The following is a 72089-nucleotide window of genomic DNA, read 5'->3' as shown; positions in this document are numbered from 1 at the left end:
GAGTTTAAGTAATATTTAAATAATAATAATCAAATTTAAAATAAATATAAATAGTTTATAATAAATTTTAATCAAAGTTTATAGTGGATTGAAATGTTAAGATCAAGGATATGATATTTTCATAAATACAATACTTATTGCTCTCTCTAGTCTCTTTTTCTTATAATTTTTTTAAATTAAATTACAAAAATCTAGCTGTGTACCAAAAATAAGAAAATTGAATCGAAATTAATTAAATTAAAATGATTTGATATATATTTTTATTTTGTAATTTGATAATTAATTGAATTAATTGAAATATGTAAAAATAAATTGTAACACCCTCCCGGTAGCAATTCCGTACATTCTACTATTCCGGTGACCGGTGTCGGTCCGGACAGCTAGAACGTCCGGAAAAATATTTAACCTAAAGTCAGGAACCATAATTAACTCAAATATTAATAAGAAAAATTTAGTTAAAATTTTAGAAATAAAATATAACCCAGTTAAATGATGGGAAAGTCTCTAAATTGCATAAGCACTTGATTGTTTGAGCATATTAGAACAACAACTAAAAGTGATTATTAATCTAAGTGCAAGAGGTCAGAAAATACAATAAGCATGAGATCGGCAGGGAACCAACGCTAAACGGGACTTGATTAAAATTGGAAATTTGACTTGAACACTTAAGATCGGGATTATCATTAAACCGGATCGAAACCTTAACTTTATTATTCCCAAACTTTTAAATGAGAGATCGGCAATAAGACTGGTGGCACGAAGGCCTAATGTTGGTTCAATCCCGTTTGACAAGAAAGATCGGAAATATAATTGACTGATCAGGGGACTTGACAATTGGTTTGAGAGATCGGTGAGGCTTTAAATGATATGGGGACTTAATATTCATTAGATTCCTTTTGAGGAGAGATCGGAAATGTGGTTAGTTAGCAAATGATATGGGGACTCAGTGTTAGGGATCGGTTTCAAAGTTTATTGATTTAGGGGATCGGCCAAAATATGGTGTCGACATTTATAATATTTAATTTATAATAAATAGTAATGATATATTAAATTTTTAATTTTATTTCAAAAAACACTAATAAATTTTCTAATTCATAAACAATTTTATTATTAATAAATATACTATGTAATCTTAAGACTTAATGTTAAAAATATAATTAGTAATATCAAATTTTTATGCCATAAAAATTAAATTTTTTAGCTATAATATCTAATTTATTTTCATAATTAGTAATAAAATTAATTTTAAATATTAAATTTGATAAAATTATTATTATCATATTTTAGAGAAGAAAATTTGAGACACACGTGGGCCCACCAGGGAATAATTTTTATACTCATGTACGTGAAAGAATATTATTTGAAGTGTGTTTTATAATTTATCTTGTTAAATTATAATTTATCTTGTTTTGTAATAGAATACTCATTTTATTAAAATTTATTATTAATGAGGTGATAATTATAATAATTTAGGCCATTACATTTTTCATTTTTTATAATATCTTTATTTTTTGTAATTTTAATATTTATAAAATTTAATTGATTTTGTTGCTTTAATTTGTAGTTATCAAAAAATTTTAATGAAATGACTATTTTATTAATGAAAACATAACACGAGAACTAATTTATTTTTTCCTAAAAATAGAATTACTAAATTCTATCATGTCTCATACCAAATATAAATTATCTAAAATTTAAAATTATTGCTATATTAAATAATATATGGACAACTAATCAATTAAGAAGGGAAACATTAACTTTATTTCAAATAAATTTCACAAGCAAATAAAATGTGCTTAACAATAATGTGAATTGATAAGACTTTTTTAAAGGAATTTTTAATAAATTTATATATAATATTTTTATATCAAGAGTGTAAAATAACCTACTTTCTTTTATTATCAACTACAAAATTTATGATAATTTTTAATTTAATATATATATTATATTGTTTCAAAATTAATAATTTAATTTTTATGGAGTTGATCCAAGCATTTAAGATTTTTATAGGCAGGACCGAACGCAGGACTAAATGTTGAAGCGTCAAAATTTAAAAATTATACGGTTATTATAATTAATAAAAATTTACAAATTACACTTTTATCAAATAATATAATTTATATTTTTTTAATAAATCATATACTTTATATTAATTGTAGATGGTTTTCAAATTTATGAATATATTTATATACATAACTTTTTATTATTATATAAACGCAATCAATTAAAATAAGTAATATGAATTTTAATAAATATCCAAATAATTAATTTAATAAAAATATTTAAATAATATAAATTTAATAATATTCATATAAATAAATCATTACCTAAACATTTAAGAGTTATCACTTAAATTTACGGGTATATTTATTTTAAATTAAAATTTTTTTGCAGTATAATCATTTAAATACTAGATTAATTATACTTTATTGATCAATATCCGACTATACATTATAAAAAATATTGTCAATTAATTGCTTATGAATTGAAGCATATAAAAGCATAAATTTATTGAGGTATTTTATAAAACATGTTGAAGATGAAAATAAGAAGAAAAATATAGATTAAAAAAGCGTAAATTTAATATTAGAATAACAACAACAGAACTATCTATAAAATAATCAACACTTAAAATTATGAAATATTTGAATCTCAATTAAAATGATTAAAATTTTTTTAATTAAATATATAAAATTATAAATCCTATCCTATAAACTAAAGTTATTTAAGAAATTGATAAAAAAAAATAAATCAAATAAATAGAAATAAAAAAGTAGCAAATAATTTAGTTATTTAATTATGTCAATATCAATATATATATATATTAGAAAAAAAAAAAGCCAAGACCAAGGGGGGACACAAGTGCATGGTGAGGGGCCCTAGTGCCACCTCCCCCCACGCAATTTTTTTTTTATTAAATTATAAGTTAAGCTGATCCTTTAAAAAGAATTAAAATTTTAATAATTTTTATATTTAAATTATTAAAAATTTTAATTTCAGTGATTATATTTTTTTAATGACTCTAAAAGAATTTTCTTTAAATTTGAGAATAATAATTTTATCAAATTTAATGTTTAAAATTAATTTTAGTATCAATTATGAAAATAATTAAATGTTAAAATAAAAAATCTAATTTTTTGTGGCGTATTTATTTCATTCCTATAGCGTCAAAATTTTTAGTTATTATTTATTGTAATAATTATAAATTATTATTTTAAAATTATAATTAATTTAAAAATATCTCTACACGTACAAAGTTGATATTTTCAATTATGTGTTCTCTCAATTTCTTGAACAATACGTTTAATAATTATATAATAGAATTGTTAATTTTCAGTGTAATTTTAGATTCAAAAGAAATGCTTGTATCATTTAGACTTAAATGACATTTACCGATTGAAAATAAATTCTTTTTTAATTATTTTTATTATTATATATTAAAAAAATTTATTATAAATTCACTTATAAATAATTTTTCTGATATAACAAGCTTTTTTTTAACATATTGCATACGATAATGAAGATAAATTGATATTTAAATATTGGTCTCTCGCCATATCCTTTCCTGTCTGTCCTTCCACTATTTCTTGTTTGTAGGACACATAAGAAACAACTCTAGGATTTTTTTCTAAAAAGAAATTAATGTAGGATCACCTTAAAATATAATGAAAAATTAAAATAAATATCTTTTATTTCAAAATATTTCCATTGTAAAAATACATGAAAAAAAAAGTGAGTAATAAGTCAGTGTTCATTAATGTTGGTAGATGAGGAAATATAATTTAATTAAACGAAAGTTTAGACAAGTTTAGAGAGAGTTGAATCAATCAGATTTAATTTTCTACTCAAATAAAGTTAAGTAGTTAACAGGTGAGGTCATTTTATATATTCAATGTAATCTAATTTGGTTGATATTAGAATTAGATTTTATATGTATGAATTCGTTTATATAAATAATTAATTATGTAAAATATTTTTTATAATAATATTTTTATAAAATTATTAATAAATTTTTTTATATAAATTATTAATTAAAATACATAAAATTAAATGAGTTAAAAAAAATGCTCAACAATAATGTGGATTCTTAAGATTTTTTATATTAAAAGTGTTAAATAACCTATTTAATTATTTATTCACTATCAAAATTTAATGGTAAATATATATTCAGTTGTTTCAAAATTAATAACACAATTTTTGTGGGGTTGATCCGAGCGTTTAAGATTTGTTTTTAGGATATAAAATCTAGGATCACTTTAAAATATAATGAAAATTAAAATAAATATCTCTTAGTTCAAAAATTTCCATTGTGAAAAAAGGAGTAGATTAATAAGTTGGTTCTCATTAATGTTGGTAGATGAAATATAATTAATTAAATGTAAATGAAATTTAAAATTTGGTTAGGGTTAGATTTGCATAGATTAAGTTTAAATTAACGTAACATAAAATTTCTTGGTCCAAAAGCATCGTGGAGAGCAATAAGAGTCCACAAATCATCTATTTACTTGATGTAATGTTTTACGTTATAAGTAGCATTTATTTTAAGAAATTTGAAAAAAGAACAACATATTTCTTTTGTTCTTTATAGACGATTGCTTTTTAAATATAAATTATATTTTTATAATAGTATTTATAAACTCTTGTGATATTATATTTTAAATAAATGGAATTTAAATTTTTTTTTTTAGAATTATTACAATTTTAAATATAAATTAGCAATTAAATTTTTTTTATATAAATTAATAATTAAAATATATAAAATTAAATGAGTTTAAGTAATATTTAAATAATAATAATCAAATTTAAAATAAATATAAATAGTTTATAATAAATTTTAATCAAAGTTTATAGTGGATTGAAATGTTAAGATCAAGGATATGATATTTTCATAAATACAATACTTATTGCTCTCTCTAGTCTCTTTTTCTTATAATTTTTTTAAATTAAATTACAAAAATCTAGCTGTGTACCAAAAATAAGAAAATTGAATCGAAATTAATTAAATTAAAATGATTTGATATATATTTTTATTTTGTAATTTGATAATTAATTGAATTAATTGAAATATGTAAAAATAAATTGTAACACTCTCCCGGTAGCAATTCCGTACATTCTACTATTCCGGTGACCGGTGTCGGTCCGGACAGCTAGAACGTCTGGAAAAATATTTAAACTAAAGTCAGGAACCATAATTAACTCAAATATTAATAAGAAAAATTTAGTAAAAATTTTAGAAATTAAATATAACCCAGTTAAACGAGCCGGTGCCCTAGCGATGGGTAACCCAGAGGGAAGTTGCGATTCTCGCAACTAGGAGCCCTAGACCCGGGGGAAAAATTATAAAATAATTTTTGGGACTCCAGAGAAGAGTTATTGAGGTTCCTATGGCATTAGAATGCCAAGAAAATACTTAGAAAAATTTTTCAATCGGTACAGACAATTTTGACCCGTTAAGCCAAACGGAGGGCATTTTGGTCATTTCGTCTTCAGAAGTGATTTTTGGCCGACTTGTCCAGTTGAGTAAATAATTAATATGACATAAAATATGAATAAACATTACTAGAAATTAAATTGAAAATGAGTAGTGAAGAAAAGAAAAGAAAATGAGGAAAAGACTTATTTATGACATCATGGTGATGTCATTAAGAAAACTATAACCAATCACAATTAAGCAACCATTTGACTAACTAATAAAAGAGATAATTGAGACCAAGAAAAAAAAAAAAAACCGCAGCCACCTCTTTCCCCAAACCAGCCGAAACCCTTGCCCATTCTTCCCCCCTCCATTGTTGCTCAAATTGAGCTTGAAATCTCCCAACATCCAACCATAAAATCCTAAGTCACCTTCACTAAAATTAATCTACACATCCTAAGGAAGCTCTAGGCAGCCACAAAGAGGAGAAATTCCAAGGAAAATACAAGTCCAAGAAGTGCCACTTAAAGGTTAGTGCATATACACACCTAAAGCTCTTTATTTCTATGCTAAGGGACTTAAAATAAGTAAGGAATTGTAACTAAAATGAAAAAAAAATTATGTGTATGTATGCCATGCATTTCGGCATCCCTATTGAAGGAATAGAAATGGAGTGTTTGATGGACTTAGAGTGAACTAGAGCTTAGGTTTAAAGTGTATACATATATATATAGAGAATGAAAGAGTTAATTAGGGAAATTGTGAAAACTTTGAAATTTAGCTAGGGTTTAGGAATGAAAATTTGACTTGGCTTATGAAATGGTTAAAGAACATTTTAATGGTCAATTAGTGACCATTTGAGGTATGTTGACCATAAATTGGACTAAAAATGGCATGGCAAAGTGGAATGGTAGGCTGCCTAAAGACAGCAGCATGGTGGCTGAGATTCCAGCCCACTTACACAGCCATAACTTTGGCTGTGTAGGTCCAATTGGTGTTTGGCCAATTGGAAATGAAACTAGGTTTATAATGGCACATTTTTGCTGAAGAAACCATGCCCAAAAGACCAAAGCAAGAGGACCAAAAGTTGGTCCCAATCCGGATACCCTGCAACAGCACCTGCAGAAATGACCAAATGAACAGTAACTGTTCATTTGGCCATAACTTACTGTAGATATGGTCAATTGACCTGAAATTTTTACAGCAATAAGTTAAGACATAGACAACCAACTTTCATGAAGAAACCTACCCCAAATTATGGCCAGAACCTATTCAAAAATGCAATCACAGTCACTGTTCATGGTACTGTAGATTTGGTAACTCTGCAGTTTTGGCAATCCGGCCAGCTGTGGTTTTTGGACCATATCTGGAGCTACAAAACTCCAAATGGAGTGATTCAAAAAAGGAAATTCAACTATACAAAATAAGGAACAACTTTCATGTTTGCCATTTCTTCAAATTCCCACTGTAACAGTGCTTAATGGAATAGTAAACTTAGGCTTCAAAAACTGAAATTTCTGCCCTCTTAATTTTAAGTTAGAAATGGTAATGGTGACCAATTCCAACAAGTTTTAAATGCAAAATGTGGTATGTTGGGAGTGCCAAAACCAATGTACCTAATTTCTACCTAAAAGTCAACATTTTAGTTGACCAAAGAGGTGAATAGTGACACCGAAACTTGAAATTCAAAGATTGAAGAATTTTAAAGTATCAAATGCCCTAGTATACCTAACAAGATTGGTTTGGATAGTTTGGCATGCCAATAGGGTTCAGTTAGCAGTATTGCACATGGAAATTTGCCATTCTGTGATTTTATGGCTTTTAGCCATTCTGACCTTGTATTGAGCTTTGGCCTTGTGCCTGATGTTATCACAGCTTGTTAGCTGTTCTGTTGCACACCGGGAGATGCATATGTGACCGATTGTGTGACGGCCCGAGGTACTTGATACCCAGTGCCAGTTTACCCGTTATCCAGTCCAGTCATCTAGTGTAGGTTACTTGGGCAACTAAATGAATGAAAGTGGACAAAGATAATGAAATAATGGATACACCAATACCAAACAAAGAAATCATACACATTCTATACATACTTATTTTCTGCTATTTTTTTTTATTATGCTATTGCACCACTAAGCATTATTGCTTAGCGCGTTGCTTTTGCCACGCGTAGGTACTGGAGATACAGATCGTGAGCCCAGTAGACCGTAGACTGGGTGAGTCTGTCCGGCAGTTCTGCACAGTGTCCGTGTCACCTCAACTTCTGTAGTGCATTGGTAGGACACTAGGTGTCATTTTGATATTTTGTAGCTAATTTTTACTTTTTCATATGTATTTGAACTTATGTAATGTATTCTGATGTTCAAGTAAATAATGAAAGTTATGGCCATGAATGCAAAATTTGAGCATTTATTTATTGTTTGTATATGAGAAATGGATGTTTGAGAAATGAAAAGGTTATTGAGAACTGAAATTGAGAAATGTTGTGGAGATCTTGATATTAAGACTTTGTTGATGAATTGAAGTTGGGGATTGTTTGGAAATTATTTGGAAATGTTTTTAACAGGTTCCAAAGAACTGTTTTCTCCATTTTTAGCCGGTACTCTGTCGGATTTTCTTTAAAATATCTGGGACCTCAAATAAATTATAATTTCAATAAATGAACTATATTTCACAAATTATATTCAAAACTTTGACAAAAAAATTAATTAAGGTAAAATAGAGTGTGCCGGTACACCGTGTGACATAGCTTACTCGGATACACTGTAGCCGGGTAAGGGGTGTCACATTTAGTGGTATCAGAGCTAGGTTTAGGCGTTTCTGGGCCTAGATTGAGTCCATGCCATGCATTGCATTTGTAAGAGTCGAGGTGACACTAATGCATATCTGTTTATCTTTCTTATTTTGAATAAGATATGGACCCTACATCATAGAGAGCAGTCGAGGAGGAAGTGGAGAGTCATGCTCTACCTGCAGCAGCTGAGACTGGGTGCATGGGAGAACCTGCTCTGCCAGCTCAAGCAGAGCCTGCTCAGCCTCCACAGGCCATGTTCCAGCAAATGGCCGATTTCTTTAGACAAATGGACGAAGTAATGCCAGTACCACCACCACCACCAGCTCCACAGTAGAAATCACACTTGGAAAGGCTAAGAAAGTTTGGAGCAGTGGACTTTTTCGGCAAGAGAGAAGATGACTCTGTTGCAGCTGAGAATTGGTTGAACAGAACGGGCAGAGTTCTAAAACAACTCCACTGCACCCCAGAGCAAAACCTAGATGCTGCCATATCCCTGTTGCAAGATGATGCCTACGCATGGTGGGATCGTGTCGGTGAAGTGCACGGAAGTCAGTAACTTGGGACTTCTTTCTCTCAGAATTCAAGAAGAAATATGTGGGTACTGTATACCTAGAAGAGAGAAGAAGAGAGTTTATTAACCTGAGGCAGAGACAGCTATCAGTGGCCGAGTATGAAAAGGAATTCGTCCGATTGAGCCGCTATAGAAGGGAGATAGTCCCTAATGAAGCTGAAAGATGTAAAAGATTTGAAGAGGGACTAAATGACAACATCAAGATCCAGCTCACTGCCTTGGGAATCACAGAATTTAGCAAGTTAGTGGAAGCTGCAATAAGGGTTGAAAAAGTGAGAATCAGTGAGCAAACCAGAAGGGATAGACAGCAGAAGAGGGGACCAGGTCAGTCTAGCTCATCCCCTGCACCTGGGAAGAAGTTTAGAGGTCCATCTGCACAGAGTTCGGGTCAACCACAAGGTCAGGGTCAGTCTCAGGGGCCCAGGCCACAGTTCACCCCTAGGAGAGGTCAGTCCACACCATCAGTGGGCAGCTCTCCAGGGATGGGGTTCAGGGGACCAGCCCCAACGTCGTCTGCATGTCCGCATTGCCTGAAATGGCACAAGGGGGAATGTTGGAGAGTAACCGGTGCCTGCTTAAGATGTGGGTCGACAGAGCATCAATTGAGAAACTGTCCACGCAGAACTACTACAGCTGCTCCAACACTAGCGCATGCACTGCTCTGCACCACGCAGGGGTAGAAAATCGCAAATCGAGGTGTAGGACCATCACAAAGGCTCAGATCCGAGCCAGAGAGGCTGACAGCACCACCCGCAAGAGCTTATGCTATTAGAGCTCGGAGGAGCAAGATGCCCTGACGTCATCGAGTGCGTTCTCCTCTACACTACACCTGTGCATGCATTGGTGGATCCAGAATCCACTCATTCATACATTTGCATCAACCTACCCGTAGAAAGGGGGATACTAGTAGGGGAGAGTGACCAAGATATTCTGGTCACAAATCCATTGGGCCACAGTGTAGTGGTGAACAACGTGTACAAGGGTTGCCCGTTAAGGATTCAGGGGTATGAATTCTTGGCAGACCTAATCGAGTTGCCCTTCCACGAGTTTGACGTGATTTTGGGAATGGACTGGTTGTCACGTCATCAGGCAATAGTTGATTGCAAATTGAAGAGAATTTCTTTGAAAACTTCTGAGGGTAATGAGATCACAGTTGTGGGGGAAAGGACAGATTTCTTGTCCAATGTCATCTCAGCCACAGTTGCAAGAAGAATGATGAGAAAAGGCTGTGAAGCCTACCTAGCACATGTGGTGGATACTAAGCAGGCTAAGCCAAACTTGAGCGATATACCCACAGTAAGAGACTTCCCAGAGGTATTCCCTGAAGAATTGCCTGGTTTGCCACCAGAAAGGGAAGTTGAATTTGCTATTGAGACACTGCCGGGTACAACACCCATTTCCATTGCTCCTTATAGGATGGCACCCACTAAATTGAGGGAGTTGAAAACTCAGTTGCAAGAGTTACTTGATAAGGGGTTTATACGCCCCAGTGTGTCACCATGGGGAGCTCCAGTACTGTTTGTAAAGAAAAAGGATGGGACTTTGAGGCTATGCATCGATTACCGGCAGTTGAATAAAGTGACTGTGAAGAACAAATATCCATTTTCTAGAATTGATGATTTGTTTGATCAGTTGAAGGGAGCAGGAGTATTTTCTAAGATTGATCTCAGATCAGGGTATCATCAGTTGAGGGTGAAGGATGCAGATGTGCCAAAGACTGCATTCAGGACCCGATATGGGCATTATGAGTTTCTAGTGATGCCCTTTGGCCTAACAAATGCACCAGCGGCATTCATGGACCTTATGAACCGTATCTTCCATCCACACTTAGATCGGTTCGTAGTGGTCTTTATTGATGATATTTTGGTGTATTCCAAGACCAGGGAAGAACATGATGAACATTTGAGGATTGTTCTGCAAACCCTGAGAGAAAAGAAGCTGTATGCTAAGTTGTCCAAGTGTGACTTTTGGTTGAATGAGATTGCATTCCTTGGACACATAGTGTCAGCTGATGGGATTAGGGTGGATCCCAAGAAAATAGAAGCAGTGATGGAATGGAAGCCTCCCAGAAACACAAGCGAGGTCGAAGCTTCTTGGGGCTAGTGGGTATTCTGAGAAGATTTGTGAAGGGATTTTCTTTAATAGCTGCTCCAATGACCAAGTTGTTACACAAGAATGTCAGATTTGACTGGAATGACAAGTGTCAGACCAGTTTTGAGAAGTTGAAGGCTATGTTGACAGAGGCACCAGTGTTAACACAGCTAGTGTCAGGAAAGGACTTCGTGGTCTACAGTGACACTTCTCATAATGGGTTAGGGTGTGTATTGATGCAAGAGGGGAAGGTGGTCGCTTATGCTTCTAGGCAGCTGAGGCCACATGAACAGAATTACCCTACCCATGATCTAGAGCTTGCAGCAATTATCTTCGCACTGAAGATATGGAGGCATTACTTGTATGGTGAAAAGTGCTATATTTACACAGACCACAAAAGCCTGAAATATTTGCCAACCCAGAAGGAGCTCAACCTTAGACAGAGGCGATGGATTGAGTTCCTAAAGGACTATGATTGTGTAATTGACTATCATCCTGGGAAGGCAAATGTAGTTGCTGATGCTTTCAGCAGAAAATCCATGACAGCTTTAAGATCATTGAATGTCCGTCTAACTTTGATTTGAGATGGAGCTATTTTGGCTGAGTTGCAAGTGAGGCCAAATCTGCTACAGCAGATTTTAGATGGGCAAAAGGCAGATGAAAAGTTAATAGCTATTATGAGCACAATCTCAGAGGGAAAAGCAACTGACTATGAGGTGAAAGCAGATGGGTGTCTGTATTACAAAGGAAGACTGTGTGTACCAGATGATGGGGAATTGAAGGCCGATTCTAAAAGAGGCACACACCGGTGTATATGCTATGCACCTGTGAAGTACAAAGATGTATCATGATCTGAAGCTTGATTGATGGCACGGTATGAAGAAGGACATAGCCGACTATGTGACTAAATGCTTGACATGTCGACAAGTCAAGGCGAACATCAAGTTCCATCAGTTTGCTACTGACCTATACGCATACCTGAATGGAAATGGGATCGGGTCACCATGGATTTTGTAAGTGGTCTACCTCTCACCCAGAAGAAACATGATGCAGTATGGGTGATAGTTGATAGATTGACAAAGTCAGCACACTTTCTGCCAGTTAGGACTGACTACTCACTGGAGAAGTTAGCAGAATTGTATATCAGTGAGATAGTTAGACTGCATGGAATTCCACTTTCCATCATATCTGATCGGGACCCAAGGTTTACATCGAGATTTTGGAAGAAGTTGCATGAATCCTTGGGTACACAACTCCACTTTAGCACAGCCTTCCATCCTCAGACGGATGGGCAATCTGAAAGAGTAATCCAGGTAAACAATTGAAACAAATTAAACAAATACACATATTGAATTGAAATGATAATAATAACATGAAATATATGTCAGGTCCTTGAGGATATGCTGAGGAGTTGTGTCATTGAGTTAGAGGGAAGTTGGGATAGATACCTCCCACTGGCAGAATTTGCATACAACAATAGCTATCAAGCTAGTATCCAAATGGCCCCATATGAAGCATTATATGGGAGGAAATGTAGAACTCCAGTGTGCTGGACTGAATTGGGCAAAGACAAATTGGTAGGGCCAGACCTGGTGAAACAGACTGAGGAGAAAGTAAAACTAATAAAAGCCAATCTGAAGGTTGCCTCCGACAGACAGAAATCTTATGCCGACCTGAAGAGAAAAGAAATAGAATATGCGATTAGCGACAAAGTGTTCCTCAAGGTGTCACCGTGGAAGAAGGTATTGAGGTTTGGAAGGAAAGCTAAGTTAAGCCCTAGGTTCATTGGCCCATATGAAGTCATTGAACGTGTGGGTCCAGTGGCTTATAGGCTAGCTTTACCTCCAGAGCTGGACAAGATCCACAATGTGTTTCATGTATCTATGCTCAGAAGATACCGCTCAGATCCTTCACATGTCATCTTCAGGGAAGAAATTGAAATACAACCAGATTTGACATATGAAGAAGAACCTCTACGGATCCTGGCTCGGGAAGTAAAAGAATTAAGGAACAAGCAGATTCCACTGGTGAAAGTGCTTTGGAGGCACCACAACACCGAGGAGACAACTTGGGAAAGTGAAGAGACGATGAGGCAATAGTTCCCTCAACTGTTTGCATCAGGTAAATTTCGAGGATGAAATTTAAATTAGAGGGGAAGAGTTGTAACACCCTCCCGGTAGCAATTCCGTACATTCTACTGTTCCGGTGACCGGTATCGGTCTGGACAGCTAGAACGTCCGGAAAAATATTTAAACTAAAGTCAGGAACCATAATTAACTCAAATATTAATAAGAAAAATTTAGTAAAAATTTTAGAAATAAAATACAACCCAGTTAAATGAGCCGGTGCCCTAGCGATGGGTAACCCAGAGGAAAGTTGCGATTCTTGCAACTAGGAGCCCTAGACCCGGGGGAAAAATTATAAAATAATTTTTGGGACTCCAGAGAAGGGTTATTGAGGTTCCTATGGCATTAGAATGCCAAGAAAATACTTAGAAAAATTTTTCAATCGGTGCAGACAATTTTGACCCGTTAAGCCAAACGGAGGGCATTTTGGTCATTTCGCCTTCAGAGGTGATTTTTGGCCGACTTGTCCAGTTGAGTAAATAATTAATATGACATAAAATATGAATAAACATTACTAGAAATTAAATTGAAAATAAGTAGTGAAGAAAAGAAAAGAAAATGAGGAAAAGGCTTATTTATGACATCATGGTGATGTCATTAAGAAAACTATAACCAATCACAATTAAGCAACCATTTGACTAATTAATAAAAGAGATAATTGAGACCAAGAAATAAAAAAAAAAACCAGCAGCCACCTCTTTCCCCAAACCAGCCGAAACCCTTGCCCATTCTTCCTCCCTCCATTGTTGCTCAAATTGAGCTTGAAATCTCCCAACATCCAACCATAAAATCCTAAGTCACCTTCACTAAAATTAATCTACACATCCTAAGGAAGCTCTAGGCAGCCACAAAGAGGAGAAATTCTAAGGAAAATACAAGTCCAAGAAGTGCCACTTAAAGGTTAGTGCATATACACACCTAAAGCTCTTTATTTCTATGCTAAGGGACTTAAAATAAGTAAGGAATTGTAACTAAAATGAAAAAAAAATTTTGTGTATGTATGCCATGCATTTCGGCAGCCCTATTGAAGGAATAGAAATGGAGTGTTTGATGGACTTAGAGTGAACTAGAGCTTAGGTTTAAAGTGTATACATATATATATAGAGAATGAAAGAGTTAATTAGGGAAATTGTGAAAACTTTGAAATTTAGCTAGGGTTTAGGAATGAAAATTTGACTTGGCTTATAAAATGGTTAAAGAACATTTTAATGGTCAATTAGTGACCATTTGAGGTATGTTGACCATAAATTGGACTAAAAAATGGCATGGCAAAGTGGAATGGTAGGCTGCCTAAAGATAGCAGCATGGTGGCTGAGATTCTAGCCCACTTACACAGCCATAACTTTGGCTGTGTAGGTCCAATTGGTATTTGGCCAATTGGACATGAAACTAGGTTTATAATGGCACATTTTTGCTGAAGAAACCATGCCCAAAAGACCAAAGCAAGAGGACCAAAAGTTGGTCCCAATCCGGATACCCTGCAACAGCACCTGCAGAAATGACCAAATTGGCCATAACTTACTGTAGATATGGTCAATTGACCTGAAATTTTTACAGCAACAAGTTAAGACATAGACAACCAACTTTCATGAAGAAACCTACCCCAAATTATGGCCAGAACCTATTCAAAAATGCAATCACAGTCACTGTTTATGGTACTGTAGATTTGGTAACTCTGCAGTTTTGGCAATCCGGCCAGCTGTGGTTTTTGGACCATATCTGGAGCTACAAAACTCCAAATGAAGTGATTCAAAAAAGGAAATTCAACTATACAAAATAAGGAACAACTTTCATGTTTTCCATTTCTTCAAATTCCCACTGTAACAGTGTTTAATGGAACAGTAAACTTAGGCTTCAAAAACTGAAATTTCTGCCCTCTTAATTTTAAGTTAGAAATGGTAATGGTAACCAATTCCAACAAGTTTTAAATGCAAAATGTGGTATGTTGGGAGTGCCAAAACCAATGTACCTAATTTCTACCTAAAAGTCAACATTTTAGTTGACCAAAGAGGTGAATAGTGACACCGAAACTTGAAATTCAAAGATTGAAGAATTTTAAAGTATCAAATGCCCTAGTATTCCTAACAAGATTGGTTTGGATAGTTTGGCATGCCAATAGGGTTCAGTTAGCAGTACTGCACATGGAAATATGCCATTCTGTGATTTTATGGCTTTTAGCCATTCTGACCTTGTATTGAGCTTTGGCCTTGTGCCTGATGTTATCACAGCTTGTTACATTTTGCCTGCCGGGAGATGCATATGTGACCGATGGTGTGACGGCCCGAGGTACTTGATACCCAGTGCCAGTTTACCCGTTATCCAGTCCAGTCATCTAGTGTAGGTTACTTGGGCAACCAAATGAATGAAAGTGGACAAAGATAATAAAATAATGGATACACCAATACCAAACAAAGAAATCATACACATTCTATACATACTTATTTTCTGCTATTTTGTTTTATTATACTATTGCACCACTAAGCATTATTGCTTAGCGCGTTGCTTTTGCCACGCGTAGGTACTGGAGATACAGATTGTGAGCCCAGTAGACCGCAGACTGGGTGAGTCTATCCGGCAGTTCTGCACAGTGTCCGTGTCACCTCAACTTCTGCAGTGCATTGGTAGGACACTAGGTGTCATTTTGATATTTTGTAGCTAATTTTTACTTTCTCATATGTATTTGAACTTATGTAATGTATTTTGATGTTCATGTAAATAATGAAAGTTATGGCCATGAATGCAAAATTTGAGCATTTATTTATTGTTTGTATATGAGAAATGGATGTTTGAGAAATGAAAAGGTTATTGAGAACTGAAATTGAGAAATGTTGTGGAGATCTTGATATTAAGACTTTGTTGATGAATTGAAGTTGGGGATTGTTTGGAAATTATTTGGAAGTGTTTTTAACAGGTTCCGAAGAACTGTTTTCTCCATTTTTAGCCGGTACTTTGCCGGATTTTCTTTAAAATATCCGGGACCTCAAATAAATTATAATTTCAATAAATGAACTATATTTCACAAATTATATTCAAAACATTGACAAAAAAATTAATTAAGGTAAAATAGAGTGTGCCGGTACACCGTGTGACATAGCTTACTCGGATACACTGTAGCCGGGTAAGGGGTGTCACATAAATATTAGATATAATATTCATAATAACTGTGTAATAAATTTAAATTTTCAATAATAATTTTTTATTACAATTTATTTTTCAATATATTATATATTTTTTTGAGAGAAAATTTGTCAATTCATTAATTATAACAATAAGATAAATGCAACGTAATGTTCTTATAAGAGACAAAAAAAAAATACAAATATAAATAATTAAAATATTCTGTTAAAAGATGATTTGGATAGAGTAGAATAGCCTTTCGAGTAGTAACTAGCAGCAATACTTGTCACGACCCAACCTATGGGCCGGACCGGCACTAGGACCTGGTCCAGCCTAAAGCCCCGAGACCCGTAGTAAGCCTAATTACTAAACCCAATAATCATCCATGCATACTCATATATCATGCTTACAATTCCAATTAATACATACATAACAGATCCAAATGAAAACGTCACTAATAATAATAACACATGCGGAGTTCTAAAACAGAATAAAAGAATAAAATACAATTAAATGCCGATAGTAGACCTGCGAATAAGAGAGCATGTTAAACTCAACAAACAACTTTCTGTATCCTGGAAAAATAAATGAACAAGAGTAAGCGTTCGACTTAGAGAGTAAAATATCGATTTAAGTACAATTTCTATAGCTATCTAAAACTAATGGATCCTAAATAGTAGAATGCAACACCTTCATAGTTTTCATACAAATCACATAATAAACAATAAAAAGGTAATTTGGAGTACTCACACACTCATATAATATTCAAACAGTACATATGTAGGAGCAGATCCCCTATACAGCTCTCTTAATCCAACCTCTGCCAGCAAGTATGTCACACATTATCCCTCTGTAAGGCATAATATGATCCCGTAGTATACCTAATGAATTTCCGTACTTCGCCTACCAATAACCCATTAAATATACTACAAGGGATTTTAAAACCATTTTTTTACTTTTGGAAGTGGTGAGCGTTTTTTGTAGGAATTTAAAACATTTAAGGTTTAAAAGTCATGTAAAATTTCTGTCCATTTCCATTTTCCACAAATTTTAGGAAAATTTCGGCAGAGTGCCGGCTGTATTTGAGAAAACCGAAAAATTTTATCTGTTGAAAACACTTCTAATATAACACTTCAACCAAAATCAACCACCAAATTCAACTAAACACAATTTCTCCCAACTCCATAATTCAAATCAATATTTCACAACTCAAAATGTCAATTCAATTATTTCCAAAATTAGTAATAATTAAATTCATACATATTGCATTAAAGAAAAATTCATTTACATTCATCAAACCAAAAATTACATCAGAAAATCCAAAATAATATTATTACAAAATCTATACAACTGCTCAAAACCAGTTTATACATGTACATATAGTTACATATATCAAAATAAACATTACAATCAGAGTATAAAATTATACCCGATAAAATCTCAAGGATGTAGCTCCGAGATCCTCAGCAGCTCATTCTGCTGCTTTACTAGTCTCTCTATCTGTGATAGCAATAAACAGCCATCGCTGAGTACTATGACTTAGTAGTGCACAACATACTAAACTAATATTTTATGCATAATTCAAATCACATTTATTCAAATATGGTACTGAAAATGAAAAGTAGATACAAAAGACAATTTATAATTTTAGTCAATTTCTTCCTTTACTGGCACACACCTCAACACTTCAGCCAGAGAGGGAATCAAAATTCAAAACTAATTCCTCCCACTAGTCATGCTAGTGAGGCATTCAAATATATGGTCATGATAATCTGGTTTCAAAACTATCTTAGCAATTTACTAAACATTTATTAACAATTCAAACTTATACAATTAAATTTTCAATAATTTAGGTTAAAAGCATAATATTTATTTCAGTCACAAATTTGCAATCAAAATAAATCACAATTTATTCATCAAAACAAATTGTCAAGAGAATTTAAAGAAAAATTTTATGTTGTGCACAAACCTCGTATGAGTCTCCTCTAGGCCTTGACTCGGTGATTTATATTCTTTTTCAGTATTCTTTTCAACTGAAACATACAATTTTATAGTATTTCAGTATTACAACTTATAATAAATCCAATAAATAAATTCACAATTACTTATGTCTAGCCCTAATATGCTTAAATTAACGTTCTTTGTAAATTTATATTTCGGAATTACTATTCACGATACTATTCAAGTCAAATTGTTGACTTTCTTACGCTTAATGGGTATGAGAATTTTAATTTCACCCACATACCACATTTTGATTACTAATTTTGTTGGTTTTAGTTGCTCCTTAGATTTTTAGGTTTCCTAGGCACAATTTCAAATTTTTCAGATTTGGTGTCCTGTTTTGTATTGTTTCATTGGTCATGTTGCTGTTAGAATTTGATAAAGTATTCTTCACAAAACTTGTTCCTTATTGTCTTACTTTAATTCCCTTTTTGAATCACTCCATTTGGAGTTTTGTAGCCCAAGTTATGGCTATTTGAACATGGCTGGCCGGATTGGTCTACACAGAATTTCTGGGCACCTAATTTAGTTCTAACAGTTTTGAATCACTAACTTTGGGTGGCAAAATGACTGGGTTATAGACAGAATTTGGGTTAGTGTTCTTCATAAAAGTTGTAGTGCTATGTTGTAGTGCTATGTCATACATTTCCAATGCCACAAAAATTAGGCCATTTGGACCTGTATAGCTCCAGTTATGGCTAAATGAACAAATACTGTTTATTTAGTTATTTTGGTACAGTGACAGTGCACTGCACCCTAGTTTAACCTAATTATTCACTAGGCTATGGTTATTTTCTGAGCATGCTTCCCAAACGAAAAATGGTCCATTATGTGTCCTAGTTTCATTCTCAATTGGCCTCACACCAATTGGGTTGGTAAATTTTTAGTTTTGGTCCCTGAAAGGGACCTAGGTCAAGCTGCCAGAATCTGATCACTAACCAATTCGAATTGACCATTATGTGTCTAGTTTCATTCTCAATTGGCCTCACACCAATTGGGTTGGTAAATTTTTAGTTTTGGTCCCTGAAAGGGACCTAGGTCAAGCTGCCAGAATCTAATCACTAACCAATCCGAATTGTAACTTGGTTCTAGCAATTCACACACACCACAAATGGTTGCAATTGACCATTTCTCAACTCAAGTAAGGTTAATGGCATCAATTGACCAATTCCACAAATTTTTCCCAATTTTCCAAGATGCCAAGAACCCTAATTACATAAATTTAATATCTAATGAAATCAAAGTGCATATTCAATGTCTACATACTTCATTCAACCAAAACAATCAATCAATTGCATCAAAATTATTCATTTCAAACCCTAACATAATCTGGCCCAAATTCTCTTTGGTCCCCCAACAATTGTTTTCTTTTGATTTTAAGTTAATTTCTAAGTTACTTACACCAAGAACACAAATAATAAATTAAAATTTTTCATTTCAAACTACTAACCTTTCTTTGATGTTTAATTCTTCACTTTCTTCCTTTTCTTTCCTTCTTCTAATGCTTTCTCAAGTGAAGATAACAAGCTTTTGTGGTTTAAATTTGGGGAAATTTAGGGTTTAGTTGAGTGAACTCAAACTTTGCCAAGCTTTAATGGTGGTTTTAGCAATAGAGGAGAGAGAGGGGGGGTGAGGCCGTCGAAACTTGTGGGAAAGAAGAGTGAATTTTTTTTTATTTTAATTTTATGTATTTTAGGTGTATTTTTACTTAATTGACTTGGTCAAAATTGGTGGGAAATAAGAAAATCCATTTATGATGTCATATTTGTGAGATAAGCATGATGTAAATAAAGTTTTCTTTTCTTTTTATTTTTTCAATTATTTTTCCTTATTTCTTTAATTTAATTTCCAATTCTGAAATTTTCTTTTCTTTGATTTTATTGGACATTAGGTCAGGAGTCAACTCTAGGGGTAAATTGACCAAATCGCCCCTCGCCGGTTTAATCCAGTTTGCACATTATTCAATATTTATTTCGGATCCATGACATAATTATTTGACCTATTTAACAATTCTTTTCTGTGATTTTCTCTTTTCCATTGTGTTCGCAATAGTTCTAAAGACCGCAGCGTCATATTTTCCGGCTCGAAATTTGAGCTAAGGCTAACCTCGCAGTCACTTCCCGGGAAGGTCACCCATCGCTGTGACTCCCAGCTCATTTAACTTTTTATGTTCTGTTTTTTCTTACTTATAGTTAATTATCTGGCAATTAATAATTGTTTGCGTTCAGGGCTTATCTAGGTATCTTAGACATAGTTCTAATCCCCTTAATTGTCTGGACCGACACCGGTCACTGAAATAGTAAAATGTACTAGGTTATGCATATAGGGGTGTTACAAAGTACATCTCAAGCCAGACTTTCTCTTAATAGACCAAATGCGGGGGCCAGCGAGATCATCTCGAGCCGTGCCTACCTTGACTTATTCATAAAAGGATTGGGTCCCAGCGAGTCAAGCTCCAGCCGCATCGACCCGTCCTTTCCATATCCAATATCACACACCACACGCACGCTAATACACCCACATTGCTCCAAATTACCATAAAACAACATCCATAACATTTCATCAAATAAAGATGCAATATAAAATGTGCTTAGTATTTAACTACATAAATATATATATTTATAAATGATGCATGGGCATGCCTGAACATATAATAATATTAAAATTATAATTAAAAATTAATATTTTACTCACAGACGTAAACCGAGGTCACTGTGGTGACTGGATGGAGAAGGAAGGCTGTCCCAGCTCACCTAACAATTATATTACAATTATTTAATATAATTGACTCAATACAAGTTTAAAAAGAACCAAAGACACCCTAAGTTGTATCGAAAATGTAACACCCCTGATTTTTTATATATTATTATTGGGCTTCGTGTAGGTATCCTCAATTCGCGGAAATTCGACAGTTGTCCGGATCTGTGAATTTCGGCGAACAGCATGCACTCTGGAAAAGTCTCCGAATTGGATCGAGGTTTTGGCTACCCCACCATTGTCGGGCATCCCGAGCGTTCGAAGTCGGAATCGGCAAAGGTAAACCCGAACCTTTCTTTTTCGTAATTTTCTAGTGCTTAAATAGGATTGAAAATCCATAAAATATTCGTGGTAGCTTAGAAAATTACGATTCTTTTTGCAATAGCTTAGTAATATTTCTAAGGACCGCGGGGCAGAGTTTTATAATTTTTAGAGCTTATTTGAGCAGTTTTTGCAAAAATGATCAATTATAAGGACTAAATTGAAATTTTACATATTGTGATGAATGATTTATTTGATTTGCCCAGGAGGGGCTGTGTGATGTGATTGAGTTGTGGATATATGGATTGTGGATATAGAAGTGTGTTTTGAGCCCTTTTGCAGGTTGGGTAGGTCCTAGGTATAGGGGAGACTCTGCCGGATTTTCGGCACGACTTAGGACGTATTGGTCTTTTTCTTTGTTTGTATTGAGTCAAATTTATTAAATGATTGTAATAAAAATTGTCAGGTGAGCCGGGACAGCCTTCTTCCTCCGCCCAGCCGCCTCAGTGACCACCGTCAAGTCTGTGAGTAGAATATTAATTTTAATTGTAATTTCGATATTATTATATGTTCAAGCATGCCCATGCATCACTTATATGCATATATTTATGTAGTTAAACTCTAGGCACGATTTATGTTGCATTCATAACTGTTGATGTGCCAAGGATGTTGTTGTGGTAATTTGGAGCAGTGTGCGTGCGTTGGCGTGCGTGTGATGTGGTGTGGACTATGGATAGGACGGGGTAGTCACGGCTTGAGTAATTCGCTGGGACCCGATCCTTCGAGGGGTAGTCACGGCTTGAGTAATTCGCTGGGACCCTCGATTTGGTTATTAAGTGGAAGTCCGAGCTTGAGTAATTACCGCACCAGTTGGATTTAAGAGAGTCGTATAGGGATCGGCTCCCATATGTTATGATTGATACTACAGGTGTGTGAGTGCTCCAAATTACCTTTTGATGCTATGATGTGAAAATGTTGTTGATGTTGCATTTCACTCTCAGAGTGCATTAGTTTTAGATAGTTATAGGGATTATGGTTAAAATTGATATTTTACTCTCGAGTCGAACGCTCACTCCTGTTCAAAAATTTTACAGCCACAGGAGGATATTTTTGAGGTTAACTCGCTTTCTCCTCGCAGTCAATTATTCTGTTTGTATAAACTTGTTAAATCTTAGAATTTCCGCATGTGTTAGAAATGTTTATTTGATTTGGGTCTGTAAACTAAATTATTATTTTGGGACCTGTAAACTTAATATGCTATGCATGTTTGATGGATTGGATGAGGGAGCTGAGCTCCCATTTATTTTTATGTTGATGAGTATGTAGAGGGTGAGCTGAGCTCCCCAAATGACTATATATTGTGTTTACAGGTCGGGTGAGTCAAAAACTCCCCGTTGGAAAGTCCATTTTTATGGCCGGACTCTGTCCGTTTGTTTTCTTGAAATTGGGCCCAAATGGGCCTTAGAGTTGGGTTAATGAACAGTTAGGTTTACTATGAGCCTCGGGGGCTTTAGGCTGGCCCAGGTCCTAGTGCCAGTCCGGCCCATAGGTTGGGTCGTGACAGAAAATCCGACAGAGTTTTTCTTATACCTAGGACCTACCCATCCTGCAAAAGGGCTCAAAATACACTTTTATATCACAAGTCACACAATCATATCTCAATCACATCACATGGTGCCCCATAGGTCCATCCAAATAGTCAACAATCACAATTTTAAAATATTATAATTTAGTCCCTACAACTAACCCTTTTTGCAAAAACTACACAAATGAGCTCTAAAAATTATAAAATTTTGCTCCGTCGTCCTTAGCAATATTAATAAGCTAATACAAAAGGAATTATAATTTTCTAACTACTCATGAATATTTTATGGATTTTTAATCTAATTCAGGTACTTAATAATTAAGAAAACTTGGGTTTCAGTTTTACCTACGCCAATTCTAACGCATGAGATGTGTCCAGGGCATTTGAAAATGGTGGGGTAGCCATTAATCTCGACTCGATTTTTAAGTTTTTCTGGCAGCTGTCTATCTGGCTCGGAATTTGTAGATCCGAACAACTGTCAAATTTTTATGAAATGAATGTACAAACGCGAAGCCCACAATACTAGGGGTTAGAATAAAATTGTTACAGAATTAAATAAGCTCATTTGAAGCTCAGAAAAATACTGCAAAATCCGTGAGACCTATCAAAATTTTAGTATTGAAAAAATTTCAAATTGGTGTCATTGTGAAGCCCTCGACGAGTGGAGCGTGCTGGTGGTCTCAGATTTTTTATAGGATTGAAAGAGATCTAGCCCAGAAGTTAAAATTGGCTAAAACTTCTGATGTTTAATTCACACAAACTTGGTATTTATATGATGCTCATGAAGAGAGGAACATTTTGATACCAAGAATACTAAAAACAGTGATTGGAGGAAGAAGTTATGGCTAGAAAACGAAAAGGAAAAAAAATGGAGAGAGAGAGAGAGAGAGAGAGAGAGAGAGAGAGAGAGAGAGAATGTGTTTGTTGGGAGGGGAGGGGGGGACGCACGGTAACAAGCTTTCTAAAGCTTTTTTTTTTTAATATTATTAATATAATATAATATAACTATCTTTATATATATATATATATATTTTTATATTTTAATTTTTATTTTTATTTTAATTTATTATTATTATTTTTTATTATCTTCCTTTATTTTAAAATCAATTCAAATCAATCCCATAATATTAATAACATAATATTTTCTTTTTATTTTATTTATAATTTAAAAATCTGGATTGTTACAGTACTGCCCTGAAAATTTGTTACCTGTATAGCTCACCAACCAACCATCAGTCTCCAACCAAAAGAAATTAATGATCCACACCGTATTTGGAATTGCCAAATATTTCATTCAAATATTGATAAAAATAAATAAAACCACACTAAGGGGAGAAAAATAAAATCCCACTAAGGGGAGAAAATGAAACCTCAATAACGAGGAAAAATAGACTCTAATATTGGGAAGAGAACTTCAAGTCTATTTCTAAAGGACACTAATCTAAGGAGATAAACTCAAATTTATTCCAAATAGATATAGATGAGTTAGAAGTAGCCACTGGTTAAAAACTCACCGATGGCTGTCAAAAAAAAAAAAAAGATCTGAAAGAGAAAAGAGAGAGAAGAGAGGAGGAGAATAGAATATGATAAGTTTTTTAAAATTTTAAAGAGATTTGAGGTTAAATTTTAGTATTTGATTGATGGAAAAAGAAGAAAATTCTAATGTATTGTACAATTAATTGTAAAGAAACTGTAAAGATAAATAAGTGAAATTTAAACTAAAAGTGATTAACATAAGCCAAATTTAATTTATTAACGAACAGACCTGACAAAACTATTAATAGATACAGATGATTAAGTTCAAAAAAAATCCCTCATGGTTTGGCTAGTCAAACATGTTTTGTGATATATAAAAAAATATATTATGATTTGGTCCTAAGGTTTTGTCCCATATTATACTTTAGTCCATGAATTTTAGAAATTTAATTATTTAATTCTTGAGTTTTGCACTGCATTACACTTTAATCCCTATATTTTAGAAAATAAATTATTTAATTCATATATTTTTAATATATAGAATAATTTAGTCCCTGTAATTTTAATGTTTGTAATAATTTCATTCAAAATGATTAAATTATTTTATATATTAAAATTATAGGAATTAAAGTGTGATATAGTATAAAATTCAGAGACTAAATAATTAAGTTTTCAAAATTCAGGGACTAAAGTGTAATATAAAACCTGGGGACTAACAAATTAACTTTTTCAAAATTTAGGGACTAAATAATTAATTTTATAAAATTTAGAGACTAAAGTGTAATATAATATCCAAGGACTAAATAATTAATTGTTTAAAATTTAGTGACTAAATAGTTATTTTCTGAAAACATAGGGACCAAATTGTAAATTACAAAAAAAGAAGGGTAGATTAGATGCAAAAGCCTAAAGCCATCTTATCTCTAATATAAATATTGGAAAATTCGCCCAATTCTATACATATTATGTTGCATATCCTACACAAATATCTCCTAGTTTTTTATAGCAAGCTAATCCTGTTTGTCAATTACTCCTTTTTTTTTACTCAAAATGTGGACCTCCATGAATGCTTCTTTCCAACAGAATACTGTTCCACACTACAGCAGGCCTTAAGACCAAAGAATACTAATTTCATTAACAGAAATGATATAAGCAAGAACCCATCATTAAAGAAGATAAAACTTGATAGGTTAGTCGATTGGTAAGAATGGAATTTCCATTCCTTGAATTTCAGAATATTTATCTTGAATGCAATAGGCTAACCTAACGTGAGGAGTTAATCTCAGCATAGGAAAGTTAGTATGAAAAATACTCTGAACACAATAATAATACTAATAATAAGGTGATTGTTTTTCTTCGAAAGTAGTAGAGCACCATTGCTCTGTAAAGAATTAGAAGATAAGAATATTGCATAAAACCTATGACATAAAATCTAGGATCACTTTAAAATATAATGAAAATTAAAATAAATGACGTAACATAAATTGACGTAACATAAATAGATTAAGTTTAAATTGACGTAACATGAAATTTCGTGGTTCAAAAGCATTGTGGAGAGTAACAAAAGTCCACAAATCATCTATCTACTTGATGTAATATTTTGCGTTATAAGTAGCCTCCACTTTAAGAAATTATTAAAAAAATAACAAGATATTTCTTTTGTCCCTTATAGTCGATTCCTTTTTAAATATAAAATATATTTTTATAATAATATTTATAAACTCTTGTGATATTATATTTTAAATAAATGGAGTTTAAATTTTTTTTTTAGAATTATTACAATTTAAAATATAAATTAGCAATTAATTTTTTTATATAAATTAATAATTAAAATATATAAAATTAAATGAGTTTAAGTAATATTTAAATAATAATAATTAAATTTAAAATAAATATAAATAGTTTATAATAAACTTTAATCAAAGTTTATAGTGGATTGAAATATTAAGATTAATGATATGATATTTTCATAAATACAATACTTATTGCTCTCTCTAGTCTCTTTTTCTTATAATTTTTTTTAAAATTAAATTACAAAAATCTAGCTGTGTACCAAAAAATAAGAAAATTGAATCGAAATTGATTAAATTAAAATGATTTGATATATATTTTTATTTTGTAATTTGATAATTAATTGAATTAATTGAAATATGTAAAAATAAATATTAGATATAATATTCAAAATAAATGTGTCATAAATTTCAATTTTCAATAACAATTTCTTATTACAATTGTCACATCCTACTCCTCGTAAGATGTAACATGATTCCATAGTATATCTAATAAATTATCGTACTTCACATACCGATAACCCATTAAATAAATTATAAGGGATTTTAAAACCATTTACAATAATTTTTATAGAGTTTTGCACTGCATTACACTTTAATCCCTATATTTTAGAAAATAAATTATTTAAATCATATATTTTTAATATATAGAATAATTTAGTCCCTGTAATTTTAATATTTGTAATAATTTCATTCAAAATGATTAAATTATTTTATATATTAAAATTATAGAGATTAAAGTGTGATATAGTATAAAATTCAGAGACTAAATAATTAAGTTTTCAAAATTCAGGGACTAAAGTGTAATATAAAACCTGGGGACTAACAAATTAACTTTTTCAAAATTTAGGGACTAAATAATTAATTTTATAAAATTTAGAGACTAAAGTGTAATATAATATCCAAGGACTAAATAATTAATTGTTTAAAATTTAGTGACTAAATAGTTATTTTCTGAAAACATAAGGACCAAATTGTAAATTACAAAAAAAGAAGGGTAGATTAGATGCAAATATTGGAAAATTCGCCCAATTCTATACATATTATGTTGCATATCCTACACAAATATCTCCTAGTTTTTTATAGCAAGCTAATCCTGTTTGTCAATTACTCCTTTTTTTTTACTCAAAATGTGGACCTCCATGAATGCTTCTTTCCAACAGAATACTGTTCCACACTACAGCAGGCCTTAAGACCAAAGAATACTAATTTCATTAACAGAAATGATATAAGCAAGAACCCATCATTAAAGAAGATAAAACTTGATAGGTTAGTCGATTGGTAAGAATGGAATTTCCATTCCTTGAATTTCAGAATATTTATCTTGAATGCAATAGGCTAACCGAACGTGAGGAGTTAATCTCAGCATAGGAAAGTTAGTATGAAAAATACTCTGAACACAATAATAATACTAATAATAAGGTGATTGCTTTTCTTCAAAAGTAGTAGAGCACCATTGCTCTGTAAAGAATTAGAAGATAAGAATATTTTGGAGAAGAGAAGCTATGGCAATAGTATAGTGCCGCTGTTGAAGAAAAGGTAGAGTGAAAGATAACAAAGTGTAAAGATGGGGTAGCTAGTGTGCTTAAAATAATCCTTGAAGTGAAAATGGCAGATAAAGAGAAAAGTCTGGAGAAGATGGATGACATAGGATCAAAGCCTGGTGAAAATGGCGGAGTGAAGCAGCCATTAAGGGGCTTCATTTGCAGGAATTCCTCCGAGTGAATAGGGATTCGATTTGTTGAATCGATAAGATGGGTTTTTCAACTCAGAAATCTCAGGTGTTAATTCCCTGGATCGGGAAGACTCAAATTTTTGGAACAGAGATCACAAGTTGGGAATTTCAGTGCATGCACTTCTCCCACTGTATAAGGCTGCCAGAGATAAATGTATGGATGCGATTAGATTCTATGAGACTTGAAAATTTGTCTGCTGCATCTGGGGAATCCCATTTTAATCAAATCTACAGATTATTGTTTTTTTTCCCCCAACATTTTAAAGAAAAAATTCTGCGGCTTTATCACAAGTCTGATTCAATCCAATATCAATTAAATAAATTCTAGTCCAATTTTGATTTTAAATTAGATTAATTCTGGTCTGATGTTAAATTAACCAATGACTTTATCTGACCGTGCATTCATAATTATTAATTTATTCTAAACTTTAGCAATGTGGTCCATTTTATTTCAAGATCTTTATCGTAAAAAAAAAAAAAAAATTATTGATGATAGGTTCTGGTAAGGGTAACTCGATACAATAGTTGATGGGCTGATATACTCTGCAAACTTTGCAAGTGTCAAGAAATGGATGGCATTTGAGAGCTCAAACAGGACATTAGAGAGCTCAAACAGCGTCGAGATGAGACGAGGGTCTAAAAAATGGTGCAGTTTGTAACCCGTGACTCTGGTTTTGGCAGTAGGGCAGCTGCCAAAATTTGCCTTGTGAATGGCTTATAGCTTCTTTTTCGTACCAGCTAAAACAACGCCTTGGATTTAATAAACTACAAAAAAACAACTCATTCAATGTCTACAATCATGTGTAATTGTGCAGTGAGTGACCCTTAAGTCAAATACACATTTGCTCTCATAAAGACCATAATATTTATAAAAGTAAATCTACTCCACCTATTTCATGATTCCATTGTTCTAATTAATTAATTAATATATTTGCTTAACTTGACTTATTTATGGATTAAAAGCATCTCGAAGACTCATGTTTGATTTTTTGCTCTCTTAACTCCCTAATAAAAAAATAAATTAATAAATTCGATAACAATTTACAATTTTACTGAGGGAAAAAAAGGCGATAATTTTTTACCTTTTTTGCCACCTTAGCTTCACTCCTTCAAAAACTTCATTCACTTCTCTCTGACTCCCCACAAAGAAAGAGTGAGAGACTAGAATCTACTTCACTCTCTCTAATGGGGGCCTCTGCCATTTTCTTGTTCCTTCTTCTCTCCTCCCTAGCATTCCGTCAACAGATTTTTCACCAACCACTGATTTTTGTTAAAGGGGACATGGATTTGATCCAAAAAACATGCAAAAACACCAAATACTATGACCTTTGTGTTTCATCTCTCAAATCCAATGCCACAAGTTCAAAAGCAGACACCAAAGGGCTAGCACTAATCATGATTGGTATTGGAATAGCTAATGCCACAGCTACATCTTCTTATTTGTCTTCTCAATTGCCTAGTAGTGCAAACGACACAATCTTGAAGAAGGTGCTCAAAGAGTGTGCCGATAAGTATAGCTATGCAGGTGATGCTCTTCAAGCTTCTGTTCAAGACTTAGCCGTGGAATCTTATGACTATGCTTATATGCACATTATGGCCGCTGCCGATTATCCAAATGGTTGCCATAATGCATTTAAAAGGTACCCAGAATTGGCTTATCCGCCGGAGATTGCACGTAGAGAGAAAGGTTTGAAGCAAATTTGCGATGTCGTTTTGGGAATTGTTGATCTTCTTGGTTGGTGATTGTTTGTGTCCACCCTTTAATGCATAATACTTATGGCTAATTATTGGTTGGTAATTATTATATTTGTTTGTTGCTTTACTTTTAGTGGGCATTGACTGTTCAGTTCTCTTTATGATGCCATGCCCATTAAGAAGGATGTTGATAGTTGAGCAAAGGATGTCTTTTTGAAAAGAAAGTTGGTGGATTGAGTAGTATTTAATGGATTGAAATGAGAGTAATATATTATAGTGTCTTTAATACGAGTTGATCATACGAGAAAAAGTGTATGGTTTATTTGGTATTGCTGTTCTTTAGTTGAAAAAAATTAATTTTTTAAATATGTTAGTTAAAAGGTATTAAAAAATAATTTAAAATTAAATTTAATAAATTTTAGTTATAAAAATATTAAAATAATAAAAATTATTTTTTTAAATAATATATATATATTTTTTTTGAAAAATAGTTTTTGCCTTCAACATCGATGCCAACTAAACACCTATGACAGATAAATTCGATATTTATCTATAAATTTTTTACAGAATTAAAGGCATTGCATGTTATATCACTAAATGCTCTCACAATATTGCAGTAATTATCATTATCAGCTTCTTGCTTCTCTATTATCAGTTTATGTAGAGGAGGAACTAAACCAAGCTCAGCTCAACTCAATTTAATTCAATTAAATTTTTATCTTAAAAATTTATTAGAGTTGGTAATATGGATTATTTTTTTCCACTCAAAATGATTTTGGATTAAATTTTAAAAAATATATAATATTTTAAAAAATATTACTCTTTTTCAAATCAGTTTAGATCTACCGTTCTCGTTCTCTGCTTTCTATACTCTAACCTAATGTGCACTGTTTGCCTAAACCAAATCCAACTTTTATTTTATTCAATTGAACATGTATTTTATAAATTCAGAATACAAAAAACCGAATGCAAGAAGGAAGACTCAAATTTGGGAACAACTGGGTTCGAGCCCAAACAAAATTGTGGATCTAAACTCTAAAGTGGCCCAATACTCACTATCACACTATTATGTAGACATGGCCCGGCTTATCAAAATTGGATTAAAATCGATTAAATTCGAATCGAGCGGCCCATGGCCGGGCCTACTGTACCCTCTCCGCTCTATTTGCTCGTTTCCCGCCAAACCAAAGCCGGAGCGCGCCAAAGCTAAGTACCCTTCCCTCGCTTTCTCTCTCTGCCCCCTCCTACTCCTCAAAGCAAGTCCAAAAATTTTCCTCCACTTTCCCACTGACCAAACAAGGAGGAAAGAATCCGACCAAAAAGGCGAAAATAAAATGAAGGGAGGAACAGTGCAGATCAATTGGCATGACACAAAACCTGTCCTAAGCCTAGATTTTCATCCAATTTCCGGTCTCCTCGCCACAGGCGGTGCCGACTTCGACATCAAGGTACTTTAAAATCAGAAAATTCCTATTAAACTTTGTGCTTTAATTTTGCTTACGTATGCAATTTCATTTTTCTTATGTGATTATTAACTGTTATTTTTGTTATGATGGAACTTTCAGCTTTGGTTAATAAATTCAGGTGAAGCCCAGAAGAAAATCCCAACGGCTTCCTATCAAAATAGTCTTTCCCACCATTGTTCTTCTGTGAATGCTCTTCGTTTCTCTCTCTCTGGTAAGAAAATAACTATTATTAACGGATGTAAAACCTATGGGCATGATAATTTAGAGGTACTAACTATGTCATAATATATACATGGAATATAGATCATAGCTGGTACCACTTCTCTACATTTGTACCTTTCTTTGGAATCATTTATTCATATTTAAAGGATGAAATTTAATTTCATGTATTGATTATATATATTAATCTCAAAGCTTAATAACACGCATGCATGCATACCCACTCACAAAATGAACACAGAAAATGGTGTCCTTGATTTTGCGAAATAAAAAATCAACGTTCTTAAATTCTGGTGATTCCTATTCAAACCTATCATCCTTTTCAATCTTCAGCTTGCATTGTATCTGCTAAAAACTGGATTTTTGGCTAAGATTTTCCCCTCTTTTTTTTTAAGACAATAAATTATTGTGAGGGAATCATTTAAAATTTAATTTTGGTTAAGAATCTATGCATTGTTTCCACATTGCATCGGAAGTGAACCATTGTCTGGTTGCATTAGGTTATGTTCCTAAGAGTTTTCTTCTCTGGATAATGACCAAGTACTGGTCGTCCTTCAGGAGAGTTTTGGTAAAGTATGAGAGAAAAAACCTACTTGAATGATCCCATTTGATTTCATATTTGTTAGTGATTTAATTTATTAGCCATTGCTGTGTGATAGTGAAAGAACATTTTTCTTCTCCTGTACGTCAAAGGCAATTTGGCATCATTTAAATCACTGTATTCTGAATTTAGTCTTCTATATGCACTATTTCTCTAGTATGTCTACATAAAGATCTGGTCCCACTGCATCTTTCATAAAATAATTCTGTAATCACACCTACTTCCTTTTTAGCACAAATCCTTTTTATTTCTTTGTTTGAATTAATATAACTCTTCATACAATGCAGGAGATCTACTTGCCTCTGGTGCCGATGGTATGACTTTAGTTACAGAAACTTTTTGTCTGTCTTTCCAGTATAAATATAGCCAGACAATTTTCTGAGATAATTGTCTCGGCAATTTAGCGAGTGCATTCTTAAATATAATTTGTATGCAGGGGGGGAGTTGATTGTATGGAAGTTAAACTCTACAGAAGCTGGTAAAACGTGGAAAGTTCTCAAGAATTTATCGTAAGTGCTGTACTTTGAATGTATACTATTCTAACGCTGCTACATCCAGCCTGGCCATATGCTAATCAGATTAGAGACTGTTAGTTTGAGGGTTTGAATTTGGATTATGCTGCAATTCATCATTTATGGTTTTGATATGAGCCTAAAGTTGAATTGACATGTTCTGATGTTCATTCACTCAAAATTAATCCACCATACTAATTGAATTTGGAGAAATATTAAATATTCATTAAATCAGTTTTCAGTACAAAGAACACAACTTTATCTTGTGGATATCAAATTTATTAAAGGTAATGACGAGTATGGTTTGATTTTAGGGAGGCTTTAGGCGAAATTCACTTGTTATTGGCCTTGAACATACTTTTATCTATTATAATTTGCATCAAGAATCCTTATAATTTGTCTTGATACTTGACTGTATTTATTTTGGTTTCAATTCTATTATCACTTTCTTTTGGATCAGATTTCATCGCAAGGATGTTCTGGATCTGCAATGGTCTCCTGATTGTGCATTTTTGATATCCGGATCAGTTGATAATTCTTGCATCATATGGGATGTTAACAAAGGCAAGAAAGACAGTCAAAGGCCATAGTGCATATTAATTAGAATCTTTTTGTTGTTGATTTTTTGATTCCTTGTTTCTTTTCTTCAGGTTCTGTGCATCAGCTATTGGATAATCATTTCCATTATGTTCAAGGTGTGGCTTGGGATCCATTGAACAAGTACGTTGCTTCTCTTAGTTCAGATAGAACTTGCCGAGTTTATATCAAGAAGCCTCAAACAAAAACAAAAGGCTTTGAGAAGATAAATTATGTTTGCCAACATGTCATTACAAAGACAGAGCACCAATTGGCAGATGATTCTAAGGTAGAGAATAACATGATCATATTCATTTCCTGTAGAATATAGATGGATTTGTTACATGTTATAAACCTCATGCATGTTTTGAGATGCAGTCTTCAAAAAACCATCTTTTTCATGATGAAACGTTGCCATCTTTCTTCCGAAGATTAGCATGGTCACCTGATGGATCATTTTTACTTGTTCCAGCAGGTATGGACCCAAGCATATGTCCAATCTAATTAAAAGTTAATGATATACGTTCTGTATTTGTTTTATCATGCACCTTTTACTATTTTCACAAGCAGTATTGTTATTTGCTGCTGATTGATCTTAGGTTTTAACTTTACCTTTCTTGGGAAGATGGTTATGGTCCTTCACCAAAAAAGGAACCTATTTCCATTCCTTGCAAACAGTCTTATAGTGATGCCTGGGTCTCAGTGCCAACAGGTTGAATTAGTTGCCCTACATTAATATATTTTCTGGTGAAACTTCATTATTCTGATTATTATCTTACTTTAATGAATGGTCTGGATGGATTGCTAGGTTTTGCAATATGATTTTATGGAAGCCTGTTTGGCTTGATCATATAATTTATGAAGTGTTTTATGTGATTGTGGATATCCTTTTCTCATTTTCTTCATTTGATTTTCTATGATTGCAATATGGTTCTGTCGAAGTATGTTAAACATTGAGCATACAGTTTATGAACTTGTTTAATGTGATTGCAGATGGTTGTGTGGGAAGTTGCAAGTATGCTTATATTTTTTTGCAGGATTAGAAATTATCTAATTGTCATCTAATGATGTTGTCATAACCTAATCCAGAGTCTAGGACTTCTGTATCTTTTCTATTTAAGGCTGTATATTTTCTGTTTGATGTTATTTATGTTCATAAAATAATTTTGGCATTGCAGGTTCTTATAAGATGTCACCTGCATCAGACATGGTAAATACTGCTTATGCATTTTCCAGAAAGGATATTTCAAGGCAAGATGTGCAATTGAACTTTGTATTTCTTTGTATTGACATCCCACTAGTTTTGCAGTCAATTATCTATCAGGAATAAAATCCGATTTCTGTCAATGCATAATGAGCTGACATTATTCCTTATTATGATTTTCTATCTTATAGTAATTATAAATCTATATTCAAATGATGAACTAAATTAAGGAAACTTATTATCTATCTTGCATTCATTTTTCTATTTTTGTGATATGCAGGCCTGCTTTAATGCTCCCTGGTGCCAGCAAACCTGTTGTAGCTGTTCGCTTCTGCCCCATGGTTTTTAGCCCTAGGGGATTGCACTCAGGTATCCATTCTGTTGTTTTTGCAGAATGCATTGTAGCTGAGCAAAAGTGTGATGGTAGTTGGTAGCCTGAATGCCTTTTTTGACTTGTGCAGCTGGATTCTTCAAGCTTCCTTATCGCCTAATTTTTGCAGTGGCAACTTTAAACTCGTTGTACATCTATGACACAGAGAGTGCGCCTCCAATAGCAATCTTGGCTGGTCTTCACTATGCAGCCATAACTGACGTTGCCTGGTAAGTTTGCCTGATTTCAAGAGGGTCCCACTCTCCGAAGAATAAAAATAAAGAGAGAAGAGAGAGAAAGAGAGGAAGAAGTAGCAGTAGAAATTGGTCAGAGACATACCTAAATAACAACCCACCCCCCCCCCCCACAAAAAAAAAAAAAAGAAAAACAAAATAATAATAATAATAAAGTAAAGAGTGATAGGAGTAGAATAAGGTGCTTCTATACAATGCTCAGTCCATAAGACTGTTGTAAACGTTGCATGCAATGAAATTTCACAGCAGACAACAAAATGCAGCTTGCAAGAGCAAAGTCGCTATCAACGGAATTGCAACAGGAGTTATGCCTTCACCATTCTTCTCCCTCATTTTAATATATGAGCGAGAATGCTTTGGTTCTCATGCATTTTTTTTTCCTACTTCAATGCCTAATCCTTTGGATGATTACAATGTCAGAATTTTTTCTTATTTGTTTCTTTAAGGTCATCGAATGCCCAGTATTTGGCTGTGTCTTCTCAAGATGGTTACTGTACTTTAGTAGAATTTGAAACCAATGAACTGGGATTGCCCATCCCTTCAGCAGGTTTGCTGTCATTTATTCATTTGTATTGGTCTTGTTTGTCCACCAACTTTTTTCCTTTCTTACGACCTTCCTTAAGGATTCTGCTATAATCTGTTGTAGAGCACAAGAAAGATCTGTTTCCGGAGAATAAAAGCCCTATTATTGAGAAACGAGAGGACATAATGATTGAAACACCTGTAAATGATGGTTCTATAGCAGAAAATAGCAAAAAAACAGAGCCAGAGAAGAACGAAGGGGAACGGGCTTCTCCAAGCTCAATTAGCACTCCCATCTCAAATAAGCCGGCCAAGAGACGAATTACTCCCATGGCAATTGATCCAAAATAATTATCAGAATTTTGGTGAGTCCATATTTTAAGATTTATTTTTTATAGGATGATCTGTCTAATAACATCATTATTCCTTTTCCAAATATGAGATGTATGATTTATGGAATCCACGTTTCATTGCTAGTGTTAGAAATGTTGTCCTTTTGTTGATATTTTGAATCGGAATATGTACCTTTTTCTTTTTCCCCTTTTTGTAGTTGTTTACCAGCGAGAATATATGTTTGAAAAGCGATCCACATATCCTAGTGTTAAACTAACTTTTTTTTGGAATGGTTAAACCAACTTTTTATGACTTAATATGAACCTTTTGTGATTGGTATTATTATCATAAATATAAGTAGGTTGGCAGGGTGAACATTTGACTGGAAAAAAAAAATTATAAGTTTATGTTATAATATTAAAAAAAAAAAGATGAATGGTAATTGATAACACCAAATTTCTACTTATATATTAACACATAAACCAATCTTACTTATAATATGAGCTAATTCTATATGAAATTCTACTTATATATGGAAATTTAAGTATGATATAAAATAATTTGAAACATAGAGTTTGCCAATGGAATGTCTATTTTTCTCGAAGAATAATATAAAAAGAAAACAGAACTTTCACATAACATCGATGAACTTAAATATTTCAAGTGAGATTGTGCCTTACATGCATGACACATTAGCTAAGATTCTACATAAATAAAAAATGCTAATTTCAAGAGAGATTGTGCATTACATGCATGACACATTGTTGATTTTAAGTTTCATTATATTTTTATATGATTTGAAACTATGACAAAATGGATTTTGGAACCATTTTTACCATGACTGAATGTTGTGTTGATTTGTTGATTCTATCAGGACAGCTTCACATCAAATTTTCTGGAGTGCTTCAAGTCAGCCCAAGATCCTTTTTTTACTAACCATTTCTAAATGAAATGTGCTTGTACAGCAGCCAAATTTTTGTGGTTATTAGAGAATAATCTGCGTTCTATTGCTCTCACAGTTCACTTTTTAAAGCTTTTCACATAACCAATATCCCAAACACCATATGACCCATTGGATGATTTCGGTGGGATAATTGCAGACAGGCTTCCTTCCCACATAGGCAGGTTGATTTTCTGATGCCAAGCAATTTGATAGATTAGCACAAGTCAGCTTAGTGGTACTTGTAACTCATGAAAGGTGGCATCTTAACATGTCATAATGTCAGTCCATATATAGAAAGAAGTGATTCCTATAAGCTTTTGGTTCATAGCATCCACAAGTTGGCATAAGTTTGCAAGATTGGCAATTCCGTTATTAATCAACCACTAACACTTACATATGTATATGTATTTAATTAAGTAATTTTATAAATGATTTTAAGTAATAAATACACTATATAAAATTTTAATTCGATATAAGTATTATTTTATAAATTTAAATTTATTTTAAATTTAATTATACAATATTCAAATAAGTCTCCATAGGATTCAATGAGATTAAATACTTGAAAATAATCTTTGCAAATAAGGCTTTACATGAAATTGTGAATAAAAGAAATAAAAATCATTTAAAAAATTATCATTTTAAGTGTAGAAAAAAAATAGTTGTTTTTAAGTTAATTTTAATAATAATTAATTAATGTATTTAAATTTTTAAGTTAATCTAGGGGTGCATCTGTGTGTTCATATATAAATATGTATTAATTTATTCTGTTTAATATATTTGGTAAAAAAAAAATAATACTTTGACTTAGTAAATTACTAAATTGAATCAAAATTGTTACCAATATTAATTAAAACTGATAATTAACAAGAACACACCGCAAAAAAAAAAAAAAAAAAAAAAGATAAATGAAACCATTATGGAAAAAAAGAAAAGGAATATAAATGTAGAATAGATTCTGGCACTTCCTTCATCCTTAATGTCTCACAAAACAATTTATCACCTCTCTTCTCAGTTGAGAAACTGTGTTCTTCAATATGCAATTTGTCCAGCCAAGCAAACGCACGCTCAAATCCTTGTAAATAACTACCTTGCCAACGTCACTCTCCAAACTGATCTCCTGTTGGCTTACTCAAAATTTGTCCTTCTCCAAGATGCTCGCAAAGTATTCGATAGAATGTTCGAGAAGAACATGCATTCATGGAACATTATGATCTTCTCTTACGTTCAGAATTCTCTTTTTTCAGATGCTATTTGTGTTTTTGATAAGTTTCTAAAGATGGGTTTTCGACCGGACCACTATACCTTGCCTCCGTTGTTTAAGGCATCTGTAGGGATGGGAGATTGTTATCTCGGGTGGATGCTTCATGGTTGGGTGATTAGACTTGGTTTTGAAGGATATGTTGTTGTGGGTAGCTCTGTTTTGGACTTTTATGTGAAACATGGGGCATTGGTTGACGCAAAGAGAGTTTTCTCTAACATGTTGTGGAAGGATTCTGGTGTTTGGAATTTGATGATTTCGGGGTTTGGGAAGAATGGTTTCTATGCAGAGGCTTTGAATTTGTTTAGAGATATGATTGCACAAGGGGTAAAGGTTGATGTTTTGACTATTCCTAGTATTTTGAATGCTTGTGGAGGGGGAGGTGACTTGATGAAAGTGAAGGAAATTCATGGTCAAGTGGTAAAGAGTATCTTATTTAATGAAGATGTCGCAATCGGGAATTCGTTGATCGATTTGTATGCAAAATGTGGGTGCTTGGGTGATTCAGAGAAGGTTTTCCAGAATATGCATAATCTGAATGTGGTGACATGGACTACAATGATATCTAGTTATGGAGTTCATGGAAAAGGAGAAAAGTCATTGGATCTTTTTAAAAAAATGAAAGATTTTGGATTTAAACCTAACCCTGTCACCCTAACTGCTGTTTTGGCTAGTTGCAGTCACTCAGGTCTAATAGATCAAGGTCGGGTAATTTTCTATTCCATATGGTCGGATTATGGTTTTGAACCTTGCGTAGAGCATTGTGCTTGTATGGTGGATCTATTGAGTCGTTGCGGACATCTTGAGGAAGCACTTGGATTGGCACAGAATATGAAGTTAGCAGCAACTGCAAGTATCTGGGGTGCTTTGCTAGCTGGTTGTCTGATGCACAAGAATGTCAAGATTGGAGAAATAGCAGCTCACCATCTCTACAAATTGGAACCAAGAAACCCTAGCAATTATGTAGCCTTAAGTTGTATTTATGAATCTCAGAATATTTGGGATGGTTTAACAAGAACCAGAACAAATATGAGAGAACTAGGTTTGGTGAAGACTCCTGGTTGTAGCTGGATAACCATTGCAGGAATGATACACAAATTCTACCAAGGGGATTATTCTCATCCATCTACAAAGGTGATGTGTGAAACATTGGATGACATGATCAAGGTGCTCACATCGCCCAATGTTTTTGAACAGGAACAGTAATTGTAAGTACAATCTGTTTTGCAAAATATAATTACCCACAAAAATGACAGGATGGGCACTGGGCAGATGATTCTACCTATTTTATCAGAAAAGAATTCTATTATGATTCAGAATTTATTGTGATTTTTTTTTGATTATTCTGGCGAAACATGACCTAGAAGCATTATACATTTATGAGGATTTAACCCAAAATCGTTTAGAGTGGAGAAAGCGAATCCATATAACCGACCCCAAATTTTTGAGATAAAGGCTTAGTTGAGTTGGCGAAACCAGATTGCTTTAAGGCATGACAAATGGGTATGAAATGATACATAACTGAACCACCTGGCAGTTGAAAGAATAGCATGGATTTAAAAAGTGCTACATGCTTGTTGTGCGATACCTTTAACCTTTGTGTGTTATTAGTTTTTCCTTCTTCTTTAGTTGTACAATATCAAACTCATTAGATTATCTATGGCTTCATATGGACTTGGGAAAAAAAATTTTGATTGGGGTGATTATCTTCTGGTTGTGGTCCAATGGTTTGTTTTATTTTCATGCACAAATGAGTGGCATGGTAGATAGTTTGATTCCAAGGGAAAGTTTGGACTGCTCTGTGATCAAAATCTGCATAACTTTCAGCTTTTAATTGCTTTTTTACTGCAATTTAACAGGAAAGTCTGTCATACTTGTACTGTTGACTTTTGTATATTGAATTTCTTGATTGCACATGCACACTTTGATCGTATAAATTTTGTTTCACAACTGAAGAGAATAATTTAGTTCTGACTTGGCTGTAACACTAGTTGCTCTGGTTAGAGTGTCTGAAGACAATTGATATGGTCTGATTGTTGTAAAAACCTTCTTCTATACTGAAGCTGCAACTTCCTTTCTCTTATTATTTTATATAGTATAGCATGTATGCATAAGGTTCACTTTCTTGTTTTATATTGAATTTAATGTTGAATTTGTATTACCTATTTAATTCAGGACATTGATGGGATGCAATTATACCAATGACTATCATGTTGGTGCCAAATTTATGTAAAAATATCTCTATACTAGTGCCTCGTTGTCATTTCATTTCTTCTCTGCTACTTTAATAATAATAATAATTCTGAATTTACTTTCCTTTGATGGTTTGTTTGGTTTTCTAATATTAAAGAATAATATTATTCCTCAAGCTTCACTTATTATTCCATCAATACAATTTTGACAATTTTTTGGAGCAAACAAGAAATTTTTTGAAGTAATATCTCAGTAGGGATATTGGATGAAAGAATATATGATCATGTTGCCTCTTGTCATTTATTTGCATTTCAATCAGACTTTGTGCTCAGGATAGTGCTGAGTGGAGTGAGAAGAGGATGCTGCCAAATCGGAATCCTGGGAATGTTCATGTGAAGACTTGATGTGTGAACCTGCACTTATTTTTTCATTTTTCTTAATCTTCTCCTCGATGTGCACATCCTCTTCAATGTTTAGTACCTTGGTTTGCTCTCCATGTGTTCCGGGTATGATAGCTTCCTGAGCTCTCATGTGTTCTTCAAAATCTATAATTTCAGTTTTCTGAACCATTCTCTTCTTTTTTTTCTTAATGATGCAACAGAGAGCAACAGATAGAAAGGCAAGAAAGAAGAGACCACCAAGCGAGACAAAGACAATAACTATGACAGTTGAATGATGACCTGGTGTTGGTGTTGGAGGTGGAGGTGGAACAAGATGAGGAGGTGATGGTGAAGGAATAGGATGGGGTGGTGGTGGGGGATAGATATAGTGACTAGGTGGTTTTGCTGCAGGAGTTGGTGGATGAGATGGATGATTGGGAGGTGTTCCAGGCACTGGTAATGGTGATGGCGGAGTAATGGGATGCTGTGGTGGAGCCACTTGAGGGGTGGGAGTATTTTGAGGTGGTGCCACTGTTGGAGATGGTGGTGTATGACTGGATGGGGGAGACATTGGATGACTGGGTGGTTTTGCTGCAGGGCTTGGTGGTGGATGAAATGGATGATAGGGTGGAGTTCCTGGCTTTGGGAATGATGGTGGTGGCATAATGGGATTATGTGGTGGAGTTACTCTTGGAGGAAAGGGTGCATTGTGAGGTGTCGACACTTTTGGAGATGGTGGGGGCTTGTGGGATGGGGGCACTTTTGGAGGGGATGGAGAAACATGAGGCGTCACTTTTGGGGGAGAGAGAGGGTTGTGTGGTGGTGTTAGAGGAAAATATGGGAAATGGTAGTCATAGTTATCAATAGGAGCCATTTCAGTCTTAGAAAGATATGGAAGTTGATAGCATGTGTTATGCTGGTGCTGAGATGTGGAGAATATGGCTTGGCGCTCTCGCCCATTTGTAAAAGACTTCTTGTCTAACGGATTGCATCAATTTGCATGCTTCTAAGCTTTTAGTAACTTGACCGTCATGCTAAGATTTCGCAGAGCTGTCATTGATTGAATTAAAAAACACTTCTTCCTGTTTGTTCTACAATTCAAGACAAGGATATTGATGAGTTTGATTGGCATGACTTGGCCATTCCAATTAGTCACAAGTTTTCATTATTTCTGGTAATTTAGATTTTGCATGGGCAGCTTCAATTTTATGCAAGGAGCTCTGGAAAATGATTTGATCTTATCATCCAAAAATCTGAAGATTGAACAGATTGATATTAGAATTAATGGAAATGAACATTGATTTCTGGTTTCCAGTATCTGATTCGACTCTGCATTAGTCAATTCTGGTTAATTTCTTAAAACTTGCAGGGAATACATGATTTGGTTCTGTCCTTTGTATCAATTGATTCAATTTCAAATTCAACCCAGTTGGACTCGAGGCATATGGGCGTTCCAAACCATTAGCATCACTTTTTGTCTGTGAAAAGACCGAGTTCATGGATTGTTTATTGTAAGTTGTGTTTCTTGGATTTAAGTTGGCTTAATATGTATGCTAAGCCTGGAATTTGAGAACAAATCCTATTTATACTAGGACTTGAGTGCGAGATTACCCTAATGCTAGCTTATTTCGGAACCATCGCCTGGGATAGAGGTAGCCATAGCGATTCATTAATGTGGCTGGAAGGCCTTAAACCGTACCGCATAAGTTAAAGGTTTTGAAATTGACGATTGTAATTTGGATTCGATGCAATTTAACGGTTGAATTTTTTAAAAACATTGTTCTTTAAAAGAAATGAGTCGAATTAAACGTGCCATCAGTTCTGGTCCAATTCAAGGGTCGAGGTGATGGGGACCTAGCTTGACCTTCTAGTGTCCCGATTTAGATCGAATTTAAAACCATGAATCATTGACCAATTTTGATCGAGCCAGTCTGACCCAACTCGGACAACGAGGGGGTCTAGCTTGGAATCAGAATTGATTCAGTTGTTCCCGGTCCTGAAAGACCAACTTTCCATACATGCATAAATGTTACGCTTCTATATGTCCATTTTGCCTCTTTCTCTAATAATTTTACTACATATATCAATTGATGACATGCAAGATACTAATAGACTTATAAAGCATTTAATAATTACAATTTAATTGATACTAGAAAAATTATGCATCACAGTTATAAATTATATATAAACTAAAGCAACCTTTTATTTTTCACTATAATTATAGAATTATATACTTAATTTTTTATAAAAAAAAATTTATGATAATAGTTATAATTTATTAATATTAGAAAAATTAAAAGTCATAGTTATAAACTATATAAACCAACACATCAAAAATCAAATTAGTCAATAAAAATACAATATTCAATCAAGATTTTCTCTCAAACCTATACCAAATGATTTCTAAAGGCATTATAAGGAGATGAACAATTTGCACAAATATTACAAAGCAATCATCTTATAAGAATTTATTTATATACATTTTATTGGTATCTTATTATTTATTTTTTATATTCATTTTTAATTTACATTTATTCTCCGTATTTATTTTCTCTATATTTTCACAATTTTTTTAAAGCTATTCATGAAACATTTTAAATAAATATAAATATATAGGAAAAGCTATATAATCATATTTTTTATTCAATTAAATAATATAACAATAGTAATTATACTCAAGCAATGCATGGGCAAAATGCTAGTTTCCAAAAAAATATTCCATGATATGTAACATTTCACATATTTTCCCCATCGTGTTTCCCATGCAAACAGGAGCTGCTACTGAATATGTTCCTAAGCAATAGTACAAAAGTAGAAAACAGCAAAGCATGATACTCAATTTCTGTTCCATTTTCTCCCTTTTTCTTTTTATCATAATCAAATGTAGTATCATCTTCACCAAAATTTTTAACAAAAGAATAAGTGGACAAAATTGTTACATATTTAAGACAAGACTTTCACACATAATGAACAAAAAGAATGAAAAAAATGGATATCTGTTATAAAAACTGCATCTTCCATCTAACTCTATATCTTCCCTCAAAACCCATGCAAACTCAACTTTTGAAGGATACTTCCAGCAACTGCCTATGATACCAAGGGATAATTGAAATAGAAATCCAAACCAGATGCTCCATTGTTCTGGATTTGCAATTGAGACAAGCACTGCTTACAGATCCGAGGCTGGTAGTTTCTTGAGCAGGTATCAATAAGTAATCAGATTTGTATGTGTTTTTGAATCTGCAACGATGAGAGAAACTAAATCAAAATGTTATTCTATATCCTTCACCTTTCAACAAAACAGATATATGATTCAATCACAACTAAAAAGGGAATGATGGCAGTAATTAATTTATTGTCTTTTTATTGAGACCTCAGGTTTTACTTGTTGGAGAATATCTGTATTTTCTGTTCCATCAGTCGGCAATTAATGAAGTTAAGGGTAAGAGCAGGTGAAATTGAGAAAGTAAATCTTATGCTCCTGTGTTCTAGCTAAGCCTCCCCAATCTGGACGAAGGTATAGAGTACATGCAGATGAGAGAGTAAGTGATGTTGTTTAATAGCTTCAAACAAAAATTCATTACCACTTAGTTTTTTACATATCAAGTATTAGTTTTTACATATCAAGCATGGATAATAGTGAACAGAACAGAAGAAAACTAGGAAATCATTTTTCTGCTGCAATAGCAATCTATTCAGATTGTTGTTGACGCAACCATAGTGAATTTTTAAAGAGATATATTGACTAAAAGAACATGGGGTTACAGGATTGAAAATCAATATTTGTCCAGTCAACACTCACAGAGAAAGCAAATACATATTCCCCCTATTTGAAATCTAGAATTTTATAAGAATTCAATTCAATTGATTTCTTTTTAATCAATTCTCATATTTGAAATGAAAAAATTCAATTCTTTTTAACTTAAAAAAAAAAAAATTTTCAAAGAAATAAAAATCAAGCATGATTGTGTAAGAGTTTAATTGAATTCTTTTCTTGCAAATGATTTATTGTAAACGCAGCCATTGAAAACTATACTGAAATAAACCCAAGCCAAGAAGATCAGAAATATGTGACACTTACATCATCATTGGAGAGAGAATCTATGGTTGATATAGCAAGAAATAGAGTAAAATTTCATTCCACATATCAGGTACTCCAGGTAAACACCAGTGGCTACAATCAGCTATAGATAAGTTGTCATTCCACTTGCCAACATGTGCATCACTCCTGAAAGCTGACATGGCGGTAATATGAAGTATGGTTACAGGAACCGTCATTTTTTTTACCACCTCCCAGGTGGCATCTGAAAATAGGCTTCTGTCCGTCCCTTCAGTTTCTGACATTGGGTGCCTAGTCACATTGCAAAACCTATGGGTTTGATCACTGATACAAATAACAAAGACCGTTATAAGTCATGTTGAAGTGAGAAATTATGCAACTTAAAATGAAATCCAGCAAAGAAGAAAAAAAAATTAAAAAAAAAAATTTAAGCTAATGTCAATTTCAGAAGAAGTTCAAGAAGAGAAGTATTGCTTGTGGAAGAGAACAATGATTGCAGCTAGTGGCAAAAAGACAAAATTATAGCCTTATAATGACAATCTTCAATGAGAACAGGAAGGATGGTCTTCAAGACAAAATCTTGCACCCATATATGGAGTGGTTTAATAGCATTTACTACAGTGGAAAGCTAAAAGTGTTTGCAGACACAGCGTCATGGTGTCAATATTAAAGAAGTACCTCCAGTGAGATGGCTCGAAAGTCCTAAAGAAGACACGTGTTCTATTTGTGTCAATTGTATTCTGTACCCATAATGCCCAAGTGTCCAGTGCCATTCTGAAGGCAGCAGGAATCGACATTCCAAGCTTCAACGCATTCCCAACCTGGAAATAGCAGCCCCTGTCCAGAATACAATTTACTTACATGTAAAAATTTTGCAGATCATACCTGTCAGATGAAAATAACATTAAGAAAACAGCTCGTTTCCAATTCATAACAAGTCCGTTAGACTTTAATAGTATGTGCATCTAAGGAGACAAAAGTTCCAACTACAAGATTTTATTTCAGGTGGTCCAATCTCTTAAATACATAGTTAGTCTTTTATATACTATAAACTCTATGGGTTAGTAATGTCCATATGATGTCTTGAATAAAGCTAGGATCCAAAAAAACAGATCCAATAAACATGTTTAACTCACGAAAGATGCTTGCACTCCCAACAGCTGGGTGTTGAAATACCAAGACAGTTGTTCAAATGAAAAACATTAAAAGTGAATACAGCATAACATATTTCAAGTGCTAATGCGGCTAGAAAAGACTGATTGAATTATCAGTGAATAGAAGTCAAATCAAGCAATTTCATTTCAAAAGTAAACTTTGAGAAATCTAGTTTGACGAGGCCTGTAGTTCAGAAACTTGCCGGGGAAGAATGATAATTTTTCTCTCCTTTACCACAACGAATGGCAAAAATAATTGTGCCAAAATTTGTTCTCCATATCATAATCACACTGAAGGAATTCTTAAACAAATTCTCAGAGCCAACAGTTTTGTGCTTAGTATTTCTGCAAGATGCAGGTACAAAAAATTTAGTAGGCAGAACCATTGAGATAGGTTGTGAGGTAAAAGAGAAAATTGTAACTATTAAACATGCTTTCACATATTTAATTACACAGCAGTTAAATGCACAAGCTGGTGGGGAGTCTTCCATATAAGTGGGTCCCTTTCCATGATATAGACTAGCTCAGAATAAATTCCTTTTCCATATTATATTAGATTTTGCTAATTTAGAAGGGAGAGAGACAGAGAGAGGACTGTTAAATTGTGCAGCAAAACTAAAAATAAAGAGCAGCATGGATCTAGCATAAGTATTTTGGCATATAAAAGCTGAAAATGCAAAATTTAAATTAATTAGAATTGAGCAATTAAAATCAAGTAAAAGCTGCCTACAAAGAGTGTTGAACAGAAGCTACAATTAAAGTGAGATGCATGTGTCCGTGAAAATCATTCGCAATAAACAATGTTTCATAGATATTACACCTAAATCAGTGTAAAAGATCCAAAAGAGCACATAGAAATTTAAATAGGAAAACTTACGTTTCAAAAAGCTTCCCTGGCACCCACCAATGTCCCGTGTTGAATATGAGAACATCTGAATTAACCCACTCACTACTAATATCATCCATCTTGTCCAATCTAAGTGTTGATCTAACCCGCTTTGGTGCATGTCTAGGCATCCAAGCATGTTGCACCAAGAATACCGATCGAAAGAACTCAATTGTGAAATTAAATGAGTTGAACCGAGCACTTAAATATCTAATCCGTTTTGTTATCTTATTCCTGTTGACCTCATAAACGCTCTTCTTATCCTCTACACCAGTCATAAGCAAACATATTAATGATTCCCACTGTGATCTACTCATAGAATCACCAACAAAGACAATCCTTTTATTTTGAAACAATGTCAATATATAATATATATTGAACCTTGGAATATCACAGTTCTTGGGTTTCCACCTCCATTTAAGATAATCTTCATCCTTCCTTCCATTTCCCAAGCAATTGAATCCTTGTTCTACAAAAGGGCATTCTGAAGCATTATATAAAGGATAACTATTATCTACAATCCAATTTCCATCAAAAACATTGCAATCTCCTATTGAATCATTGGATTTAGATATCCCATAACCATGAAAGGCTTGAGTGAAACTTGGAAGCACATAAATGTAACCACCCCCAATGGCTATGAAAAATGAAAACAAAGAGCCAATAACAACAAGCACCCTCAAACAGTGAGATACTGAGCTTGATCGATTTATTCTTGAGGTTCCAAAACTCAAAGATCTTGGGCTCCCAACGCCCAAAGCCTTCTGGTTGAATGATTTACTCCTATTGAAAGTAGTCATTATCTCAATCAACCATCATGCCAAGACTCAACAAACACACTTTCCATACTAAAATGAACACTAATTCAAACATCCCCAATGATACACATTACATAATGAACAAACTCGAAGCCAGTGTAGATCAATCCAAGAACAACCACCCCAGCTATTATCATACACAAATCAGTTCAAACTGAAACCAACATTAACCCCTATGAATCACAATCGTATCAAAGTACAACAAAAACACCATTACTGTAACTTAAAAGCTCAAGGAGACAAACACTAACTCAATCCGAGCACTCAAAATTGAGAAGTTAGAGGAAAACCGTTCGATCCCATTGATAACCCATTATAGAAATAATGGAGAAACCAAATGTACATCCTTCAAATCTCAAGGAAAACAGACCCAGATGCAAAATCCAACAATTTAAAAAAAAAAAAAAAAGATGAACAGGTTATGAAAATGTAAATATTTTACAATTACTAGCTTACTGGTTGAAGCAGAGTCTGAGAGGAGCCTCCCTTAATTCAAAAAGAAATTGCAGAGGAGTAGAACTTGAGAGATGGGCGAGAGATGGAGAGAAAATGCAGATAAAAGCGAAATCTGAAGTGGGGGAGATCGGAGGTAGTTGAGAAACATAGAGGAGGAGAAAGCAGAGCACGTCATCAAAAGAAACAGAATGAAACGACAACGAATTCAGAAGAATAGAAATCATAAACCCTCTGGCCTTCAATGCTATAATAATAATAATAATAATAATAATAATAATAATAATAATAATAATAATAATAATAATAATAATACAAATATCTATTTAATTAATTAATATATTAACAATTTTTTCTTTATTTATGCAAGAAATAATACTTTATAAATAGTATAATGTTAGCTCTGTAATAAAAATTTTTTTAAAAATTATAATGGTAAAATATAAATTTACATGAGATTAAATTAATTAACAGTAGATTTAATTATTATTATTATGATTTTTTAATTAGTATTTAAGATTTAAATTAAAGATTTGAACAAAGAATTTTTTTTTTTTAAAAGTGTCAATTATTATGAGCTTGTTTGCACAAAAATCCTTAAAGTATAGAAAAAAATATTTGAATAATATTAATGTTTGATTATTTTTTCTTCAAACTATGATTATCTATTAGTTTAAAAAATATTATATATTTAAGTAATGAGGGAACCTGCCTACTCTCCTTTTGGCCCTTTCAACTATTCTTATGATCCGACTCCTATAACTTACAACCCATCTCCTTTGTTTAGACTAGCTCCTCCTCCAGCACCTACCAGATACGAGCCCAAAAGTCCATATTCTTCGGAAAAATCCCAGACTACAAAAAGAAAGATTGATAAGGGTAAAGATAAGATGCATCCTGATCCATCACTTAAGCACATGATATCAATACCTTCTGCATCAGAAGATGACTCTTCTCCAGGTGAAGAAGAATTTTCCAGTGATGACAATGAGTCAGGAAAAATGGACGTTACGATATTATTCATGGCTGACCCTCCGCCAACTTCATCGGTCCCTCACCAGCCACAGATTCTACCAGCGGCACCACAGGCCCTACAGGGCCTCCCCAGGCCCAAGACCCTCATGTAGAAATACCTAAAGATGATACAATATTGGATTTTGGTCTCCCAGGAGCCCAACAGCAATCCAGGCCCAGCTCTGGCCCATGGTTTACATTGGATGATGTTCCCCCATCCAAGTGGAGAGATCGCCTTGCAGAGTTTAAAGCCTGGCTAGATGTCCAGATGCTTTGAGAAGGTGCTGACTCAAATACTATTTTCAGGGAATTTATATCCCGAACCATTGGAACACTCCAAGACTGATTTGCTTCCCTTGGAGAATATCATAAGGCCCAGTTTTGCCATCTGAATATCTTGCAAGCAATCAATGTCATCTTCGCTGAATTCCTTGGAGACGCCTCTCTGTATAGCAAGCAACTGTGTCAGGAGTTCTTTGACATGCGTTGCTATTCCTTGAAAAGGACAGACATTGAAAGGCATTATCAATGCATGGTCTAATGCTACTATTTACTGAATGGCTACAATGATATAAACTTGAGGCACACTTATATTGCTTCTTTCCCAGAAGCATTACAATCAGAACTACACAGGAGCATTGCCGCCACTCGCAGAGCCATGAATGCCATAACTATTGGAGAAATATACCAAATGACATTAGCCTGCTTAGACAAGATGTGTGAACAACAATGGTTATTTAAAGACATTGTTGATAATAGCAGAGCCTTGAAAAATGTCTACCAAAAGTTCCACCTTGCTATCAAATGCAAGGAAAAAAATTGTGAATGCAAGCCAAAGAAGAAGGGTCACTACAAGAAATATCCTCATTCTTCAGGATCCAAGCCTTCTTTCAAAAATCGAAAAGGAAAGAAGCCGATTAGATATTTCAGGAAAAGAAGGATGGGAACGAAGAAGTCTGATCGATGCTATATTTGTGGAAATTAGGGGCATTACACAAAAAACTATCCTAAAAATCCTAACAAGGTTGTCAAGCTTCTACAGCATATTCAACAGGCTTCTCATATCTTTCTGGAGCATGATGACATTGAATCCTTGTTTTCAGAACAAGACGAGCTAGATGAAGAAACTGTCTTCGCTCTTGGAGAAGATACTGATTTCAATCAAGCCTAATCTCTGTCTTCGGAAAGCTCAAAATCTGACTCTGAGGCCTATTGCCCTTCCTACCTAGCTCAACATATCCACTCCTCTCGCTCCACTTATAGCCCAGACACTATTTCTATCCCACTGGTCTCACTGCATATCTTGCCCAGCAAGTATGAGCAGCCCATAAGTGTTATCGGGTTCCTTGACACTGGAGCCCATAAGAGTATGATGAACCTAGCTATTTTACCTCTAGAATATTGAGTTCCTCATACAGAGTATTTCAAAGCAGCTGATGGAAATATTTTCAAAACCAAATTGATTACCAAACAACCCATTGGTATCCAATTCTTCCTTACCTACATCCTTTGGACTAAGATCATTGGCTCGGATCTTCCTGATAAAGACTTGCTGATTGGTTTTGACTTGTACCAACAAGCAAAACATCTAAAAATCCTTCCAAAGGGATTGAAATACAAAAGAAACTTTTAACCTTTCACCTCTGTCCCAAAACTATATTCCCTGACAGATGCCTCTGTAGAATTTCAAGAACACAAAGAACTACTCCTAAGATCCTGTGCAGATTCTCATGCACAATTCCATCACCATCATCCCTTATGGAGGAACCCAGAGTTCTTTGTCAATCTCCCATTCAAACTCAATGAAGATGTAAATCCAACTAAGGCATCTCACCCGGGGATGAACCCCACAGACTTGGCCCTAGCCCAGGAAGAGTGCAAACAGTTACTTCAACAAGGCCTCATAGAACCTACATCCTCTCAATGGGCTTGCCAAGCCTTTTATGTGGAAAAAAGATCTGAAAGGCTAAAAGGTAAAAAGAGGCTCGTGATTGACTATAAGCCTCTTAACCATTTTCTTCAGGATGATAAGTTTCCTTTACCCAAACTTGAAGCCTTGTTCACCCAACTCCATGAGGCCCATATCTTTTCAAAATTTGATCTCAAAGCCGAATTTTGGCAATTGGGTATCAAACCATCAGACAGGCCCAAAACTGCTTTCTGCATTCCTATGGCCCAATACCAGTGGACTGTTCTTCCATTCGGTCTAAAGACAACTCCTTCTATTTTTCAAAAAGCCATGACAAAAATATTTGAGCCCATACTCCACAATGCTCTAATCTACATTGATGACATCCTCCTGTTCTCAAAGGATGTCACAACACACAAAGCACTTCTGTCCGTTTTCCAATCCATAGTGGACTGATATGGCATCATGCTGTCTGAAAATAAAAGCTCACTTGCACAGACCGACATTGACTTTCTTGGAATGAGGTTCAAAGATGGGAAATACCAGCCAGGACCACACATTACAGAAGAACTATTAAAGTTTCCTGACAAGGACTTATCAATAAAGCAAATACAATAATTTCTTGGCATTGTTAATTACGTTAGGAAATTTATTCCTCATGTTGCCACTTACACCATTCAACTATAAAAAATGCTCAGAAAGAGTGCCCCACCTTAGAAAAAGGAACAAACAGAGGCAGTCAAAGCTCTTAAAGCAGTGGCTTCAAATCCGCCACCTCTGAAAATTCCTAGCACAGGACACCGTACTCTTCAGACTGATGCTAGTGACACCCACTGGGATGCTATCCTTATTGAAGAGATCCAAGGAGAAAAGCATATCTGCTGATATGGAAGTGGAGAATTCCCAGAGCCATAAAAGCACTATCACTCAGTATACAAAGAAATACTGGCCATCAAAAATGGGATTAAAAGATTTGAGTTCCATCTCATTGGACACCACTTCACTGTAGTTATGGACAGCTCATATTTCCCGAAGATCCTAGACTTTAAGAACAAGTCTCTCCCAGAACCACAGCTGTTAAGGTTAAAAGACTGGTTCGTCAAGTATAAATTCACAGTCCAGCACATAAAGGGAAAACATAACTTTATCCCTGACCTTTTATCCAGACCAAAGGATCTTCATCTCATCAAATCTTACTTCTCCTTCCCTTTGATTTTCATGGCCTCCTCATCCTCTCCAAACACTCCTGATTTTCTCATTCCTACACCAGACAGTTTTTCACCTGGCTGTTCTCCTAATTAGCCCATCCCAGCATGGCAATACAGCCTCAGGCGACTCATAGAAATCCAAGGAATCGAAGAAAGGCCCATCAGGGCTCAGCCCACTATCAGAACCATGTTCATCATGCATAAGCCTTTCTCCAGAAGGCCTGATGGACTCCTTTGGACCCAAAACACTGAGTATGACTGGAGGATCTATGATGGCTCTATCACAGAAAGGAGGCCATGGGAACTCTGAGAAGACAGCTGGCAGGACATCTCTGTGAAATCAATGGATATCAACCTCTGGCTCTTCCTCACATGAACCGCACGTCCCTCGGACGCATCCGAACCCTTGACAATGAGCCCATAGATTGGTCACATCCAATCTAGCAAGATTCTCAGGATCCTATGGACATTGAAGCGTGTGAAACCACCGAGAATACCGACCCACCTCACCAACTGAACATGGGTAATGGCCAAAAGACTTTTTTGGCATTGATGACTCAGACGACTCTGACTATGACACATTCAACCTGTCAACAATGCCATGATGAAAGATAAAATTTGTCGGCCATATTATGTAATAAGTGTGTCTTTTATTTTTTTTTTGCTCTGTAAGAATCTTTTACCTTTAAATGTCGGTAGCAGGTTGCTTCTCGGTTGCCTATAAAAGAGATAGTCTCCAGGCCTATATAAGGAGACACTCTCTTCAGTTGTAGAGGGACCAAGCCTAAGTTTTATTTGAAATAATATTTCAGTTTTCTTTCATGACTTTCTAAATTTCTTCCTCTTTCTCCTGAAAACCTGAGAACGTGTATTATACCTTCGTAATCAGAGATACGTATGCTCTACACTTGCCTCGTCAGGGGATCCTGTGTGTCAGAAATATCTTTATTATGATATTGGATGTGACGGTCCCGTTATCATACACGTAATGTCACAAAAGGGCACAGCCATAGAGTATCTATAGAGAGGGAAGAGGCATAGCATGAGTGAGTTATGTGTATGGTAAGGGCTCCCAGCCTATCTTGGTATGATACATACTTCAATGGTGAGTAAGGAGAATCTCTACCAAATATGTCTTGCCAAACACCTATTCCTGCTACTGAAACAGTTCTACAACACCCTTCACCCTCTGAAATAGTAAACCTCTCCTCTTCTCTCTCTTTCTCTTCTCCCTTAAGAAGAACTCTCTCTTCCCGAATTGATAACCTTATCGAAATAGCCAATTTACCTGAAGAAGCTCAGATTGGAGAATCTCTCCTTCCTCTTCTCAGTCCTTACAACATTTATAGATATTCTGGATCTCTTACCAGAAGTATCAGATCTCTTATTTCCTCTAGGAGATCTCTTTCAAAAGAATATGTCCAAGCTTCTCGCATGGATCAATGCTCTCTCCAGAGCTCATCTGCTGAACAGTACGTGACATTAGAAATCCCACCTCCATTAATTCCCAAATGGAGACAGGAGGGTTATTCTCATCTACACTTTGGAGCAGTAAGACTTATCCTCAGTCTACATGAAAGACGTGGACTCCCAGTCACTGCTAGAGTATCATTACTCGACACAAGGTTCCTCCAGTATGAGCACGCGGTCATTGGAACATATCTTACCACCCTTCACACTGAGAGCGTGGTATTGACATTCTTTCCCAACTATAATCTCTCATTGAGAGATCCTCATCTTAGCACCACTCTAAAAGTACAAGTCCAGCTCATAGGAGCAGAACAGGTGACATCATCCATGATGGCCACCTTACACCATCAGATCATTTACAGATTACAAGATCATACAGTGGATCTATCACAGCCGTCTGTTTCAAATGACACTTTGCTCATTTTAGCAGGCACCGAGACTACTCCAACAATAGTCCAGATACCTAGGCAACTGCCCAGAAGTGAGCTTAAACAACTCATTCCAAAGACTTGGCTAACCAACTATGAAAAGCTCCATGCAACCTCTCAGCCGATCCAGATTACAGAATCTTCCTTCAGAAGAAATACCGATGGAATGGTACAAACTACCTTCCAGCCACCTCGGCACTCCACAGGATCTTTGCCTATGTTTTAGACCATGATGGTCCAGCCATTAGAAAAGGAGCAGAAACATTTCCCCATCAGGGTAGTAACTTCAGACAACCATTATGTCTATCTAATAAAGATAGATGGTCATTGTCCTTGGGATCTCCCTGGATCTGGCATGTGCGACCCAAATTGTGATTGTTGTGACAACTACTAGGAAAATGAGTATGATTATCTTTTGTCAGACAAAAATTGGAAGAAGCTCATCAAAAGATCCAAAGCCTCTTGCAAATCTCCTCAGATTCTCAGAGAAGATTATCCTGACAACAGCCCATGGATAGGCATCCATGAGGAAACTAAGCAAAAAAAACCCCTTCCACTCTATGAACTTGCTTTGGAAATCATTAGAAAGGAAGAAGGACGACAATCACCCTCTCCTCCTTTTCTTCCACCTCCAGCACTACTGCTAGTGCAGCCCTGTATGATGTTTTCCCCTGTCTCAGCAGATTTTCCCTCGTTGACCCATCAGACAGATCAGTAAACCAAAATCTCCACCAGACCTTTCATTCACTCAACCAAGGTTGATACTGAAGGTCAGGTAGTCCCGATCACTCAAGCTGAAGAAGTTCTTAACTGGCAAACAAAGAATGCAGCAGTCCAAAATAAGACACTACAACGAATTGATTCTAAGATTGATCAAGTTCTTACGAGAATACAACACATTGATCAAAATGTGGATTCTTTTACTGCATTCGCCCAGAATATGCATAGAGATTTACAAGGGAAAATTGTACAGCTTGATAAGGATCTTAAATCCTTGATCCAATAAAAAAGATTTAGTATGGAGTTCACCTAGAAGGAAGCTGAAATCAGAAAACTAATGAAACAATTAGCCCAAGTTGAAGCAGACCTTCACAGACCTACAGAAGCACCTACTTCTTATAGCCCTTTCTCTACCCAGATATCACAAAATCCTTTCCTCCCCACTCCTGAACCTGCCTACTCAAAATAATTTTTAATTACAAAATAATTAGTTGATGTATATAAAAATTTTATTATAGTAATTAAAAATTTATTAAAATTTGAAATTTAAAGATGTTTTGATGAATGAAGAATAAGAAAATTAATGCTCAATGAAAAAATAATTATATTTTAATATAGTTTATAAACATTTAAATTATTATAATTATTAGTACTCAGTTTAGATATAAATTAATTGCAATTAAATATTAATAATCGCTTTTTTTTTTTTACTTTTGCATATTTATTTATTCTATTATCAAAAAATCAATTAATATTTAGATGATATTAAGAATTGGAGTTTTAATAAATTTTTATGTTTACTACTTCCTCCTTTCATAAATAATAGTCACATTTAACTTTTTATTTATTCAAAATTATTTATCATATTTAAAAAACTAAGAAGAATTATTTTTTCTATTTTTTTAATTTTCTTATAAAATACAATAAATATTTATATTTTCTAAAACTAATATTTTAATTTAGATAAAGGGTAATAATTACAAGTATTTTTTTTATAAAAAATGAGATTATTCAATTATTTTGTTAATTATTGTAAAAATTTCAAATGTGGCTATTATTTATAGACATTAAGAGCAAGTACAGACTCTAAATTTTAATGAAAATTAGAAGTAATTTAATAGCACTTTTTTCTAGGAAATGACCAAAATTGAAATGATAGTAAAAAAATTCTTTTATAAAGCATTATGGGCCTTTATTAAATTCAAATTAGAAAATAATTAAAATTATTATTGATATACTAATATATATATATATATATATATATATATATATATATATATATATATATATATAGGAATTTTTGAACATTTATTAAATAAAATTTAGTATGAATATTTATTCAATAAATTAACTTTAAATAATAATAAATAAAATGATATATTATTTTATGTATGAATATATGTTTCGTATCATTTATATTTTTCAAATATCATAATCAATAAAAGTAATAAATTTTAATAATTAATTCAAAAAATTAAATACACTTTGAGTTTCTATCAGAAATTGATAAATTTTTTTTGAAAACATAAAAATTAGAAAAATATGAATTTCTGATTTTTAGTTATTTCTTTTTTATAAAAACTGAACAATTTTTTTTGAAAAACATGAAACTTACTATTTTTTTTTAAATGAATTTCAGATTTTAGTTAATTTTTTTATAAAATTTTACTTTGAACTGCAAAATTAATTAATATAAGTATAAATCAAATATAAATAGGAGTGAGCAAATTTCGATTCAAATTAAAAAATTGAACTGAATCAATTCGATTCAATTGGTTCAGTTTTAAAATTCAATCGGTTCAGTTTTATATTATAAAAATTTTGGTTATTTCGGTTTGATTCGGTTTTGAAGAGAAAAAAATCAGTTAAATCGAATCAAACCGAATAGTAATTTTATTTATTCAAATCGAACCAAATTGAACGGAATCAATTTTTGAATTGATTTATTTTTATAGGGAATTTATGAATTATATTTAATTATATATATAAATTGTTTAATTTCATTGATTAATAATTATTAGGTTCAAATTAAAGTCAAAATTAGAACAAATAACTTGAAAATCAAGTTTGAATTAAAAAATCAATCAAAAATCAAAACCGAAAGGTTTGAACCTAACCAAACTGAAATAGAGCAGTTCGGTTCGATTCGATTTTTCATCCATTTCGGTTCAGTTTGATTTTTAAAATATGTAATTCGATTTTCATAATTTAATTTGATTCGGTTCAGTTCGGTTCGGTTTTAATCGAATGCTTAACCCTAAATATAAATAAGAATAATAATTTTAAATTTATATAAAATTTAAAAATAAATTAAATAAAAAATGTAATTATAAATTATAATATAAAAAATTAAGGATAGTGCTTCTAATCGTTTATATTATTTTCAGATTTTTTTTTTTTGGAATATTTTCAGATTAACGCGAAACATGAATGAAAAGAGACAATCTGGCCATGAAACATGAACGTGAAACATCAATGAAGAGGAAACATGCAAAGTGCGAGAACTACAAAACAAATTATACTGATATAGATTACATGAGCATCGATATTTTTTATAATAATTTATTTAATTAAACTATTTAATATAATTTTTTAAAATTATTTAATATAATACTATTATATATTGCATTATATAATAATAGGTAAAATTAGAAATAATTATATATTCATAAGAAAGTGCATGTAGCACACATTAAGTATAGGAGAGCGAATGTGATAAATTAATGATAAAAAGAGCGAGTAAATAAAAGAGAGAACTAAAATGATGTAGAGAATAATAGTTTCAAAAGATTTACAATCTGTTTTCTTTAAAAACAATTTGGCTCACTAATAGTTTGGAAAATGCGCGGGTATGTCAGATCATGAGTAAATCACTTGAGATTGTCCTCTGACTTTCGGATCAAATGACTGTGAGAATTAAAAGATTACTATAGCTTGATTGAGTTGTTGTTTGATTTTGTTGAAAGTTTTCACGTTACAGTTAGTTGTAATCACCTGCCCACTCCTTGGAACTACTTAGAACCCTTTGAAACTGTTGTCAATTCCCTTCTTTCAGATAACCATCTAGTAACCACTATTGATTTAATTATTAATTATCTCATACCATAAATTAATTAAATAATAAAATATAATTAATTAAGAAAAAAAATTAATTTAATTTATTTTTAATTGTAAAAATAATTAATAAATAAAATAATTATTTTTTAGTGTAAACACAATCTTTGAATTTTGATGTGAAATTAATTTCAAATAGAGTTGAGTGGCGAAATTGATCTATATAGTGAATCCAATTATTATTATTATTATTATTATTATTCAAAATGTAGTAGAATATATTAATATGTAAAAGAGCAAAATGGGGTTTTCAAAGGGCTCCTTATGGATCCAACAAGAAGGAGGCTCACTTTTCTCTTTCATATCTACATTTTGGGAAACTTGAAATTTCTCCCTAACATCAAGCTAAGAGAAGTCATTGTAGTGCAGACTCTGAGGAGAAGCCACCCCACCAGCTAGGGCTTTGAATTTCATGACCCTTTTTTCATTTTTTTTTTTCTTTTTAAGTTTGAGTGGTGGCAATGATTTTAATCCAATAATATAACCCTTCTCTTGCAACATGTTCTTCCTTTAATACCAACCATTCATATATAAAGTGATTACTGATCATCACAATGCCATTATCAACCTTTAATTTCTTTACATATATATATATATATATATATATATATATATATATATATATATATATATATATATTAATTGAGACTGAATTATAAATTTTATTAAATATCAAGAATTAAATTATAATTTATTATAGAAATTTCAAATCCTAAATAAAAATCTAAAGAAGAAAAACAAATAAAAAACTAATTTTTCCCCCTCTTGGTGGGTTACATTAAATTTGGACACTGACTGAAAAGAGGAATTTGTCAATAAATTAATTTTCCTTTTCTATTCCTATTTATTTATAAAGATGGCATGATGGATTGTACTAATCTATGAATTATCCCAACTGCAACATACATAAATTAAGACATTTCATGTACATGCACATGGACATGCTTGGCATCATTATGGGATATAATGCATTTATCTGATATTTTTTAAGAACAAAATCTTAAATCTAGGAAAGGAATAGTCAATGTCATTCATAAATTTTAGGATTATCATATTAAATAATAAAATTATAACTATATATTTTACAATTAAATCATTTTTTTTTTGTAATAAAGTTCTTTTAAAATCACTAATTATTGATTTGTTCTAAAGATTTTTTTTTTCCCTTGTTCTCATTCCTAAATTTTTTTAAAACATTATACTTATTTTCAATTTTTTTCCTTCTCAAATTTCAAATTCAAATTGAATATCCATATATATTCATATAAAAAAATTATTAAATCTACAAATAACTCCAAACTCTTATATCAATTTTTTTTAACTAAAAAAAAAAAATTTTCAGCGACGAAATATCAATCCGTCGCTAAAAATATATGTTAGTGACAAATCCTTTACTAAATACAATTAGCGACGATATATATTTGCAGCGATAATTATAATTCGTCGCTACTATATTTCATTTAAATTCAATTTTAGCATTGCGAAAACTTTAACGCTAAGTATTAGCAACAATTTAGTAGCATTAATTGACAACTGTCCCTAAACTTATCTAGTTATAATATTACAGTCTCTCATTTTAAAAATGTAACATAAAATCACATCAACTTTCAAATTTTGCACAGTAAAATACCTCTAACCTTCAATTACTAATTTTTCAGTTAGACGCTGACCTGGACAGTTTTAACATGGAGCTTAGTCAGTATTTCTCTTTTCTTTCTCAAGCCATGTGTAAATTGAGTTCTTTTTCTCTCTATAGACAGAATAAATTTTCATGTGTAAAGAGAATAATTTTACACTTTGCATAAGAGAGAAGCGAGAAATATTAACAAAGTGCCATGCGGGAGCTATTCACATCAGTTTCCAATTAAAAAATCAGTAATTGAAAGTCAGAGGCATTTTACTGTGCAAAATTTGAAAATTTAAGGGGTTTTATATTACATTTTAAAGTTAAAGAATTATAGCGTTATAACTATATAAGTTCAGGGATAGTTGTTGAAATTTATCTCATCAACGATAGATTTATCACTATTTCGTCGCTAATCTAGCGATGGAAATGTGATATGTAGCTGAAAATTCTATTCTTTTACCCAAGAAATTGAAATATTTTAACCAAAATTTTCTTAAATTATATTTAAATCTCAAATATTAGTAATAAAATTTATTTAATAAAAATATTTGTAAATTGTAAAATTTTTTTATTATAATAACTTTAATTAGCTTAAAATTGTGTTATATGATAAACTCAATTATAATCCAATTTGAAAGACTCTGTACAACCAAAGTTAATTTTCTATTATTATATAAAAATAAGCACAATTTCTCATATTTTACTACTTACTTACACTTTCCTCATCTTATCCAAACAGACCCTAAATAAAGCTCACCTAATCGCAAATGGTATAGATTTTTGTACTGCATCTCAATTCCTCATTCATGTCAGCATGTATCACCAGCAATTAAGTTTTTGCAGACTATATGTATCATTTGAAATATGGCTAGCTTCAAGTCCAAGTTACCCATATACATATAATTCTTGCAGAGTCTATAATATTAGAGTTACCTTCGATTATTAAACATTATAAAGTCTCAACTTCAAGTGTTAATCAAAGCGAAATAATCATGAAACAGGTACTCATCACATTGACCTATTAATCGAATGGCTTTCATACTCGCCTTTTAATGTCAATATATGCGTAAAGGTCTGTTGTTTCATCATGGGTTTTGGGGGAGAAGACCCCAAACGAAACCCTAGAATGATTGCATAGTGCATGCGCAAGTATAGAATATCTCTTATTATAGGAAAGATACATAAGGAAGTGACCAGGTGTGTGTTGCACTTGTTGAAAATAAAAGTGTAAGACCTAAGAGACACTAGCACCACCGTCTGATCTGGAATAGAGGGACGTGATTCAAAGCCTTAAGTGGGTCTCCGTTTCTTCTGCGCAAGCATTTCATGATTGATAGTACCTCATGTTACAGACAGATATTTATACATATATATCCAAAAAATACTGCCCAGGATTAAGGATTTTCAAGCCAAATAATCATTATGAATAAAGAATCTGGTGGAGCTTCTATTCATGATGGTCTCAACTAGGAACTATCTAGCTAGCAACTGTGTGTATATATATATATATATATATATATATATATATATATATATATATATATATATATATATATGCTTGCTGCTGTTAGAATTGATTCAATCAAGTGCGACATATGCAAATGCTCTCTCTCTCCAATGATAACCCATGAACCAGCAAGAGCGACAGAAAATTAAGGGTTTTGAAACCAAATCATCATTTAGTAATTAAGGCTAAAAAGATTTATTAATTATTGAGATCTTTGATGCTAAATTAATTGCAATTTAAATTCATCATCAAGTTCTTCTGCACTTCTCTTTTAAGGCTAAACAAGGAAAATTCAATAGTATACCAGAAGCACATAAGTGTTTCGTCAATCAGTGGTTCTCCCATGACAATAAAGAGTTCTTTTATGTAAGGGAGCATGTATACAGATGTATTGAATAATCTCTCGACGAAAATATATAAAATAAAAATTTAATATGAGAACTTCCAATTAGAATCAGGTTTTCAGACTAATCTTAAATACACTTAAGTGAAAAAGCCTAGAAATGCAAAATACAACCAAACCAGAAAGGAGAACACAAAAATATGCTAAATATACTTAATTGTTATTTTTACAATTTTTTTTCTTTTTTTTTTTCCACTTGTTGATCGTTATATCCTTGAACATCTCACATGCTGCCTTTTTCATTAATTTAATGCGTTTCAATTTGGAAAGTCCAGTACTGCTTTCGTTAATGTGAAATCAGCTTCTTCTCCTTTTTCAAAGATGGTTAGATTGAAAAACACGGTTCTCTACTTCCTCGTCAATTATGCTCACCCCTCAATTATCTTCATCTACGGAATATGATTCTTCAATGAAAATGATGTATCTTCGTTTTCTCTAATTAAAATGCCAATGTTTTCTTTTCTACACCAGTGTTTCAGAACCTTAATAATATCCCAACTTAAACATCTATGGATTGATAGAAATTATCATTAAACTAATTGTCTAATAGTCGAGTGTATGTGTTATCATATAAAAAGTCAGATATTCAAAACCCTAAATAAATTGTTTTTCCCTTGATCTCAAGCTTTATATATATAAACATCATAGAAGTTTTATATATGTCAACTTGGTTGACAAACACTTCAAGATTATTTATTTTGATTGCATCACGCAAGTGTAGATAAATATGACCTTATAAAATTTAATCTCGATAAACGAAAGCTAAATATTTGTAATCATAAATACCAAATAAAAAACCCCTAACAACTCTCCCTTTCAAACAAATTTCTCTAATTTCAACATTATAAATTGTTTATCTTTGATCCTATGAATAATATTATCATTTATGAAAATCGAGTAATATATATAGTAATCCAACATATATAAAAAGTCTGAAATGTGAATGATTTGTCAACCTAATCTGCATACCTTCACCTGAAAAAAAAAAAATACTCCGAACAATTGATTACTCTATGTAAGTCTGAGAAAAAGGAATTTATCAGGCTTTGAGAGAATTAAAGAAAATAGGAGAGGAGAGAAATTTCCAAAGTCTCAAGAATAGAGCATATAAATGGGTGTATGCTGCCATATGCAATGAATTCATTTGCTAAAAAATAATACAATATTAATGATCAAGAAGTTATTTTTGAATGCTCTAAAAAAAAAAGAAGTTACTTTTGAAAAACCAAACCAATTCCTTCAGTTCCCATATTGGCTGAGACAAAGAGAAGATATCATTTCAAAAAGCTAAACCTTTGTGACGAAGGCTAGCTAGGATTTCAGTGCTGGTGTTGGCCTGTTAAACCCATATTAAAAAGTAATATATGGAAAAGAAAATTAACTATTTGGTGTAGCTATCCATTCCTTAGGTGCAATTCTTGGCTCTCTATATAGCTATAGGGTCCTTTCAAGAAAAGAAAGAGAATCTCAACCCTTGATCATTTGAGGCGTAGCTATAAGTTCAGCCACCCTCTAGCCTAGCTATCTATTTTCAATTCATTAATTTCTCATTTCCTTTTAAATACTAAATTTTTTGCATCACACTCTCTCACAATCCTTGGCATGTGCCTTGCAGCTTCTCAAAGTTTCAGAAATAATCCCCAAAGAGGCAGCCAAACCCTTAGTGTTGGATACTTTTATAGTGTTGCGTAATCGTTTCTGCGAGTCAGAAACCACTTCAAGATCCCAATAGAGCTACACAGATATCCTCTCTTTCTCTTTAATTCTTTGTTTGTAAGGAAATCCCACAAAAAAACCTAATCTTTTTATCATGGATATCAACCCTTCTAAGTTCACAAACCACACTTCAGACCTTGAAATGTCCATGGAAAACCAAATCTTCCATGACCAAATTCCTTTCAACTCATATTGTCCTGCAGGTTACTCTCTCCAAACACACCAAACACCTTCTTCTTCTTCTACTACTCCCATCCCCATCTCAACCTTTCTTGTTGACCACATAGGCATAGGAAACGATCACATGGAGGAAGTGGAAGAGCCAGAAGAAGAGCTAGGAGCCATGAAAGAAATGATGTACAAAATCGCAGCTATGCAGCCTGTAGATATAGATCCAGCAACAATTCGCAAGCCCAAAAGACGAAACGTAAGGATAAGTGATGACCCCCAGAGCGTAGCAGCACGTCATAGGAGAGAAAGAATAAGCGAAAAGATGAGAATTTTGCAAAGACTTGTTCCTGGAGGAACAAAAATGGACACTGCCTCCATGCTAGATGAAGCTATTCTTTATGTCAAGTTCTTGAAAAGACAGATTCGCTTACTCCAATCTAATCAAAACCCACCATGCATTGGAGGCTGGAAACCTCTTGTTTCCACCACATCGTCCACCCTTGAGTCTCCGGCACCAGCAGGCCCTGGAAACGCTTTTCTCAGTAATGGTGGTGACCCTGCAGCTATGTGCTTCAATCATGAGGTAATAAGTGATTAGAGGGTAATTATTAAGTGTTAATTATTGTTGAAATTGTGTAAATGATTTAAGAAGGTGTCATGTGTGAGAAAAAGTTGTTAGGATATTGTTGACTATAATGGCCTGTGGAATAATAATCATAACGGTTGGCTCCAGTTACGTACAACCATATACATATATTATATAATAAGGCCCATGGATGGTGAGGGTTGGCCGGAAAGTTTGTTTGGCCGACTCTCTTCCGGAAATAAAACAGTGACGTGAGAAAACTTTTTCAATATTCTCTCCCTTTCTCACTACATACACATTTATATACATGCGCGCACGCATACAAAGATATATACATATTCATAAATTATATAAGATTGATTATGATTATTAAAACTAAAAAGAAATTATATATCATGTGTATATATCCGCATGCGTATACGTATATCTCTTATGAATGCTTGAAAATGTGAGATTTCTCTTATATTTGCTTATTGGGGAAATGGGAACATGATTAATTAGTGAGATTGTAGAGAATTGGGAGAATATTATAGCTATAGCCGCTAGTTATTGTCTACCAATTTGGCATGCAGAGAGGCAAAGAGTTAAAGTATTAACTAATTAAAACCCTAGGTATAGATGCAGTCTGCCCATGACAAAGATCAGAAGAGCAAAATAATAATAATATTCACAGAATACTCAATTCTCTGCTATATATATAGAACATTGCTCTAGTTCTTACTCATCATGGAATAAGTTTCTCTTTCTCAATCTTCTTTTTCTAATTATATGAGATTTTTTTAATTCTTTTTTTCCTTCTGCATGTGTGTGTTAATTTGTATCCCTTTCATTGGGTTAAGTTTATTAATTTTATTAGATATAACAAAAACTATATATTAGTTTGATACTTACTTAAATATATATACTTGAACTTTATTAATTATTGGCATCCCATATTTTTTTCCATCTCATACCTCTTCTTATTTTTAGTTTTACTATAATTTTCACAATTAGATTTATAATTTTTTTTTATAACATCTAAACATATACAATTTATTTATCTAATTATTTCACAATTTATTATCTTTATTTTTTAAAATTTTTTTTAATGATTTTATCTAAATAAATTTTAAAAAATAAAGAAAAATCTATATAATATATAAATATGTAAATGAGAGAGGAACGTTGAGATTTTAAAAAATACTCATAATAATTTAATGTTATAATAATGAAACGAAAAAAATTTATTTTTAATCGTAATTAAATCTTCAATTAATTAATTAATTAATTTTGTATAGTCTAGTCTTATATGGTGCAAAGTGCAGGTTACAAGGTTGCTGTGGATAAAATCTATGAGTGTTTATGTCATTACCAATTGTTATCTTAGATTTTTGGAAATTAAATAATCTATAACGTTATATTATATATGAAAATATAGTAAGAAATTACATATATATATATATATATATATATATATATATATATATATATAAGTTAAATAATAAATATGTATAACGACTAAAAATAGCGTGCAACGCACTATTAATTAAAAAACTAATTCCTAAAAGTGTTTAAATGGTATGTATGATGGGAATTATAAAAAAAAAAAAGTGATGGGTAAAAAAATATAAAATGCATAACGAACCAAAAAATAAAAGTTCAAAACTAAATTAGATCGAATTTTTTTTTTTTTAGCCTTTAATTTGTTTTGTATACACTTGAATTTTTTAGATTAATGGTTCTCTGGTAATATGATCCTAAATTAAGTAGGTCTAATTAAAAAATTGTAGAGTTTAAATTATGGCACCTTTTTAATTTATTAATTAAATCTTATCCATGTTTTTAAATAATTTATAAGTATTTTGTGTGAAAACCCTCACCCCTAAACTTGGGGAAACTTTATAATAAAGCCATAATTTTATAGACTATAATAAATAAAATAAATGCTTCATTTTATAATTTCTCATAAAGTTGAATTTTTAATTGAATGATTTTTTGATACATTACAGCAGGTTTTTATTATTTTCATCTATACCTTTTGAATTGATACTTTCACTTTCATGAGCATCGCTCCTAATTAAGATTATTGAAAGATAAATATTTGGCAATAAAATTAAGTAGTCAATGCAACTGTTATATGTACAACAAAATTGTATAATTTTAATGATTGATTATGATAAGATTCACATAAAACTCTTATAATCAATAGTTATAATATAATTATCTTATATATAATGATTATATTTTAAAATTTTTAGTGAATACAACTCGATATTATTATTATTATTATTATTAAGCTTTGTTCAACAATCCCTCCTTCACATGGACCATAATTTATATATATAGATATTTAAATAATTTTTTTTGAAGTTATTATTTTAATTCACAATAAAAAATTATTTTTTTTTAATTTGGCTAATCAATACATTAATGGAAATTAAGTTTTCAAATTGAGATAAATTGTGAAAACTAAAACATTTGAATATAATTAAAAAAAAAAAAAAACAGAAAAGGGGCTTTTTCTATCATCATATAAACTAAATCCTTGTTATATAAATTTTAAATTAAAGTCATTTTTTTATCATATAATACAAATCCTTGTGTATTAATGTTAACTTGGAGACACTATAAATCTTAATAAAATAAATAAAAGTATAGGTAATAGGTCTCTCCCATGGTTATTAGGCATGGGCTCAATGCATATGTTTTAAGTATGGTGGCCAATCATCAATAGACATGTAGGTTAATGACGATTAGTATACTACAAATTATAAACACAATGCAAGCCTCTAATTGAATTGTGCGAAAGAATTTTTGAAAGATACAGAACCATAGGCAAGAAAGAAAAGAGGAAGGCCAGTGAATGGTTGTAAAACTACTCTAGCCCCAAAAAGCCGTTTATTATGATGGAACAAAACAACTCCATTTGCAAGCCACACATTAGGACGCAAAACTAAAGCACAAGCTCTACAAATTAACACTATGCAGGGAAAAAAACTCAAACTCAGCCCTATGTAAATGTAAGGGAAAAACTATGATGAAACTGCAGCCACAAATAATGAGGTTATTATGATGGGGCACCTAGATATGAGGCTAATCGGAGTATGTCGCTGAATATTCCTCCAGCGGTCACTTGAGCCCCAGCACCAGGACCGCGGACTATTAGTGGTTGTTCCTTGTACCTTGTAGTAGTGAAAGCTATGATGTTATCAGAACCTGATAGCTGTGCAAATGGATGATCTTTCTTATACCTTCGCAACTCAACACGCCCTTCTTGCCTCACCGCATCCACCACCCCAACATACCTCAAGACCTTTAGATTACATGGAGTAATTAAAAAAAAAAAATTCAAAAAATAGGTGAAATGCAAAGAGAGAGAAGTTTTTCTCTTGCTTTTAATTAAAGCTGATTTAGGGTGCATGGCATAATTACTCTCACCTTTTTAACCTTCTATTGCAATTTCAAGCCAAGACAAGAAAAAGAACCAATCATCATACAAATGATAGAAATGGCCCTTCCATAATCCTAAACTGAACCCAAAGAATTCACCTATAAAAAAGGTTCCAAACTTCCCATTGTCCCTCGATTGTCCATCAATTCCTTTAAAGTCCTAAGGCAAACAATGTTTCCATAGATATCTGGAAGTAAATTTATGAGCACCAAGTAATGGATACTTCTTTCTAAATGATTTAATCGAAATCCTGAGCATTCTTTGAAATCATTATTGTGTATAAATTGCTAATTAAGTTGCCAGTCAGAATTATGACACTTCAAAAATATTTAGAGACTAGCAGAAACATGCACTTACATCACCAGCATCCTCTGCTTTTTGTCTTTCCTTAGCCATGTCTTGGTCAAATTGCGTAACCGCTTCATGAACGCTCGGCAGATGCACTGGCCTGAGGTGATAATCAAAACCATCACATCAAAGAAAACTAATATCTTAAGTCCAGTGTGCGTGAGATGTAAAATATTTGTAAAAAAATTATTAATAATAATAGTAGTAGTAGTGTAATTAAAAAAGAAATATCAACTTACTCTCAATGGTTCAGGCACAAGACTTTGAACAGGGATATCAGAAAGTTCTAATTTCAAACCAGATTCTCTTGCAAGAATTATCACCTGCATATGCAATTGTATTTATCAAGAGAAAATGGAATAAAACACAGTGCAGAGGAGGTGTTTGATTTGGCTTATAAGTAGGTCAAACCTACTTATAAGTAGAAAGTCATAAGTAGATTAGTATTTGGTTTGATTTATAAGTTTAAAACACTACTTAAAATAAGTCAGAAGTCACAAGGCATCAGGACTTATGACTTCTCTACTTATTTTAAAACTACTCTTTGATCAAATAAAAGATTATATTATCCTAATAATTTTTAAAAATATTAATATTATCATCATTTTAGCAACCACAACACTCAATATTATATCCTTTTTGGTCATTTTAATAAATTAATTTCCTTTTAATCACCTTTTAACCAAACATTTAAACTATTTAAAAGTTAAATTTAAATAGTTTTACTAAACAATTGACTATTTATTTTTAGATTAATTTATAAGTTAAAAATACTTTTTAAGTCAAAAACTAAAAGTAAGTAGCCAAACGAAACACTCTCATAATAAGTTTATAGCAAGTCATCCTGCCTATTTCTATCACACAGCACATCATGGGTTTGTACTAATTGATGGTTGACGTTGACTGCTAATAAAATCAGTAATTAAAGAGTTCCTAAGTTCCCAACCCATCAAACCTAATCAAATCAGAGTGGAAAGGAACAATGATGCACGTACACCGACCCTTTAACAAAATTTGACTGACAAAACAAGACTCAAACAAAGCCTCGCTCAATCACCCATCTGTGAGGAAGTGTATTTTCTGATACATTACCAATAATACAATAAGACTGACATGAAAAGGCACTTAGATGGATGACAAACGGTAACATGTTGCCACAAACTCATCAAACAACTAATCAATTAGACGAAAAGAGCATAGATATATGGTACCTTTCTGGCAACATCCGTTCCAGATAGATCATCCCTTGGATCTGGCTCAGTATAACCTGCCTGCTTTGCTTCTGCCACTACCTCACTAAATGATTGTGTGCCTATGAAATTGTTGAAAATGTAACTCAAAGTTCCACTGTGATGACAAATCATGACAAAAATGTTAGTATTAATATATTCACATAGTGATATTATATAATATGCAATAGTTAAGAAACACTAAAAACATGTTTTAAAACTATATAATGCAATCCTTGAGCTAGATTTTCTGGCTGCTAAGAAAAGCAGACAGTACTCACCTAAAAATTCCTTCAATTTGCAATATTTTATCTCCCGTTTCAAGGAGACCTCGTAAAGTGCTAATAATTGGAAGACCAGCTCCAACAGTTGCTTCATAAAAGTAATGTGTATAAGATTGGCGCTGAAGAGCTCTCAGTTTTAAATACTGGATTATACCAAGAGAAAAATAAAAAGATCATTGAAACTCCAACATAATGCATTTAGCAGAAAATTAGAACAAGAACACCATAGTGTAATCAAATATTAAATATGAAGACCTTAAGATCATCCTCCTTCAAGGTGTTTTCTCCTTTAACTATTCCTATACTTTCAATAATATATCAATTCATGTGGGTAGCAAGGAGATTGAATCATGTGAAAAGCACGATTAAGGGAAAAAAAAAAAAACTACATCTCTTTTAAGTGTTAATAACATCAGCACGTTACCTGATCAAGTGGCCCTGAATTTGCCTTCTTGTTTGGGGTTATCACATGAATTCCTTTTCGCAACCAATCATAGTAACAGCTCGCAACATTAGAGTCAGCTGTGCAATCTACCAAAACAGTATTTGGAATAAAATGGTTCCCATGCACATGGTGAGTGAATTTCTCCAGGTCAGCTATTTCACCATTCTCCTTCATAAGTTCTCTCCATCTTGACAAATCAATTCCACTACAACCATAGACAAAGGAGCTTCAGAATATTGCTCACATGCAAGTAACTCAAGTATGTTTAATGATTAACTTGACAGAACAAAGACAATGTTTGCCTGCTCACGAGTCACAACAAACAAATGTATCATCTCCACTGATGGTGATAGCCATATCCAAGCAGACAAATGTATGCTTTCAATGTCACCAAAAGTTACATGTGCACATCTTTTCCCAGAACTCAAAGCAAGAGAACATTGTAGAACATGAGCCTCAATCAAGATGTTTGCAGTATTGGAACTATGGGTCACTGATAACCACAAAAATTGGATTACCCAATACATGTCAGATCTGGAGAGAAGGTTTGTGGAATTATTAGTACATTGTGAGAGGGGTTTGGATAAGAGCTCATGCATGCCATCTTTGAGATCAGAAATGCAGGCATGCCCTGATAAGTGATAATGGTATAATGGTACATTAATACTAAAAATCCTCACACATCTAAAGTATCCTATCCATAGAAAATGTTTAATCCATTTTTCATAGTGGCTCTACCTCATTTAAACTTCTACAGTTGCAAGAGTATTCAAACTGCCATGATAAGAAGTGACCAAAGTTCCACCATCAGGCCAATCACTTTAGCAAATCCTTGCTAGCTCTCATTTTGATCTCTATAGAGCTAAAATCATCTATGCAGATTCATTACTTGGTTCATTTCCCATTGAAACAAACAAGGGTTTCCTTCATTGTCTAAAGGATGACAAAAATCAGTCTCAGAATTTATCTGGGCTTTATTTCAATGTTTCTTAGAATTAATATAATTACAAGTTGATAAAGATGTGATTCATGCAAAATCAAAATCTGTTAAACAAAATTCATCAAACCTTGACTTGATTGATTAAGCAAAAGTTTTTTTCAGTAAGATGTAGGAATTGTGATTATGTTTACTCTCTCAACAGAAAACAAAGCAGTCATGTTATATTGAAATATCCTATACACAGTATTATCTATACAGGCAGCAACTTAGGAAGCATGAAGCTTATGCCTTACACTTCACTCAAAAGCATTCCCCTTGAGCCAGTGATCCCCATGACACGCAAATCAATGTTAAATTCTTCCTTAAGGACTGCTGCCTACAAAGAAATCACAAAATTTGTTTAGATTGAATTGGAGCATTAAAATTATAACGTAAAAGTAGACCAATTTTGTCAAATTTGAAGAGAAGGAATTAGCAGATCACATTTCAACCTGTAGCATGGCTACCCATTTCAAATTGCAACAAGAATTGAAAGTCAAGGACATCTTTACTGACTTATTATAATGTATTTCAACTTATCATAACCTTTAGTCATTGCATCTCCCAAAAGCTACTTCATTTTCCTCCATGCAGGTCAGACTTTACAGAGGAAAAGAAAAGGTAAAAGCCATTGACATCACAAAGGTTAAGTGGGACCTAAGTAGATGATACCATAACCTTCTAGGGACTCCTATCTTTAGCCAGAGCTAAGAGACAAATGAATTGTAATTCATGAAGATTAAGAATTGCAAAATGATCCAAACGCAAAATCCTCAGAGATCACATCTATTTTAGATTGAGAGAAATAAATTGTAATTCAAGAAAATAAAGAATTGCAAATAATTATCCAACCACAAAATCCTTAGAGATTCAGTCTATTTTGGATTAAGGTTCAAAACTGCTTCTTGGAAAAACACCCTTTTAGATGTTGTTGGAAAAAATTTGTCACTATTCATAATAGCTAACAGAAGATATAACCAACAATATGGAAGCCCTTATACTTAAGTTGGTACTCTATGAACTATTTTTTGATTGCCAACAGCTAAGTGAACTAATAGAAGATATAACAAAAAAATGTACCTGATCTCTGAGCTGATCAAGTAATGTGCCACCAATCAAACCAGGTCCAATAATTCCCATAGCTATTGTGGTTTTTGAAAGATAAAACCTTGAGTGTACCGCCCTTAAAGCCCTTATACAATCTTCACGCTTGACTACGACAGTAATATTATACTCAGAACAGCCTTGGGCTATGGCACGGACATTAATACTTGCCTGTATTAAATAATATTTCAAACTTCAATCACATGAATGATCGGGAGCCAGAGGGGGGAGGGGGAGGGGAGAGAGAAATGAGATTCATAATAGAATAATATGATAAAATTAATTAATAGTTCATCTAAATTTGACCTTAGCTAGGGCATTGAACAGAGTAGCACTGACTCCAGGAGTACTAGCCATTTTCTGGCCAACTGCTGCTAAAATGCTACAATTTGGAACGATGGCAACCTGAGAACAACAAAGTTACTTTGAGAATTATTGTCAGAAAAAAAAAGGACCAAATTCATTAGGCTAAAAAATAAATAATACATGCTCATACATGTAAAAATGGGAAGAAAGCTATAAATCCCAGATAAATAAGGAACAAGCTAAAAAATTAACCTATAATAATGAATAAGGAACTAAAAATATAACCAGCTTGATAGGGAAATGGGTGTAGCTGGGGTTGCAGATAGAGGAATTAGAATTCAGGGCTGGTTGATATATTCTAGAAGGAGCAAGAAGAAACCAGAAGCAATGTAAGCTATTATGTCAGCTCAGCCAATTCAGTTGAAGAATACCCAGAATGCATGTGAAGCAGCAACCATAGGGAGCTATATCTAGTAG

General features: G+C 33.1%; 7 protein-coding genes across 10 annotated transcripts in view; 4 read left to right on the top strand and 3 right to left on the bottom strand.

The window, feature by feature from the left end:
• Positions 1-28837: 28837 nt before the first annotated feature.
• Positions 28838-29697, top strand: LOC110641651 (cell wall / vacuolar inhibitor of fructosidase 2). Its single transcript, XM_021793459.2, has one exon. It carries the CDS (start codon positions 28900-28902, stop codon positions 29455-29457), a length of 558 nt encoding a protein of 185 aa, XP_021649151.2. The 5' UTR covers positions 28838-28899; the 3' UTR covers positions 29458-29697.
• A 745-nt stretch (positions 29698-30442) lies between these two features.
• LOC110641654 (chromatin assembly factor 1 subunit FAS2) lies at positions 30443-36722 on the top strand. The gene is made up of 13 exons (XM_058150434.1): positions 30443-30857; positions 30975-31086; positions 31983-32009; positions 32132-32204; positions 32668-32771; positions 32858-33072; positions 33162-33258; positions 33962-34034; positions 34268-34356; positions 34449-34587; positions 35058-35158; positions 35258-35498; positions 36341-36722. Exons 1-12 carry the CDS (start codon positions 30486-30488, stop codon positions 35482-35484), a joined length of 1629 nt encoding a protein of 542 aa, XP_058006417.1. The 5' UTR covers positions 30443-30485; the 3' UTR covers positions 35485-35498; positions 36341-36722.
• A 587-nt stretch (positions 36723-37309) lies between these two features.
• Positions 37310-40309, top strand: LOC110641652 (pentatricopeptide repeat-containing protein At5g04780, mitochondrial). Of its 2 annotated transcripts, none has more exons than XM_021793461.2 (2): positions 37310-38878; positions 40196-40309. In XM_021793461.2, the coding sequence occupies exon 1, from the start codon at positions 37389-37391 to the stop codon at positions 38874-38876; it is 1488 nt and encodes a 495-aa protein (XP_021649153.2). In that variant the 5' UTR covers positions 37310-37388; the 3' UTR covers positions 38877-38878; positions 40196-40309. The 2 variants fall into 2 exon arrangements, with proteins under 2 accessions (XP_021649153.2, XP_021649152.2); XM_021793460.2 differs by having other exon boundaries at positions 40183-40301.
• On the bottom strand, positions 39865-41386 carry LOC110641653 (protein TRACHEARY ELEMENT DIFFERENTIATION-RELATED 7-like). Its single transcript, XM_021793462.2, has one exon. It carries the CDS (start codon positions 41115-41117, stop codon positions 40179-40181), a length of 939 nt encoding a protein of 312 aa, XP_021649154.2. The 5' UTR covers positions 41118-41386; the 3' UTR covers positions 39865-40178.
• A 1559-nt stretch (positions 41387-42945) lies between these two features.
• Positions 42946-47757, bottom strand: LOC110652268 (protein trichome berefringence-like 7). Of its 3 annotated transcripts, none has more exons than XM_021807831.2 (4): positions 46335-47757; positions 44982-45140; positions 44325-44627; positions 42946-43501 (listed from the first exon to the last, which is right to left on the bottom strand). In XM_021807831.2, exons 1-3 carry the CDS (start codon positions 47141-47143, stop codon positions 44345-44347), a joined length of 1251 nt encoding a protein of 416 aa, XP_021663523.2. In that variant the 5' UTR covers positions 47144-47757; the 3' UTR covers positions 42946-43501; positions 44325-44344. The 3 variants fall into 3 exon arrangements, with proteins under 3 accessions (XP_021663523.2, XP_021663521.2, XP_058006416.1); XM_021807829.2 differs by having other exon boundaries at positions 42946-43483; XM_058150433.1 differs by lacking the exons at positions 42946-43501; positions 44325-44627 and adding an exon at positions 45661-45802 and having other exon boundaries at positions 45003-45140.
• Positions 47758-62474: 14717 nt separating this feature from the next.
• Positions 62475-63584, top strand: LOC110667140 (transcription factor HEC3). The gene has a single exon (XM_021827872.2). The coding sequence runs from the start codon at positions 62825-62827 to the stop codon at positions 63497-63499; it is 675 nt and encodes a 224-aa protein (XP_021683564.1). The 5' UTR covers positions 62475-62824; the 3' UTR covers positions 63500-63584.
• Positions 63585-66234: 2650 nt separating this feature from the next.
• Positions 66235-72089, bottom strand: part of LOC110648070 (bifunctional aspartokinase/homoserine dehydrogenase 1, chloroplastic) — a 19100-nt gene continuing 13245 nt past the window's right edge. Inside the window, 10 exon segments of the mRNA XM_058150432.1 lie at positions 66235-66779; positions 67275-67344; positions 67346-67365; positions 67505-67588; positions 68477-68612; positions 68776-68921; positions 69203-69428; positions 70457-70539; positions 71283-71477; positions 71613-71711. Of these exon segments, the coding sequence (XP_058006415.1) occupies positions 66534-66779; positions 67275-67344; positions 67346-67365; positions 67505-67588; positions 68477-68612; positions 68776-68921; positions 69203-69428; positions 70457-70539; positions 71283-71477; positions 71613-71711 (1305 nt within the window). The 3' untranslated portion in view covers positions 66235-66533.

Source organism: Hevea brasiliensis, chromosome 7, assembly GCF_030052815.1.
Source record: "Hevea brasiliensis isolate MT/VB/25A 57/8 chromosome 7, ASM3005281v1, whole genome shotgun sequence".
Lineage (NCBI taxonomy): Eukaryota > Viridiplantae > Streptophyta > Magnoliopsida > Malpighiales > Euphorbiaceae > Hevea > Hevea brasiliensis.
The sequence above is the reverse complement of the archived record's forward strand: the minus strand, read 5'-3'. Positions and strand labels throughout refer to the sequence as shown.

Coding starts and splice junctions, on each gene's coding strand:
- LOC110641651 (XM_021793459.2), top strand. CDS start 28,900: ATGGGGGCCTCTGCCATTTTCTTGTTCCTTCTTCTCTCCTCCCTAGCA.
- LOC110641654 (XM_058150434.1), top strand. CDS start 30,486: ATGGCCCGGCTTATCAAAATTGGATTAAAATCGATTAAATTCGAATCG. Junction 30,858..30,974: donor GTGCCGACTTCGACATCAAG/GTACTTTAAAAT, acceptor TGGAACTTTCAG/CTTTGGTTAATAAATTCAGG. Junction 32,010..32,131: donor ACTTGCCTCTGGTGCCGATG/GTATGACTTTAG, acceptor ATTTGTATGCAG/GGGGGGAGTTGATTGTATGG.
- LOC110641652 (XM_021793461.2), top strand. CDS start 37,389: ATGTCTCACAAAACAATTTATCACCTCTCTTCTCAGTTGAGAAACTGT.
- LOC110641653 (XM_021793462.2), bottom strand. CDS start 41,117: ATGGCTCCTATTGATAACTATGACTACCATTTCCCATATTTTCCTCTA.
- LOC110652268 (XM_021807831.2), bottom strand. CDS start 47,143: ATGACTACTTTCAATAGGAGTAAATCATTCAACCAGAAGGCTTTGGGC. Junction 45,141..46,334: donor CCAGGGAAGCTTTTTGAAAC/GTAAGTTTTCCT, acceptor TATTCTGGACAG/GGGCTGCTATTTCCAGGTTG. Junction 44,628..44,981: donor TTCGAGCCATCTCACTGGAG/GTACTTCTTTAA, acceptor TATTTGTATCAG/TGATCAAACCCATAGGTTTT.
- LOC110667140 (XM_021827872.2), top strand. CDS start 62,825: ATGGATATCAACCCTTCTAAGTTCACAAACCACACTTCAGACCTTGAA.